This window comes from Acomys minous (genome assembly GCF_964271855.1).
Source record: "Acomys minous genome assembly, chromosome: 15".
NCBI lineage: Eukaryota > Metazoa > Chordata > Mammalia > Rodentia > Muridae > Acomys > Acomys minous.
Genome location: NC_140497.1, coordinates 26,308,997 through 26,380,710, shown reverse-complemented (window position 1 = coordinate 26,380,710; position 71,714 = coordinate 26,308,997). Strand labels below are relative to the sequence as shown.

Genomic DNA, 71,714 nt, shown 5'->3' with positions numbered 1-71,714 from the left:
ATGTACAAGCATCAAAGACCAGCAAAATCAGCTGACTGCCCCACCGGCCACGGGCTTCTATGCTATCATGAGGCACTGTCCTTTATGCTCAGACCCATCACAGCTGTAGCTTTTAGGGCTCTGCAGAAGCCAGTATGCCAAACCCATGCTCCAAGTGACACATGTACTCAACTCCAGTTTGGGGCCCTGCCAGCCTCATTCTGGCTCGATCCAAGTAGGTTGTCCTTTCAGTGAGGACCACAACACTTTTAGAAATTAGTTGTCATTTGGCATCCTTGGAGGATCCAACAATATCCCTTCTCCTACTGGAAACCAAAAATCCACAGATGGTCAAGCCCCCTGCACAAAACAATGAAGTGTTGATGTACAATCTCTGTGATACTGCTTTACACCATCTCTGGACACTTAAAATACCCTATACAACATACATTCCATGTTAATGCCATTATACTGCATTGTTTAAGGGATGATGGGAAGAAGTCTGTACATGTTCCATATAGACATCCCCCACCCCCTGCCACTTTCAACTTAAGGTTGGATGCATCAAGAAATACAGAACCAATATAGTGGGGTCGAGGGTGGCTGTATTTGGGGGGAGTGACCATATTAGGTGGTCACTAATAGTAATAGTGATCACTGTTAGGCCACTGCATGTCTCTCTCATTCTCTCAGCTGCCAGAGTCTCATCTTTCCAAGGGCTGCACCCACCACTGTTGATTCTGGGACAGCAAAACTTCCCCTTTGTCTCTTTGTCGAGAAAAGATGACTCAACTTGGGCTTCAGGGAGGGAGTTCTTGGAATTGGTGTAAATGCAGGCCTTCCTTTTCTCAACTCAGTCAATCAACAGGTGTGGGTTCCTTACCATGTGCCAGGACACACACTGCCTTCTCCTTTGCAGTGCTGAAGACTCCCTCTTCCTCATGGAGGCAGCTAGTGGGGACCAGGGGGTATGTCTATCTGGATCCAGCATGTCTACAGAAGAGCAAGTCATTTATGAAGTAGCAGAAAGTTTCATTTTGTTAAAAGAGAATGTGCCAGTCTAGCTGGAGGAAACTTGAGCTGAGTCCCACCTTGAACTCTAGCACACAGCCCAGTGACTCATCTCTGCTTCTCGGTTGGGGCCAGCACATCCTTCCTTTCTTTTTGCCCATGGTGTGCAGTTTTGCATACATCTACCAGGGCTCCTCTCTCGCTTCTGACTCACAGACTTCATCTTCACCTTTGACTGAAGGGAGTGATATCCAGAACATTCCAATGAGTTGACTTCACCACCGCCTCACCCACAGGGTACTACTGAATGACCACTGTTGGCTGGCTTGCCACCTCCCCTTTCACAAGCATGTTCCAGGAGAAGATACTTTTCCCAGGTACTCTGCAAATGACACATTCTCAGAGGCTTGAGGATTTCCATATGGGGGCAAGATGGCTAGAGGGCAGTGACAACCTTAAGGGGAGGCATCTGGTTGCCAGAAAGGGGGTTCACTCAAATAGGCTCTAGGGCTTCTGGACCATTGTGGGGCACCTCCATAGACAATAGAATATTTCCTCCATCACAGCCACATATGTAGTGGAAAGAAGCGACTAAAGGCCTTTGAAGAGCCACAGGGTGACTTTCTAGCCATGGGAAAGGAGTGGGTAGTAGCATCTCCTCTCCATATTCATGGGTCCATCCCATAAATCTCTGTACATATTTGGAAACATCCCTCCATCCAAGGAACAGAGAAAAAAGATGGGTCAAGAGTCACAGGCCACACTGAGTTCTGCTGATTCAGATGACAAGCCAAACAAGATCATGAGAATCTGGGTCATCATTTGGCCTCTGACTCATCATGGAACCCAGTGAGGCAGGGCTTGGCTTCGGTCCCATCTTCCTTTGATTTTGAACAGAGCTAATGGTATCTATCTCCAGATATTCCCAAAGGACATGGAAGCAACAAGTACTTAAGCAGCCGTGGCAGTATGGTTGGAAAACTCAAGGATTTCTGCTCCTCCAGAACATGACTAGGAAAAGGCCAAGTGTGGGAAGCAATTCCCCCTCTCCAGCAGCTAGCAGCTGGGTTAGGTTCTTGGGTCTGCAGCTCTGCTTTGAGAGGTGGGCAGACTCAGAAAGGAAACAAGCCACTTCCGGAAGAGCTGGCCACCTGGACAGGGTCAAAACCGAGGACTCAACGGGGAAATCCCCCTGGGTCGGGGAATTCTCTGGGAGTCATTCAATTCAAGGAAACACCTTCCCAGTGGCACAAGGTGAGGGAGAGAACCCAGGGAAAACTGAGAGAGTAAGAGGAGGCTAATGTGGGAAGAGAAAGAGAAAAGGAAGTTGCTTGTGGGTTGAAGGCTCAGAGGCGACCTCCTGCTAAAATGCTAGCTGACCATCTTCAAACGGCCTTGACTTCCGGTAGAAAGAAACAAAAACAAAAGCAAATGTGATCAATCTGTAAGTAGCTGTAAGAAGCCCCATGCTTGGGCAGGAACACTGACATACAAAGCAAGTCTCAAGGTGTGTTCCAGGAAAAATGATGGTAAGAAAAAGAAAGAGAAAAAAGGGTGGAGAGACATTCTTCTTTACTGACCTCTATTATAAATGGTGAAGGCAGAAAGGCTCATATATTTCAATAACTTTCACTGTAAGTTCTTACTGACTGAGTCCAGTTGCAGATAGCTCTTCCTGTGCCCCACCCTCCGCCCATATTCGAAAAGAAAGGACCACGAAGGTGACTACAAACACAAGCCATGCCCACTCAAATGTCCCCAGACACTACCAAAACAGAGGGCAGCACCAGAGAACCAGCCCCTGCCCAGAGTAGGCGGGAAGGCACACCCTATGCCCTTGGGCCTCTGTCGGGGCTGGATGCTGTATGACAAGAGTCATTGTGTCTCGTTCCTCTCCAGGGTGGGGTAAGACAGCTGACAAAGGAGGAAACCTATCCCCTCAATGTAAGAGTCACGGTGGTTAAACTTGACAGAAAAATAAGTTTCTGAATTCTCAAACTTTGTAGCACTGCAAAATGATGAGATTGTATACATTTTTTTAAAAACTGTATTTTTAAAGATCTATTTTATGTGATTAGTGTTTTACCTCTGTATTAGTCAGAGCTCTCTAGAGTGATAGAAATGTATGTATGTATGTATGTATGTATGTATGTATGTATATATATGTATATATGAGGAGGGTTGGGAGTCATTAGAATGACTTATAGGCTGTGGTCCAGCTAATCCAACAATGGCTGCCTATGAACAGAAGTTCCAAGAACCCACCCAGTACTTGTTCAGTCAATAAGCCTGGATATGTCAGCTGTTCTTCAGTAGATGCTGGAATCTCAAAGAAGTAAGCTCTAATGCCAGTGAAGGAATGGGCTTGCTAGCAAGTGGGGAACAAGCAGGCAAAGAGCAAAAGCTTCCTTCTTCCCTGTCTGATAGTCTTCCAGCAGAAGGCATGGCAGAGATTACAGGAGGGTTTTCCCACCTCAAAATATCTGTAGTAAAGGTATGTTTTCCCACCTAAAAGACTCAGATTAGAAGTACATCTTCCAACTTCAAATGAAGCGAACATCTCCCACAGGTGTGTCCCATAATTGGATTTTAGTTCATTACAGCTGTGGTCACCTTGATAACCAAGAATTGCCATCACAGCCTGCATGTGTGTATGCATGTGCACCACAGGCATGTCTGGTATCTGAAGAGGTCAAATGTAGCCATCGGATGCCCAGAAAATGGAGTTACAGATGGTTGTAAGCCACGATGTGGGTGCTAGGAACCAAACCCAGGTCTCTAGCAGGAGCAGCGAGTGCTCAAGACCTCTGAGCCACTGCCAGCCCTTGGGATTAAATTCATGATCAAGTCCTTCAGCATTTATGAAAGGAGAATGTCACTGCTAGAAAGACAGAATTTGTACTTCTAACTAGTCTTGAGAACTGTGAAACTGGAAAATATATTAGCAGTTATCTCCTCCTGCAACTTCTGGGCTGATTTTTTTAAAAAAGCAAAATGATTATGAAAGACAGGCATATTCAGATGATTACAAATAAGCAGCTTGTGAGATAGGGAAAAAAAAAAAAAGACTGTGCATTTGATCAGGCTGGAAGTAAATTCCATGCTTTGGCAGAAACGCTGATCAAAGTCTGGAAATTGCCCCTGGGTGCTTTTGAGAACCCCTTCTCATTGTCACCCCAGTCTGAGGCTCCTGGCTCACTACCCCCTGGCTTCCTTTTACCTTGTGCCCTGGAGAGATTCATGGAAGAGTTGGGGTCACAGCGGAGGCCAACATAATAAGAGAATTTGGAGGTGTGAAGACCTCTAAGACACAACTCTTATGTGTTTTCCAGGAGAAAAGAAGGTGTATGTCTAACTAAAGGATGTGTGTGTGTGTGTGTGTGTGTGTGTGTACATGCGTGTGTATATGTGTGTGTGCGCAGTTCTGGCTATGTGCCTATTGTAAGTTTGGATGTTATTTATAAGAAATAATTTGTGGGCATGGAGAGATGGCTCAGAGGTTAAGGGCACTGGCTGTTCTTCCAGAGGTTCTGAGTTCCATTCCCAGCAACCACATGGTGACTCACAACCATCTACAATGGAGTCTGGTTACCACTCCTGGTGTGCATGAAATCAGAGTGCTCATATACACAATAAATAAATTAAAAAAAAAAGCAATTTGTGATATGGAACAGGAAACTGAAAATTCTGTTATCATGTCTATAATTGTATATTATGGGAACTACCACACATACCCAATACAGTCAGAGATATATGAAGTTAAAATGAAAAGCCTTGCCTTGGCATCTTACATGGAGAAACTCCAACATGTTATATGCGACTGTATGCTACTCTGTAAAACCCTAAGAAGCTAAGCTAACACCCACCCTGGAAGCCTGTTCTACTCTTATGTATTTACCAGGAGAAAAGAAAGTGTGTGTTGACCAAAGCTTTGTGTGTGTATGAGTACTCCCTGTGAGTGCTCCCTGTGCACGCTCCTGGCCATCTTCCCAACGTACCATTACAGTGGAAGCCACACAGTCTCCTCAAAGATGGCGGTGACTGTAACTATGACCATCAAAAGCAGTTATTTACCATGTATTATTTTTTTAAAAGCTGCAAGAAAATATTTTGAATGCATTCTCCCATAAGGAAACAATGAATGTTTAAAAAGATACATTTCCTTAATCTCATTTTATCACAATGTGCACATGCATCAGACAACTCATGGTACCCAGAAATGGGCACAATTTTGATGTTCTTATCTACCAGCTTAAAAAAGAAAAAGTTAGTGAACACTGCAATCTGTGGTGTAGTCATACAATGGGATGCCCTCAACAACGGAAAGGAGTGAGCTACAGGCACACATAGTAATATGTGGCAGCACGCACAGGGCCTGCAAGCCAGCTGGGGTCCAGGGCTGAGGAGCAGAAGTGGGCATGATCTCCCATCCCTGAGCAGGAAGCTACCTCCACTTGACAACTGCTTGGAAAAGGAACAATTAGTTTTCTTCAATGGAGTTTTTCCATGGAGTTTAAGGGCAGGGTTTATACCCAGCAGTAGTTGGTGAACACACACACACACACACACACACACACACACACACACACACACACACCTCAATGGTGTTTTTTTATTTTTGTTTTGTATTGCTCAGTTAGGGCATTTGTTGTTGTTGTTGTGTTGTGTTTTGTTTTTCAAGACAGGGTTTCTCTGTGTGAGTCCTGGACTCACTTTGTAGACATGGCTGGCCTCAAACTCACAGAGATCTGCCTGCTTCTGCCTCCCTGAGTGCTGGCATTATAGGTATGCACCACCATGCTGTCCTGTTAGGACATCTTTTATCTTAGTGGTCTTTCTTTCTCTCTGTCTGTCTGTCTGCTTGCCTGACTGCTTGTCTGTCTGTCTTTATTTTGGTTTGTTTGTTTACTTACTTTTTTGTTTTCTAAAGAGGGAGGTTGATAAAGAGAAGGTGTAGTGTTGGATAGTTGAGATGGAGATGGGGAGGAGATGTGGAAGGGAAAACCATGATCAGATATTGTATGGGTTTTCAATAAAAAATAAAGATAACAATAAAATAAAATATGTCATATAAATGTGCACAGAAGTTGTAATCATTTTGCCAAATCAACTAATGGATGGGAAATGCATTTTATACTAAGGATGCTGAAGTCATGTGGTACCCAACTGAAAGTGTCTTGGGCATGTCAAAGGGATTTGGGAAAACTTGCACAGATTATTACGTCTCTTAATAACTAAACCAAGCAATCAGACATGATGATACACACCTTTAGTCTCAGCACCCGGAAGGCAAGGGCAAGTCGGTCTTTGTGAGTTCAAGGCTAGTCTGGTCTACAAAGCGCCTGCAGGACAGAGAAACCCTGTCTCAAAAAACAAAAACAAACAAACAAAAAACCTAATAAACCACAGTTTCTATCAATCAAAAAAGTAGCTACTGCTAAGCCCTCACGAAACAGTAGTCTCTTTACAGTGTGTGAATTGGCAAAGAGAAGACATGCCATACTCCAGGATTTTGATTTATGACACGTTCTATAAAACTTTTGAATAGAGATAAATTTTCTTGGGAGTCTTCTGGATGCATGAACTGGTTAGACAATTAAGTTTTGGATATTTTACCTGTGGAGTTGTTTGGTTGTTGTTGTAACCTGCACAGACTTAAGGATCAGAGTTCAGTCCCTAGAACCTGCTGGTATCTCTTATCCACTCCTCCTAACCCGAGAAGGGAGGCGCAGACAAGAGAATCATCTGGAACCTTGTGAACCAGCCAGCTCCATGGCAGAAACAAGACCTTGCCTAGACAAAGTAGGCAAGCATGGGCTCCCCACAAATTGTCCTCTGATTTTCATATGTGCACCATGGAGCATTCACGCCTGTGTGTACACACATTAATAATTTTCTTTTTAATTTAAAGATAATGTAGACTCGTGTCCTCCATTGAGATCTCAGAGCTTGTCAAGCCTTGGGTGTTGCTAACTAGACTCCAAAGACAAGGTTTGAGGCTTTCTCAGGCAGCAGGTTCGTATCCGTTTTGGAGATGTGTGGTTCTTGGTCTGTCCGTGAGTGCGTGCGTGCGTGCGTGCGTGTGGGAGGGCCGGGGAAGACTGTCTTTATTGTCTTTACTTCCTCTGACCTTTCTGGACGATGGAGCTGGGAAGAACCAGCAGCTGCAAGCTTACCCTGCTAAGGCCAGCGAGAGTCAAGAGAGTCGTTTCAGGCAGTCCCCGGCTCCACCCCGGATACAGAGAAAATTGTCATTCTCAGCCAAAACAAATACTTTCCCATCTGGGACGTCCACTGAGTGACAAGCAGCTTTTGATGTAGACATCATTACTCCAGAGAGCTATTTATTTAGAAACAGGGGAAGGAGGAGGAAGGGCTTGTGTGTAAGGAACTGAGCTATCATATCCGGACTTCCGGCAACACGATCTTCCTGGCACTGGGCTGAAGAGATGACCCTCGAACCTTCAATGTAGTTTCTGAAACCACATTCTTCCTGCCATAGCTCTCACGTGGCTTTGTGAGGCCCCATACAAGGATTTGCTTGGGGCTTAGCTCCTTTCGACAGACCGTCAGACCAGAAACGGAAGTGAACTCAGTCAGCCTGAACACCAACTGCAGTGCAAGAGCACTGGGGCGGCATCAAATTCCTGAGTCCCAGGAAGCAAGAGAAATTATCTTGGAAAACCAAATTCCTGTTGTAAAAACAAAACAGTGGGAGGCAGCTCTGAAAGAAAGCACCATGAGCCATTGCCAAGAAATATAAGTGTATCTTTTAGTGCAAATCCAAATTTGGGGAAAAGTCATAAATTGATTTTTCCCCCTTTTTGGAATCGGGACAGTATTCTTTTAAATAACAGTATTGAAAGGTTTTGTCTCTGTCCTTCCCAGTATGCATCTCAGCATAGAGTTGTGTATTCTGAACCCACTTAGGTTTAGTGACACCAGGAGAGTTATATTTAGGAGTGTTGGGATAGTCTTTGTAATAACGCTAAGATTTGTAGTGAAAACCCTCATGGTGTAGACCACAAAGCAGGCAGCTTAGGAAACACAAGGACTCTTGTTCTCTCTCTGCCCAGAGAGCCTGCTTGGGTAGACAGCAATATGGGGGATTTTGTACATGCCTGGCAAACCAATCATGTGGTCTCTCATCCTGCTTGGAGTGGAATATTGAGAAGTCTGAGGGACAGAGACACCCCAGGAAGTTGATTGTGGCATCGGAGCAGTTTGAATGCAGGTTTTCTGCCAGAGGTGTGAGGAGAATAGAAGCAGGGGCAGGCAGGGACTGAGGTAGGCTGTGCAAAGTCTCGGAACAGGAAGCTGGTACTGTGGTAGAGCACAGGCTCAGGGCAAGGAGCTGGTCCAGGAGATCATTGTCATTGTCATCGGTGCAATTAGAATCATTCAATTGAAAATGGTTCTAATAAAAGTAGCGTGTGAACTGAGCATGGCAGAGCATTTCTGTGTTCTCATTGCTTAGGAGTTGAAGCGGGAGATCATGAGTTCAAGGCCAGCCTGGGCTGTATAGCAAGACTTGGTCTTTCAAAAAGAGACTTTCACAGATATGTTGCTATCTCTCTATTCATCTCCTTGCTACCTGCTTTAGAAAGACAGATATCATTTGCATGACATGCGTAACAAAATATAAAATGCTCACTTGAACTGAATGTTTTGTTGTTATTTTAAGATAGGGTCTTCTTTTATAGTCTAGACTGGCTTTGAACTCCTGGTAATCTGCCTGCCTCAAGTTCCCAAATGCTGGGATTACAGGTGTGTGCCATCACACCTGGCTGAATTTAATTTTGAACGTTGCTAATTGAGCACTATGCGGTGCACCCTTGCAATAGAATCTACGTAAGTAGCAGCTTTAGCAAGAAGGGCAGAGGTCTGTGGGCCCTTGGGCAATGGCCTGTCCCTTTTTTACAGAAACAATGATGGTGCTAGATTGTTGTAGAAAGGATCCTGGGTCTGAATGCTGAAGACCTCAGCTCTGGCTGAGCCCTGCCACTTATGAGTTGTGACTCTGACAACTCAGTTTCTCTGAGGGTCATGGTCCTGCTGCCCTGTAGGGATGCTGTCTAGCGCTAGAGGGCTACAGGGAGACAAAGAATATGAAGGCATTCTGCCCACTGTGGACCTCGTGCGGTTTGTGGGGCATCATTTGTTTATCAATCATCATCTGTAAGCCATGCAACCATCAGAGATGTCAGAAACGTATTTGTTATGGTTTGAATCTGAATGGCTTCCTTGGGCTCAGGCTTTGAGCTCTTGGTCCTCGACCATCAGTACAAGTTTGAAGACTGGGGCTTAGGAGGTTCAACCTGGGTGGCAGAAGTGAGTTCACCGTGGGCCTTAGAAGGCTACCCCTGATGCTGTTTCTGGGCATAGCTAGTTGTGCAGCTTTGGGAGCTCCCATGCCTCCTTCTCTCCTTTCCTTCCTCCTCCCTCCCTTCATCCCTCCCTCCCTCCCTCCCTTCCTCCTCCCTTCCCTCCTTCCTTTCAGAACAGACTGAAACTTTTATAAAAAGGGGAGAAAAAAGGAATAATTTTCCCTTTAACTTGTTTCTGTCATAATCATGAAAAAAAAAGCAGCATTTACTTGACACCTACTGTATACAACACAAGAGACTAGGGAAATGGGAAAGATGTTTAGGACAGGATCAATGCTGTCAAATGTCTTACAGCCTACTTAATGAAAAAGGAAGTGCTCACGACAGAACAAAAGGATATGTCTCCCAGATCAAGAATGACCCAGAAGCGAAATGAGTTCAAAGAGAGAGAGAAGCATTAAGCTGTCATGAGCCGGGATGACTTGAACTGAGTGCTGAGGGAATGCCAGCATGCTGAAGGGTAAACAGTTAATCACATACGTGGCACATTGACACTTAGCTTAGCAGAGAGTGGAAGGCAGGCATCCAGCCAGACTCTAGGTTTGAAGGCACTTTTCGCTATCCAGGTAACCTTTGGAAACAAACTCCAGCTTACCTGTCTAGATTTCTCTCTAAAACAGAGAAATGTTGCGAGAAGGTAGAATCCTATTTCAAACACCAGGACTTAACATCTTCTGGAACAGATGCGCCAGGTAAACAAAGCTACTATTATTATGTTATTCGTCATTTTCCAGTATTTACATCAGACAGCACACTAAAACCTCTTCTCGTGCAACCATAACAGGTCACCTGTATTAATGAATTCCTGCCTGGGTCCACAGACCACAGGAGTTTTTGAGTGAAAGCTAGACAGAGGACCTGAATGTCAGGCCATTTTCTGGTCACCAAAGGAAGTGGTGTCTACTTACAGACACACAGACACACCACACAGAGCCCAGCCCTGGCATTCTTTCCCAGGGCTCCCGGCATGCTCTCAGCAACATCACTTTCAGAATATTAAGTGTCTTTCTCCACCTTCTTTTTTTTTTTTTCCCCTTCAGAGAATTGTCTACAAAAGCGAAATTCCAGACCTCACAGGGCCTGTCCCCTGGAATGTGATAATACCCCCAGCAGAGCAATACCCCACCCCCACCCCATCCCACCCCACCCCAGGCTTGAGCCTCAGTATAAAGCTCCTTTGTAGGGGGACACTTACGAGCTGGGTGTTGCTTAGAAATGGTTATCCTACCAAAAGGACATAAATGGCTTCCATCTCCACCGAACAATGCCCTTGGGTTTTTTCATTCCAGTGCTGTCCCCAGTGGACTATTGCCTTTTCAGAATTGAAACAAAAGGGACTGTGGGTGATAAGCCAGAGCCCAGCAGCTGGCCCAGGTCTTGGCTGCTATCAAATGTGTGATTCATAGCTGGGAGGGGCCTGCCAAGGCCAGCTGCAGGGGCTCAGTAAACCCAGGCTGAGAAGGCGGTCTGCTCTGTGCCCTTTGCTGGGTGGGCTCCTGCGTCCTGGCCCTCTGCAAAGCTCATCACCACAGGGAGCTGTTCCACTGGTTCACACCCAACCAGCCCCATTCTATCTACATCCAGTCAGGTGCTTGAAACAGCCCATGCATGACTCACGGGCAGAGTCAGCCAGAACCAATAGCACCAGGATTTTTTTTTTTTAAGAGTTAAGTTCAAGTTCCATAAACGATTACAACGAGTAGAGCCCTTGTTGCTCTCTAAAGTCATGGAAAGAAATTACCACAGTGGAACCTCCAAAGATGCCAGGGCACAGGGTCATCATACAGCCCCGTTCTTCCTTAGACACCAGCCTGGAAGCTTATGCTTAAGCATTTTCCCCTGAGAACCAGCTGTGGTCTTCAGGTTGGGTTTAAGCTGCAAAAGATCAAAGCCAGAGTTTTGAAGTCGAAGTTCAAATGCAAACACTAGCCGTGTTGCTCCAGGCTCAAACATGAGCTTCAGGATGAATTTTATCATTGAACTTGGGAGTCAGCTGCCAACACCAATTGTGGTTTAGGGTACACTGGGAGATTTCCGTATGGGAAGAAACCAATCTTTAGTTTCCCGAGGGAATAGAATGCATTGCCCTAAGAGCTAACCCGAGAGGCAAGACCGGACGAGATACTTAAAAGATTTGCTGAGCTGGGACTGTCCAAGCCTGCAAAGGATGGGAGAGCTGGTGAAACTTATTCTGAGAGAATGGAGAGATGGCTATGCTTGCTCTTTCAGGGCTATTCCTACTGAAAAACTGTGACAGGAGAGCCAAGTGCTCTTACCTGCCTACCCAGTTAATTCAGTACGAGAAAGAAGTACACAAGTTATGTCTCCGCGACCCCGGGGATCCCCATGTGAATGCCCAGATTCTTGGCATAAAGCAGAACTATAGTTACATATAGCCTAAGCAATCCTCCTTTATGCTTTATAAAACATCAGACTGACTATGGTGCCTAATACAGTGTTGTTACACAGCACTGTTTGGGGAGTAATGACAAGAAAAATGTTAGTGCGTGTTCAGTACCCCCTGCAAGCTTTCTTCATGAATATTCATAATCTCTGATTGGGTGACTTTGCGTACGCAGAAGCCCTGGGTTGTGGAGGGCTTGCTAGGCTGTGCAGATGAAAAGCATGGAGCATAAAGCAGAGACTCGCCAGTTTGGCTATTATAGAGAGTGGCTAGGAGCAGGAGGAAGGAGGGAAGAAAAAGAACAGGTTGGAAGCATGGTAGAAAGACATATCTCTGAGTTTATTGTTTGGAAAATCTTTAACTTCTCAGTGGCATCTATTATTTTATGTCTTAAAAGCAGCTTAAACGACAGCAACAGGCTGAGGAGGAGAGGAGATAAAATCCCAGTTCTCCTTTAGGAAAACACAGGGCGTATCAGTCCAGGGCATAAGAGAGTGGCACTGCTCTAGGCTAAGGAACAGCACAGGGCTTGCTGAGCATGCTCAGTCCTAAAGTCCATCTTCAATGCTATAGAGGGACAAATTTTTAGTCCTTTAATCTTTTTTAAAAAAGATTTATTTATTTATTATTATGTATACAGAGCACTGCCTGCATGTCCACCTGCAGGCCAGAGGAGGACATCAGTTCACATTATAGATGGTTGTGAGCCACCTTGTGGTTGCTGGGAATTGAACTCATGACCTCTGGAAGAGCAGTCAGTGCTCTTAACCGCTGAGCTATCTCTCCAACCCCTACTCCTTTAATCTTTAAGGAATCCACATACTGCCAGTTAAGAAACTGAACTCCCCACAAATCCAAAAAGAGGAAGCAGGCATAGCTTCCTCATTCTTGGCCATGGCTAAGAAGAGTATAGACAGACACACAGACACGTGTGCTTTTGTTTGTTTTGTTCTTCAAGACAGAGTTTCTCTGTGTTAGCCTTGGCTGTCCTGGACTCGCTTTGTAGACCAGGCTGGCCTCGAACTCACATAGATCTGTCTGCCTCTGCATTCCTGTGTGCTGGCCTTACGATTTTGGAAGTGCATGTTTTCATTGTGGGAGGGGGGGTGTGGTCACCTGTGCGTGTATGTGAGGTGGCTAGAGGGTGACGTTTGGTGTCCTCATCAAAGGCTCATCGACTCATAAAATCTGGAGCTTGCCGTTTCATCAAGACTGTCTGGCAAGGAAGTCCTCAGGATTGGCTGGCTTACTTGGTCCTCACCGAGCACCTGGTATTACAAAAGTGTGGTGGCTGCCTGGCTTTTACCTGGTTGGTTGAGATCTGAATTAGGGTCTTCTGGTTTCCGTAGCAAGTGCTTCATCTATGGCGCCATCTGCGCAGCCCTATTGGCAGCGTGGTTAAAACACAGACTTCAGAGAAGCCACTGAAGTACAGAGCCTCTTCCCTCTTCCAAATTTTCATAATATTTTGCATGCATGTGTACATCACACGAGCTTCTCCTACCCTTGGCTCCTGAGAACCAGTAAGTGTTATATAAAGTGGGAACTGTAGCTCTGCAGAGCCTGGGATTTTTTTTTTAAAGCGAAGCCATGTGTTATGATAAATAAACAACCTCTGAAGTGCCTGTCTTGCTTTTGGCAAGGCTGTTCAGGATTCAGCTGTAAGGCGTTGTAACTCCCACAGAAAGAATTTGGGCGAAGAGAAAAGGTTCCAGCACTTCTCAGTACGAAACTAGGAAAGGCCCATTAGCGAACAACAACAACAAAAAATTACATATGTGCAAAGGATACGGGGGCGACCTGACTCAGAACTGGAGAAGGAAAATGGGTTTAAATATCAGTAGCTAGTCTTAAAGCCAAGAGGAGGGAGGGAGGCGTGCTCAGAGTAGAAGTGTCTTTAAAAATCTTGCATTCACAGTCCTGAAATTTTCTTTGTGAGGGTGAGTGAACCAAGAATCCAAGGGCTTGAGCACAGCTTCTTGCACCAAGCCTCGTTCTCAAGCCCACAGGATGTGTGTGACCTCGCCAGCTGTGGCAGCAAGCCCTCCTACCCTGGGTATTTCTGACCCACCTGGCCCTACAACACAAAGGTGTTGGTTCTGGTGTGTCTAGAGGTTCCTGCTAGATAAAGCAGCATACATAAGTCAATTCTGAATTGACAAGATGAATTTCATTGATCCTATGAATTTACCGTGACTGAAGCTATTTGCCAAACTCTTATTTGCAGCTATATGTCACAATTACTCCAGAGACCAGCGTTGCTGGCAAGGGCCTTAACCCCACACACTTAAGATTTTTGTCAAGGGTGGATTTAAGAGGTTGCCCTATTTTTAGAAAAAAATGCCTTTTCTTTCTTTCCTTTTCAAAATAGCTACTAGGATATCATTCAGCATCTTCAAACAAAAGCTCCTTGACAAATCCCTTTAGAACCAAGGGCTAGGCAAAGGTTCGTTTTCCCTGGTGAATGGTTCCTCAAAATTACACGAGACAGAATTCTGCCAGAGGGTGATTTCCTCTTCTAGGCAAGGCTGGTGAGCAGTGCAAAAGTAAGTTTAATTGGTCCTGTTCCTCCCAACCAGAATTCATTGCTATAGTTTTCTTTTTTCTTTCACACTCTGTGCACGTGCAGACACACACACACACACACACACACACACACACACACACACACACATGCATGCGAGCTTCATTTTGGTTATGAACTTCATTCTCACAGATTCAATTTGGTGTCCCCTGCACCCCATGCAAGGTCGATGGTATATTAAAAAGGTACAATTAAGTCAGAGCTTAGAAATAAATATGCCTCCAGGGACAAGTATGCTTCCAGTTAACACTGTAGTCCCCTGGCAGAATGCTCCTTTCTTCTCTCTCCATTGTTTGCTTATTTCAAGAGTGAAAAGACAAGAAAGCAAAAGACAGAATCAGGAGGCTGAGGTTTTCATCCGACAACAATTCCCAGGATCAAACAGCAAATACGGCTCCGACAATTTAGACAGACCCTACAGAGAATCGTGATTTCCATGCCCCAAGTTTCAAGACCTTCTGTGGACATAGTGAGAGCTGGTTTCAGTCAGTTCTTTCCTCAGTGCTCAAGTGACAAGTGACAGCATAAACATACCCTCCGGGTGCTACTTTCATCACTGGTGGGAGGAAAAAAAAATGGATGTCTTTACATGGTGCCAGAGGCCAGAGGATGGAGTTGGCAAAGGGAGTGAAGTTAATTCAAGGAAAGGGGCACACTACTTGTCTGCTAGCCACACCCCCCAGATCTCAGAGACATCTATTACAATCTTTGTGTGTGTTTAAAACTTGTCCAGAGGCGTTACCAAGAAACGAGAAACCAATGAGTTCAATAGTTGAAACGTCATCTTCAGGTAGAAATACAGGGCCTTGGAGCTATTTCTCCTTGAATGAGTCATCTGTGTGTGCATCTGGTGTTAGGAGGAAAAAAAATCTACCATCTCTAATTCTTTCTTTTTGTTTTTTAAGGCATGACAATAAATATTAGCTTCAGTAGAGAGAAGGTTTTGATATTTGTTAAATGAGTTTGATGGGATTTGTTTTGTTTTGGAAGACAGAGTTTTTTCACTATGTAGCCCTGGCTCACCTGAAGCTGGCTATGTAGACTAGGCTGGCCTTGAACTCACAGAGATGCATCTGCCTCTGCTTCTCAAGTGCTAGGATCACTATGGCCAGCTGTTGAATGATTTTTTTTTAAAGCAAAAGATTCACAAGAGGGTTTAAAATAGAGATCTCCTGTTGGCACCTAGACCCCAGAGTTCCATTCTTGCATTGGTTTTGTCTGGCAAGACAAGTGTACTGTTGGTCACTTGGCAACCCACTTCTTCTCCCTGCCTGAGAAGGCTGATGCTGCAGACAGCATTGCCCAAGCTTTCTTGCTGTCAGATGAGCCTGGGGACGGCAGGAAGGAAATAGATACAACAGGAAACTCTCTTCTCCCATCTCATGGCAAACACCTTCTAGGAGTGTCCTGGTACTTGCTTTTGTTTATTTGTTCTAAGAAAACCATGTTAGGGTCTTTCCTTTGAAATAGATAGGAGGACTTTATTTTCAGCCAAGTTTCTCAATGGTATAGTGGTGACAGCTTTGGCAAACCAGAGATGGGTTTGTTTAGAGCAGCAGGGTTAAATTTCAACACCCAACACCGTCCTCCGCCCCCCCCTCGCCGCTGATCTCACCTAAGACTCCTGTTGTGTGGGAAGAGAAACAGAACGTTTACGAATACCAACACACCCAGGCATCACTAGGTATTCCTCTACCCTGTAAGCACAAGAACAAGGGCAGTTCCAGCTAGTCCCCTCCTCTGTAGAGGAAAATCGATTCTACTTATGAAAGATTCTAGTGCACTCAAGTGCTTGGAGGCAAAAGGGCTTTGCTTGTGATTCAATAAAAAAAAAATAATGTAAGACTTTTTTTTTATTGTGGAGTTTTTTTTTTTTTAAATAACAGTTTGACAAAAGGAGACCCCATAATCGGGTAGTGAGTCAAGCGTCCACGCTTCATTCTATCGGTGGAACTGTCGTCAGGGCCTTGCTTGAAGTTCGACTGTACATAATTGCAGGGGTGGTGGTGGCGGAGGGATGGGGACTCTGTGAGGAGGGGGGCTGGTATGTGTGAGGTGCCACCTTCAGTCTTTTATATTTATATTATATATGTATGTATAAAAAATATTACATCCAAGGACGACAGTCATTTGTACCATTTCCCAGGGTAACCTGGATGCAGGCAAGCCTAGGGCATAGGGCGGAAGTGGAAGGTGGCAGTAGAATTGTCTGGATGGCGGCTCAGAGAAGTTGCAAAAGCTTCAGGGACTGCAAGAGAGCCCCCGGCTCTGCTGAGGCCAGATACTGGCAGCAGAGCCAGTCCTCCAGCTCCACGCCCCGTCTTCGGTCTACTGCTTTCTCAGCAAATTTCATCATCATCAGGGCTCGCTTCATGTCGATCCAATTGTGCAGAGTGCTACACAAAACATCCTCTGAGGTGCACGGTTGCTCCACCAGCTCCCGCCGTGGTCCCCACAGCAAGCACTGCAGCACCCGCTTAGCCTCGCTTATGCGGATGCGCTTGATGGGGTCGGCCTCCAGCAATAGATGGGCTAACTGCTGCAGGCCAGGGGAGTAGAGGGACAGTGTGGGCAGCGGGGGTAGGTCCTCCCGCCTATAGTCACGTTCCCGTAGCTGGGCTCGCACCTCAAATGGGTTGGGCTGGTGGAGCAGCTCGTAGATGAGGATGCCCGTCTGGAACTCATCAAACTTGCGGTACTGGGAGGCAGACACGATCTCGGGGGCCAGCCGGGCGTGGCTCTTCTTCTGTTGCAGGTTGGTGGTGCCGCCTGGCTTCTGCTTGGCTTTCAGAAAGTTGCTGATGATGAGCCTGGGCAGGTGTTTCTCACCAGGCCCTCCCTGGCAGGCGTTGGTGCTTGTGGGCGTGGCAGAAGGGCAGCGGGAGGTGGTGGTGGGAGCAGTGTGAGTAGCAGAGGGCCCTGGGGAGCCCTGGGGGTTGCAATGCGCCAGCAGCAGGTTCTCCAGACACAGGTCCCGGTGGATGATCCCGTGCTCCTTCAGGTGCTCCAGCCCGTTGCAGAGCTGCAGAAGCAGGAAGCACACCCGCCGCTCGTAAACCTCAGGCTCTGCCCGATGGCTAGCGATTGAGTTCCGCACAAAGTCAGAGGCAGTCTGGTGAGGCACCTCCCGGGTGATGACTACCACACAGTCCTGCTCCTGGGCAGGGGGTTGTGAGGGTGTGGCAGGCACAGGGTCCTTGTTGGATGTGTCCGGGGAGGCGAGCATGCTGGAGGGCACAGAGGCCACAAAGTGGCCGCAGTCTTGCTGGATGTTGAAGTGCACCGGCACACACGGGCTGCAGTACGAGGCTGATTTGGGTTCTGGGGTTTTGCAGATCTGTGGCGAGAAGGAAAGGCAAGGTTAGGAGTGGGACCTGTGGTTCTGTGAAACAAATGCCCGGATATTTGGCATCCTTATACCAAGAGATAAACAACTCCTTACCTCACATCATACATTAAAAATCACTCAAATGGACTTACAAAGACTAAAGAGTTAGTACTAAAGCATACAAATTTTAGAAAAATATGGAAGAAATATGTGACAGCATCTCTGAGACTTAGGCTGAAACAGTATTTTCTTTTTCTTTTCTTTTTTTTTTTTTAAAGAATCCACACCAGACCATGCTGTGTTGGTGCATGCCTTAAATCCCAGCAACTCCAGAGGCAGAGGGAGGGTCTCTGAGCATTTAAGACCAGCCTGGTCTACAGAGCGTGTTCCAGGACAGCCAAGGATATACACAGAAAAACCCTGTCTGAGGGGTGGGAGAATCCACATCGGAAGTGTTGTCCACAGAAGAAAATAATTCAAACCCGTGGTGCTTCAGGGAAACTGTAGAACAAGAGAAATAATGGCTCTTGGTCCACAGATTGACCAGGATGGAGTCTCGCAAAGCTGACTAGTTCCCATATAACTCAGTCTGACTCCCCAGCCTTTCCGATGAAAGCTGGGTGCCATTTCACCATGGGGAATGCTCACTCTCAGGGAACATCAGGGACCATGCTATCCCCACACCTTTAGGACTTGGTCATATGCTCTTAGGCTGCCTTCCTTCCTAGCTTCAGATAAATAAGCAATGCCTGCTCTATGAAATGACCTAAGACCTGGTGGCACTCAGAGGAAGGATAGCAGGCTACCAAGAAGAGACTTGATACCCTATGAGCATATACAGGGGGAGGTAGTCCCCCTCAGTCATGGGCATAGGGGAGGGGAGTAAGGGGGAAATGGGAGGGAGGGAGAAATGGGAGGATACAAGGGATGGGATAACCATTGAGATGTAATATGAATAAATTAATAAAAAAGCTGGAAAATCTTAAAAAAAAAATGACCTAAGGGCTGCCTCACGCAGATGGGTGCCTGAAGCTGTACTCCGCTCTAAGCCAGAGCCACTGCAGCTGGAAGAAAACCTCGAGCTCTCCTGGGAAAAGGGAGCCCAAAGGGCTGGGTTGGGGGGGGTGGCGCTCGGCATCCTCAGAACTGAGAGCAGGAATAAATAAGACAGACAACCTCAAACTCCCTCGTGGGAGGGTGCCTGGGGGAATCCACACAGCCATCCTCTCATCTCTTCTGCTTCTACCGAGAGGGTGAGCTGTCAGAGGAAAGCTAATCAACTTCTGGAGCCCAGCTCAACTGGAGAGTCTCAGAGCAGCTGGGAGAAATCCTTTTAGGCCACAGTCTCCTCGTCTTACCCCGGAAGGGACTGAAGATCTTCTCCCTGTGTAGCTCTGTCTTTCCTGTTCTCTGATTTTTATGCAGTGCTGCCTGGGTTTAGAGACACGAAAGGAACCTCCTATCTATGGTTACAAAACACCAGCAGCTGAGGACTGACCCCTCCCCTGCCCCCATCACCCCCCGCCCCGCCATCACTTATGAAGCACCATGTTCGTGACTTTTAGGCAAAGTTTTCTGAAGTTCGGTCACATATACTGTTCCCAGCTAATATATATATATATTATTGATATATATATCAACTTAGAGCACAGAAGCTATGTCAAAGAGTTCTTTCAGCCACACTACTTTTAAATGACATTCCTTTAGGCTACCTTTTTTTTTTTCTTCAATTCAATTTTTATGATGATGATGATGATGTGTGAGAGCGTGGGCCGTGAAGTGTAGTGGAGGTCAGGGCATCAAAAGACACCTTCCCGTAATCGGTCCTCTCCTTCACAAACTGGGTTCTAACTCATATTGTGAGGTTTGCACAACAAATTCTTCCACTGGCTGAGTGGTTCCTTTGGTCTTGGAACATTTTTAGATGAAAGGAAATTTGTGGGGATGAGTCCTCACAAAAGCCTTGCCTATACATACGCCCTGATTGACCAGTGTGTGCCAAGCTCTCAGTGGGCAGGCAGATGACCTTTACTGGCACCTCCTTACTTACAGCAGACACACACAGGACTCTCGCATGTGTGGGGCACTGTGCCGCCTACGGGGTTTTCACAAACTATCTTCTTAAATCCCACAAAGCTCTAAGCAGTAGATGCTGGGACAGAGGGGATACTGAGCCTTTTGAGTGGAAACTATTTACCGGGTTCTTTAAGTCAAATGTGTAGAGAAGACGGGCTTAAATATGAACTGGGCAACCTTTGACAAGTTACAAAGATTCTTATCTGAAGTAGTTATGCTTTATAAAGGAGCTTCAGACACAGAACTAGCAAATATGGAACCAGTCTCCAATAAATACAGGGCATGGTTTCAGCGGTTCTGGTCACAGTATTTTTCAACAGCTGATGGCCACGTGACTTTGTCTTGTGCACATTCTGCATAGAGAGGCTGTATTTAATCTATATTGTTGATATTGGACTCAGAGCCAACACACTATAAATCATATCTTTGCTGTAAAGCTTATCACGGGCTCCCTGGATACAAATGCCAACAGTCCTTTTAGCATTACACTTGAGGGTGAGGGGTGTTAAACACAAGACTCACGAACAACACCCACAGTGAAGAGCATAGCAACAGAGACAGAGAGGCACTGAATATACAAAAAAAAAAAAATATATATATATATATATATATCATCATTTTGATTGGTGCAGAGAGCAAACGAGGAGCATAGCCCCACTCCCTATCATCTATAAACACACACACACACACACACACACACACACACACACACACACACACACACACACACACACACCGGGCCGTTCTCACCTCCCCCTGCCCTGCACACGTCCACAAAGGATGGGAAAATGCTTTGAGTATTGATTAGTGGGTTACAAACACACTTCAGTGGGCAGGACTCTGTTACAAATAGGAAGCAACAATGCTGACGATGGGTGGCATTTATCTCTCATTCTGTTGCCTCTATGCTTTAACTGAGGCAGTGGTGGCTGGCTCCCCGAGGGATTAGCTTTAAATGATGCAGGTATGGCTTTGGGCACCAAGCCTGGCCCATGGTGAGCTTGCAATGACAGAGTTGCTATGGTGACTGCTCTTGCCATTATGTCTTTAATCATTTCTGGTGGGGGGGGGGGGCATAGTATCCAGAGCCGGTTTGCAAGTTCTCTACAACCGCCCCCCCCCCCTCAACTGAGCAGCTGCCAGGACCTGGCAAGGGCTTCCAAGGCTGTCTTTCCTCCAGGGTATAAAAAGGCCCCAGCCCAGCAAACACAGGGGCCCAGAGCGCTGACATTTTGCACAGAAATGTAAATGAAGGAGCTGGGTAAATAGTAACTGAGCTGGAAGCATTACAAAATCAGTGTGCAGGGCCTCCAGAAAGGCCCCACAGCAGAGCCACCGCCACCACTGGAGAGAGCCGCCCCAGGCACAGCTAACTGGCCCCTTCCTAGGCCTCGGTGAGGCATCCCGAGACTGGTCTACAGTTGAGATGAAGACGTGGATCTCTGTGATATGTCCCTCCACTGTCACTCCTGTCATTTCCAGGGGACCCTGCCTTTGCTGTTAGCTCTGAACTTTCCAAGGACCTCGGGGGCGGCTCAAACGTCAGACTTTGTCTTGTCTTAAGCCTTGGAACCAGAGCCTCATTGATGGGTGAAAATCAGGGCTATGTCATGGCTGTTAAACAACAACAACAAAGAAAGGAAAAAAGAAAGAAAGAAAGGGAGGGAGGGAGGAGGAGGAAGAAAAAAAAAGGCCCAAAGGCTCAGTCTGCATAGGTCCCTAATTTTGAACTGCAGCCTAAAAAACGCCTTCAAAACCCACACAAACTCATGATTTTTTTTTTCTCTCTCTTTCTGCCACATATTCATGGAGTCAGGCTATCAGGGCTAGTTTATGCCTCGATGTAGCAGGTCAGTGAGGCGGTGATCGGAGGTTCCAGAGTCCAGGAGCAAGCAGGTGCCTATCTGCTATTGTCCCCTGGGGTTCAGAAGCAAGGCTGCATTTGATTTCAGCGTCAGCTCCCTGCTTAACATGCAGAGATGAACTGAGCTCAGGGACACACACACAGTTGGCGGCTGGGAAGGAGCCCAGCTCCCCCTCCCGTGGGCTCTCAGATGACTGTATTCCGTCTAGACTGCGCTGCTAATGAAGTGGAACAGCTGCACGTGGCAAACAGCGCTCGCGGCTCCCCTCCCCCCACCGCCACACCAGGCACATTTACAAAGTAATAATGCCTTTCCTAATTACAGTGCCGCATCCTGAGTATTTGATGCTGTCCCCCACACTTGGTTTTTTTTTTTCCCCCCACATGGTTCAGTGAAATCGCACTTCTCCAGCACCATCAAATGGAAACCCTCTGAGACCCTCTTCACGGGAGATCAAGGCTTATCTTTAGGTTTCCTCCTGGCTTAGGCTCCTAATGTAACAAGGAGTAATGCTTGCATCAACCATCCTCTGGGAACGCTGAACTCTGTGTTGTGTATTGGGAAACACTAGCTCTAGATCCTAAGCTACTTGACCCAATCACTCGTAGACAGGGAAAGATTCTCTGCCCAAGGTTTGAGCTCAGTGCTGGGCCTTCCCCTCACTCCTTGCCATTAAATCTCATCACTTGCTTTGAGTTAAGTTTCTTCACGACTGCCTGGGACCTCCAGGCTTAGCCCTGGGAAGCATGGTGGAGGACGAGTCACACACCGATTTCTTACACTCACAGAACTTTCTAAACTCTCCTTTATCCTATCCTCGCCACTCAGGGAGTCCACATAGCAAGCCAGGCATTCAGCTCTCCTCAGGCGCCCTCTCCCCTTTAAGTGGTCCCCGATTTCAAACAGTTACACGGGTGACTGTATTCTCTACGTCATACTGCTGCAAAGGCTGCAATACAAACTTGGCAGCAATTGTCTTCCAAAGTCGCTCTTTCCTGGGCTGGCAAGACACAAGCAACCTTGAGATGCTCGTGGGGGCACTGAAGAACGCTTCTAGTCACAATGGGCACTCCTCGACAGCTGGGCCACCGGGCTGGCTGGCAGTCAGGTAGACTGTTCAATGCCTTTTCGACTTGCCATATTTGCAACTTTTAATGGGTATTTTGGGATTATAGCTACAGTATAAGTAAATATATTGTAGCTAACAGAAAAGGAAACTATGGACTGTTTTCTTCTTTTAACTTCGGTTGGGGGTGGGGGCACAAAATCATACTTACCCAGAAAGTAGCTTCTGGGCTTCAGACAGGAAATGACAATGAAGTGACAATGAAGTCCGAGAGCTTTTACCATAGAAGCTCCCTGGGGACAGCTGCCTTCTTCCTCCCCTCCCCTCCTCTCTCTTCCTTTCAGTGGCATTGGTGATTAAATCAGGTGGGCCTCAGGTATGCTATGCAAGTGATTTACTACTGAGCTTGCTGGCTTACCCAGACTGGCTTTGAGCTCACAGGGTAGCCCAGGCAGCCTGTGAACATTGGCCCCCTCTTACTTCCGCCTGAGGAGCAGCTGGGCTCATCAAGCCCGGAAGTATTTTCTTGCTACCAGGGCCTACTCTCTTGGCCATAACCTGATCCAAGCCTTTTGTAAGGATGATTTATCAACTGCCTGGAGCAGCCTAGTAATTGTCCCTGTACCGTCTTTACAGAGGGGTGGCTTCTAGGTGTACACAGCTCCCTTGAACATACTCATCGGGGTTCTCATCTGTCTATTCTGGTGGTGTCGTGAGCTTCTTCAAAGGTAAAACCTCAAGTAAGATTCACCACAATGGCATAGAATCTAACTGTAACAGTAAATGCTGAGCAAGTGATGTCATCACCTACACTGTTCAGGACAATGCCTAAGTCTAATGTTCCTGCCTCCATCACTCGAAGAACAAGCATCTTAATGGTCCATTTTCCCCCCAAATTGGATTATAAGCTCCATAAGGAACCTCATGTTCACATCCCTTATTTTCAGATCTCTGTGAAATACCTAGCACGAAGGAAAAACCTGCTGAATATTTGAATGAACTCTGGGCCACTAAAAGCCATTTTTTCCTGTTGCAACTGGACCGAAACCATAAGAGCACAGATCACATCTAGGAATCTTATGGCGCTACTTCCTAGGGCCTGGCAGAGCGTGAGATCTCCAAGTACCAGGTATAAAAGGAAGCTTGCTGAGCAGCCCCCTTCCAAAGGCTTGGAGGCGTAGAATGACTTGCCAGCACTAGCTAGCTAGTCAGACCACAGACCGGAAGCGGGGTGATACCTACTTTCACAGCGTAGGTGCTGCCAGGGTCCTCAGAGCAGGTGGCGCAGTAGTAAATGGCGTCCCCCGAGTCACAACAAGGCTTGTTGCATGTCAGCTTGAAGAGTGACCAGTTATTTTCGTTGAAGCGCAGTTCCTTTTTCTGGCCGCCCATGAAGAGGTCTTCACACTTGGTCACTAGGCGGGCCAGGGACTGTGTGTAGAGGCCCCCGAGCTTGGCATAGGTGCCCTCCTTGCTGCTGATGCTACTCAGCAGGCTGTGCAGCTGCAGCTGGGTGCTGCCGGAGGAGGCCTGGCTGGACACGCTGAGCTGGGAAGACGAGGTGGAGGTGGCCGCTTTGCACTGTAGACTGGGGCTGCCACAGCCACCTTTGCTGCCTGCCAGCCAGGGGCCACTGCTTTTGAAAGCTTTCTCCAAAGGCTCAGACGAGGAGGAGAAGACTTGGTGGGAGTGGTTCCCGGAGTTCAAGGAGTAGCCAAAAGGAGGCTCGTCGTGGGCACAAACATTGGTTTCTGAGTGGCTTAGGTTCAGCTTGGGACTTGTTGTCCGTGGTTTCGGAGAACCTTGGGTCCAGAAGAAGCCATCAGGGGAAGAAGCTGCCCGGCTCACTATCTTTTTCTGGGGCAGAGGAGGAGGCTGCGCAGGACCACTCGGGGACACATCCTCCGTGGAGCCTGATGGGAAAGGGACAGGAGCAAAGAGCTTTTTCCCACTGACGGTGGGTGAGTGGGCGGGCTCATATGATGGACCTAGAAAAAAAAAAGAGGAGAAATCATCAGGCTAGAGACCAATGCCACTGGCCCAGGTGCTGCGGGATTATTTTTTTTTATTGTGCATTTCTTTCCTGTTTCCTAAGAAGGTGTGTGCACAGTGGAAAAAATGCAAATTGCATGAGCGGTACACACTGACAGTTGTGTACTTGTGCTTAGCACTAAGCACCTTTCATCAGCAGACTTCTTAGCCAGCAATCTCTCCTGAGATGTTCTAATAACCCAAGGAAATTTGCATGCATTGGAGCAAATAGTGCCCATTCTTTGGAATGCTGCCTTTTCTTTCACAGCTGGGAGAGAATTCCACCTACTTCATTCTCCTACATATCAGTGTTATAATATTTTACCATAGGTAAATATCATAGTTTAACTAGCTAGCCATCTCTTGATAAACATGTAGGACAGTCTAAAGCTTCCCAGCAGTAAACTTGGACACACATAGCTCGAGTCCACTTTTTTAAAAAGCCAGGTTAAGAAAATCTTACTTACCAGAGTAAAATAATGTGATTCTTCCTCATTCTTTATATGTGTGCTTCTGTGATGTGTGCACATGTGTGTTTATACATGTGTACACAAGGACATGTGTGTGCTCGTGGACATGAAAGCCAAAGGTCAACTTTGGATGTCATTTCTCTGGTGCCATCTACCCTACATTTTGAGAGTGGGTCTCTGAACTGGCAGAAGAATCACCCATTAGGCTAGTAAACTGGCCAGGAAGTTCTATGGACAAACCTATCTCTCTTTCTATGGCACTGGGATTATAGATGATGTCATTATACCTGGTGTGTGTGTGTGTGTGTGTGTGTGTGTGTGTGTGTGTGTGTAACATGAGTTCTGGAACTCAGGCCTTCACGCTTGCACAGCATGGCAAACACTTTAATGACTGTGCCATCTCTCCAATTCAGACCTCAGCGTTTTAGTGTACCGTTCTTCGGGCATTTACAAACACCTTTCTGATGTTAGAGAAAGGCAAGTCTATAGAAGTTTTAGAAATCAGAAGGATCAAAACTTCAAAATCATCTTTGGCTACGTATTGAGTTCAAAGCTAGCCCGTGCTACACGAGGCTCCTGCCAAAAGATAAAAGAAAAGGAAACCAAATAGTAGACGTAGGGTATGGCATTCTGTCCTCCCGGCCCTCTCCTAGCCTGCAGTGGCCTTTGCTCTTGCTTCCTGGTTTATCACACAGCTGTTCAGGGTCACAGCAGCTGTCCTTCCCACCTGGCTCCACTTAGCTAAAGGACAGCAGGCTCAGTGAGGTGGGGGTGTTGGGGGTTCTTACTAACAAGGCTAAGTGAATGATTTATGTTCCTCCCAGGAGGCTTTGGGTTAATAACAAGCAGTAACGGCACAGTGGGGACCAGCAGGCTTTCCATGTCTAGGATAGTTAGTGTTCCAGAACCAGCCGGTGTGAGGCAAGGCGACCACACTGGACTCTGACCTCAGCAGGCTCAGCAGGCCTGGAGTCCTCGGTCTCCTGTCTCATGCTCCCTAGGGAGGTGGCTCAGCTCCCATGGAGTGGGTCAGTAATGGGGACAAAGTCTATGGCTCATCCTCTTCCTCTCCATTCTAGCAGGAGAAATGGGGGAAGGAAGGGGATTGCTTCCTCATATACTGGCTAGAAAAATCCAGGGGCATGACACCTGCCCTGTGAGACTGACTTCCCAAGCCCAGAAGGCTTATCAGTGATTGGTGGCTCACTTGAAGTGTGGACTTCATGTTTCCAAGTGGGCATTATGTATACACATATTTTCATTTTTGAAAAAATAAAAACGGGCCTAGAGAGATAGCTTAGGTGGTAAAGAGAGCTGAGTTTGAACCTTGGAACCCATGTAAAAAAGAAAGTCATGGTGGTACAAGCTTGAAATACCATCACTAGTGTTGAGAAGGGGAGACAGGCAGGTTTTCTAGGGCTTTCCCCATTTAGGCTACTAGGTCAGTTTCAGGTCAATAAGACTGTGCTTTAAACCTTACAACAGCAGCAGCAGCAGCAGCAGCAGCAGCAACAACAACAACAGGTGGTTGATACTTGAGGTGCTTTTTTGACCTTTACACACGTGTGCACGCGTGTACACATGTCTGTACCTGTGCAACCAGGTATAAAACCACACTTGGTGAGAAGGCCCCATGGTGGAGCTGCAGACACTTCAGGGTTCTATAACCTCTCCATTGTAAATATACTTGGGCTGCTCTGAAATGGATGCTAAAGAACACTCCAGGGAGAGAGGCCACCGATGCTGACGTTTTCTTGATTCTTTCTTGGACAACCCGTTCTTCCACACTGCCCTGAACAGACAGCATCTATGGATGCTGAGTTGCCTAAGTTACTCTTCTCAGCAGCTGCTATGGTCTACACTCAGCAAAGCCGGAAGAGGACAAACGCACCCTGACACCCAAGACGCTTTCACGGTTCACAGGCAAACCATCAGTCCAGGAAAAGCTGCCTAAAACAAAATCCTGAATGGTTTTGGCCAATGGCCAGAAAGATTCAAAGTCAATGGCGCACGAAACTAATCCTACCACATCATGGCATTGGACCACCATCTCCAAATTCTGGCTTACACTGAAGAGTAGGAAAGGCCGGCGAAATTTTCTGAGAACTAGGCAAGCACTCTAGCCTTGGGCTACAATCTCAACCGAGTAACTTCACGTGTGAACTAAGAGCTTCCAAACACCATTTCCCAGGTTTTCCTTCCAGTCGCCAGCTCCACACACTCAGCACTCAGCAATGAGCATCCCAGCATCCCTTTCAACGCGAGTACTTCTGACAAGTGAAAGCTCCTCTGGCGGGGAGCATTTCTGTGGCATTCAGGGTGGATCTCACAAAGGCAGAGGGAGGGAGGGAGGGAGGATGTCTACTAGTTTGGTGTCTTTATATTTAGAAAGCAAAGAAGAAGTCAGGATTTCAGTGGCTGGGGAAAAACAGGTTAGTCCCTACTTCAGAATGCAGGGCAAAAGTTCAAATGCGGCAGCGTGAGGTCTACCTTATGATAGACTCTTCTCTTCTTGCTGGTTCTTAATAGGTACTTACTTTCACCATCTCTATAGCTGGGTTTGCAGAGAGCTGGGTTTACAGAGGAAGTGGTCAGCTGTGTTTTGAGCCATATGAGTGAGCATTATTTAGTTCTCTGTACCCAGGCTGGAGCAGCCATGGATGCGGAAGGCACAGTCCTAATGAGACCTCCAAGCTCTGCACATCCGTGTTACCTACCGCCCCCAACTATAAGTAAAGCAAAGCCAATTGAGTTTGTGTGTGTGTGTGTGTGTGTGTGTGTGTGTGTGTATGAAAAACTTGGAATAGTCTAGGGATTGACACTTGCTAAGCAAACAGCTTTAAAGATTTGTCTACTCACCAGTTCATATTTCTTAAGCACCCACCAAGGGTAAGACGTCAGAAGCAAATCAGACGGAGAAAACTCCGCCTAGACCCTGCGGCCATTTGAGCTCCTCATTAGAGATGAGGAAAGTGCAGCCAAGCTATCTGTGCAGGCACCCGTGCGGGCACCATGTCGTGTCACGCAGGAAGAGGCAATCTGGGAGGTTTCTGCCAATCGATAGGTAAGGGAGGGGCTCAGGCCGTTTCCAGCCTCACCATTTCCCAGAGGGAAGTTGTGCAACTTCTCCTGGTTCCAGAATCCAAAGAGGCCCGATATCACATGGAAAAATAAAGGGCCCGAGCAGAGAATTTTCTTTCTTTTCTTTCTTTCTTTCTTTCTTTCTTTCTTTCTTTCTTTCTCTCTCTCTCTTTCTTTCTTTCTTTCTTTCTTTCTTTCTTTCTTTCTTTCTTTCTAAAGGAATGCCTTGCCTTTCCAGGAAGATAAATATGGCTCCAATTGGAAGCATGCTATTAGCATTCTGCAGCTCTATGGAAAAATATGGCCCGTGTGAGGAATCTCTCCAGACCATTCCAACATCCCTGCAAGCAACAAGCAAGGCCACAAAATGTGGTTTGCATGGAGGGAGAGACACGGGTCTCAGTTTGGAAGACAGTCGCTATGCCTTCTCTGCCAGCCCAAGCAGAGCTGTGCCTCTGAGATTGGGGTGAGTGAACCCTTTGCGATGACACAACCAGTAAGGGTTGTCTTCTCAGGGAGCTACATTAAAACTTCACTCAAATCCCTTCTCCTATGCTGTTGGGAGACAGGTAAGCGGCCATTTTTAGAGGACAAATTTAGGACAACTATTTGAAATACATCCACATTTAAACGCAGCAATTCTATTTCTTTTAAGAATTTGTCTCTCGGATAGATATGCAAAACAAATCTCCCCAGTGTGTGTCTCAGGATCCCACTATAGATTTCTAACACAGCAACCTAATTATATATTCAACTGGTGGCTAGCAATAAAAAAAATAGACAGTGACTTTAAAACTGAGGTACACTAAAGGTTCTGACTTGAAAGACTTCAAGTACAAAAAAAACCCCCGCATACAACTGAATTTTATGACACATTGATTCATAATAACATAGAAAAAAAGTGTTCAAAGTGGCAGTGGGCCCTGGAATGGAGTGTCATGTGAGAGACTTTTCAATGCACAGCTCTCTGCATTGTTTGATATTTAATCATCGATGCATATGAGCTTACTGAAACAATAGCTTAAAACTCTGTATAAAGAAAACAGTTTAAGATGAAGCCTCTTTGCTAGCACAGGAATTCAGGATGCTGAGACTAATTATCTAGTTATTTTGGTTTTTTGAGACAGGACTTTGCTGTGTAATAGACACTAGCTGACCTGGACTCACTTTGTAGACCAGGCTAGCCTTGAACTCACAAAGATCCCCACCTCTGCCTCCGGAGTGCTGGGGCTAAAGGTGTGTGTCACTGCACCTAGCTTTACTGAGAGCATTTAAATGAAGTATATTTTCCTTTGGGACATACCTCTGTTCTTCAGCACCATCTGGGAAAGACTCTCTGACTCAGTTCTTGACGGGCTACCAGCAAATACCATGTTAGGACAAGTGACTTAAATAATGTATTGGACTGAACCTATGGATTTAAGATCAAGCGATCTAATAAACCGGTCTAAGAGAGCACATGTTAAATTTAGGTAGACAGTTGCGGCTGCCTTTTTGCGGATCTTTTTGAAAAGTATGACCTCTTCTTTGCAGAGCTGGAGGCGACTGTGAAAGGGGAACAAGTGCTTGCTGAAGGTCAGGCTGTCACTCTTTCTGACTGCGGTGTAATCTTTGGAGACTTCCTGTCTTTCTCCTTGACAGGCATTCCTACCTGTCCCCGCCCCTTTCCTGCCTCCCTCTTCCTCCACAGCACTTATTGCATGTGTACCCTGTGATGACTGAGCACTTATTTCAGAGCGTTCAGCATCCGGAATTGTACCCAGCACATAGTTTGTACCAAACATCTATCAGGTGAATGACAAAGCATGTCTACAAACACACCTCCACACACATGTGTATATTACAAAAAAAAAAAATTGGCATTATTGTGGAGAAAAACAAGCTGACTAATGCCACAGTATTTAGTGACATTGCTCTAGCTCTGGCTTCCTAGCTATAAAATAAGAGCCAGCAGTGCAGTTCCTCCTCTCGTATCGGGTGACCTTCTATGTCCACTGTATGGTTAGAGCTCTCTGCTCTGTTCTGTTGCGGGTGCTGGTTGGTTTCTGATAAACAGCAAATTCTAACCTCCGTCTGTTGAGTCACTCAGTTAAGTCAAAGAGGGAAACTGTCTTAATATAATGATAAGTCTGTGTTTATTTGTCTTTTGTTTTGCTGTAGTTGTTTTTGAGTCAGCGTCTCTTATAGACTAGGCTGGCCTGGATTACCAACCACATGGCTACGGATGACTTTGCACTCCTAATGCTTTTGCATTTTATCCTATGACTTCACCGTCACAACTACCCAACCATTCTCTACAACAGACCCAATTTGACAACGACATTTGTCCTTCCAGAACCAAACACAACCCAAACAACTGCTGAGATAGATGGCTTTGTCTTTTACTCAAGACTCTCTGCCTAACAAACTGCTCCCACAGACAAAACGTCCTAACAGATGGACTAGAAGGGATATGAGAGCTGGAAGGTATAAAGTGGAAAGTTTTACAAAGATATTAAAAATACCATTTTTGTTACTTTAAAAATTTAGATAAATTCCTATTTTTAAAGTTTAACAGGTTTGAACTATATTCTCTTTGTTGTTGGGGTGGTGTTTTTGAGACAGGTTTTCTTTGTGTAGCCCTGGCTGTCTGGAACTCGATCTGTAGACCAGGTTGGCCTTGAATTTAGAGATCTGCCTGCCTCTGCCTCCAACTGCTAGGATTAAAAGTATGAGCCACCACCACCAGGCCTTATATCCTTATGCAATTTAAATGTTTCTTCTGCTATTAGACCTGGACAGCAGATCTCTAACTTTGGCCACCAACCTTGATAAATTCCTGACAACTTTACATAAACTATGGCTGTGATGGACTCTGGGGTGACTTTTTCCTCAACTCAGGCCACATCAGGGATGCAAATCACCAGGGAGCTATGCATGGCTTCCCCATGGAGTTCTTGCTGCAGATAAATGCACAAATTCAATGGTTTCTTTTGGCTTTCCTTAAGACACCAGTGAGGCTGACACTGATTCTCCTTTCACACAACTTCAGCTTGAATGGATGCCTCGTCTTCTGACTCACAGCCTCAGTGTCTGTTCTAAATGTCAAAAAGTCAAGACGCACAAGTGGCTCAGTGACAAGATGAAAGCAGATAACTTTGGGGCCTGGAGGATGAGGGTTTTGTAAGAGCCTGAAAGTGCCAGAGGGGAGGGGATGGGGATGGTTGTATGCCTTAAATCCCAGCAATGGGGAGGCAAAAGGTCTAGGTGTCTACAAAGCAAGTCCAGGACAGGCAAGGCTACACAGAGAAACTCGATCTTCAAAAACAAGCAAACAAACAAACAACCCAAAAGCAAGTAGACCTGATCCATGGCAGGAAGCCGAAGGAAGGATTTCTCTTGTCAGTTTCAAAGCTTAGCCCTGATCCAGACCCATATGAGACAGCGGCAAGGAGGGGGGGGGGGGTGAGTGGGTGGGGGGTGGTCTACACACCTTGTTGACTGGTGGAACCTAAATTTTGAGGGTCTTGGCCACTGAACAGCTGATCTGTGCAGGACGTTGTCTTTTCCCCCTAATCTGTACCCAGAACAGCTTTTCATTTCCCAGTGTGCCCTTGGCTCCTCTGGGTTGTTTTATTACCCTGAAAAATCCTTGGCTTCTCCACTCCTACATCCTTATTCTTTTTTAAAATTTAAATAATTTATTCAGATTACATCTCAATTGCTGTCCCCTCACTTGTATCTGTTCCCCCCTCCTTCCCTTCCCCTTTTCACCCTATTCATCTTCCCTAGGCCTCCTCCCCCACCCTATGATCACAGCCTATCAGGTCTCATCCAGGTAGCTTGCTTCCCCTTCCTCTGAGAGCCACCAAGCCTCCCCACCAAGGGGGAGTGGTCAAATAGAGGACACTGGAGTTCATGTCAGTCCCATTGCTCTCCACACAACTATAGAGATACATCTCCATTCTTAATCACACTGTAGACAAGAACCAAACACCCATCTTCTCAAAAAACGAGTTCTGGAATCCTCCCTCAACGTTCATTCTAGAACCCTTTATAAGCTCTCATATTCCAGGACAATCTGACTTTCCTGTCTTACCCCATCTGCCCATGTGTCATCCGTGTTTTAATCTTATCTTTCCCAGCTCTGAGAACAGATTTATGGTGAAGCACTTCAGTCAGGCCCTCTTAGATCTGGCCAGGGTTCCCAAGCGAGTGCACTGGAGCTGGATGGCATGGGGGCATGGCTAAGCGAGTGCACTGGAGCTGGATGGCGTGGGGGCGTGGCTAAGCAGGTGCATTGGAGCTGGATGCCATTGGGGCGTGGCTAAGCGAGTGCCTTGGAGCTGAATGGCGTCGGGGCGTGGCTCAGATACCCAGGCTTTAGGGAATAATCTGCCTCATGGAGTTTAGGATGGGAAAAGGAAGGAGATAGGAGCCCAGAAAGGCTGCAGAAAAAGACAATCTTGTTTTTGCTACATTTCCCCTAAATAAGATGAATACTTTCCTGTTTTTGAGTGAGCACTAACGGATGTTTCTCATTAGAGAATTTATAATCCACATTCTCCGACAGAAATGTGCCATGGATCCTCTACCTCAAAAATGCCCCTTGAGAAAAAGTACTTCCAGAAAACAAGGAAGTCACACCAGCAGAGGTGCTAAGGCAGCCTAGAAGACCAAGAGAGGACACACAGAGCATGCCCAAGGGGTGAAAGGTCATAAGCACTACCACCAAATCCACACGTGCGGAAAACTTTGAGCTCCTTTTTAGGAAAATGCCAAACAGGACATATCCACGTATTATGCTTCAATGGTTAATATAGAATAGGGATAGACAATAGCCTTACAATGCCTTCAAATTTTAGTTAATAAACATTTATGTAAATAATATTGTATACTTGTATGCACGCGTGTGTATGCATGTAAATGAGACACCAAAACATCTGAGGTTCCAGGGACACCGGTAGACAGAAAGAACTATATGTGGCCGACTTGATACTTAGAGAATCAGGGGCCTTCCAATATGCTGTGTGTGTGTGTGTGTGTGTGTGTGTGTGTGTGTGTGTGTGTGATTGTGAGTGTATGGTGTATGTGATTGTGTGTGTGTATGGTGTGTGTATATGGCCCAGTGCTGGGGATCTAAACTCAGGGTTTTACACTTGCATAGCAAACACTTCATCAACAGCACCATCTAGTAGACTCTCAACATGTGTTTGGTTATAGCTTCCTTCTCTCCTGTCACCAAGGCTGTACAGGTTTAACATATAATGAGGTAGCTTGTCATGTAGTTTTGAGGGAATAAACTTGACCAGCCCCCCGGGTAAGGGTCAACTTCCCGAACAAAGCAGTGCCTTTCCAAATCCTGGCAGCTGACTGAGGTCTGGTTTGCAGCCTCCTTAGCATGCAAGGCTGTTTGTCAAGGGCTGGTTGGTTACCTCCATCGCTGCAGGTCCTGGAGTCTGAGGTGAGGCTGTCCGTGGAGCCCGTGGTGAAGCTGACGTGGGCCCCTCTGAAGGACGGGCTGAGGCTTTCTGCAGAACTCTGGCTCACTTTTTCCAAGTCAGAGCTGCTCTTGTTCATCTTCAACAGGTGCCTGGAGAGGAAACAAACAATGGTCATGATTCAGTTGCTTTCCCCGGAGAGACCCTGCTGATTGATCATCGACCTCCCCCATGCTCCCAAAAGCCTGCTAACACCAGGAAGTTAAAAAAAAAACAACAAAAAACAACTAATTTTGGGCAGCAAGAACAGGGGTTCTTATGCACACAAATGGTAAGCATTTCCTGAGAGGAGCCAGAAGATGAGTCAATGAGTACAGAAAAACACCAAAGTCCCGCCTTGGGAGGAGCTGCCTTCATATCATTACATTAGTACATTAGATACTATATTCGGTGAAATTGGCTGAGAAGAAAAAGAATGGAAACAGCCTCAACCAGGCCACTTTCTGGTGGCACATGGAGATGGAGCTGCCAAAATTGGATGGTTTCTGCAAGCCCTGGACCGAATTGCAAATTAGGGCTAAAACCACGAGCATTCTTGTCCTCCCAACCCCCCATCCCCACCCCCCACTCACATACCCTACTGCTGTGGCTCCAGCATCCTGGATTGCTCCTTGGACCCAAGGAAAAGTTTTATTTAAAATTTAACCTGATTTCCAGTGAAATGCTTAAACAGAACCAAATTAGCCCTTAAGCCCAGCCTGCCCTTTGGCTTCGTATAAATGATTTGTTCTATCACTTAGATAGCAGCACCAGCCTATCAGAGAACACCAACAGGAAGAACAAAGGCCTTGCCTCAGAACAAGCGCACCAGTAGCAGGCAGAGTGTTCCCATCACTGACCTCTCCTTCTTTCTTCCCAAGACACAGATGAGTACTCACTTGTCATCTGACATTTTCTCCTTGCAATGAGACACACCCACAGAGCCAGTGCAGCTCCTTCCCTGTTGGTGATAACCCCCATTTGCCTGACACTCCTGGATGGCATCTTTGTCTCACGGCAGAAGCCCCACACCGCAGTATCTGTTGTAGGAACCATTCAGTGTGGTATTCAGGCAGCAGAACTGCCTCGCTTAAAGTCCATGACCTTACAGTCAGGAACTCAGAGGTGAATCTTTGTGGCTGGATTCTCTTGTTTTTAGTACAAAAGAGAAAGCTTGTTTGCCAACATAGAAAATGCTCTTCAGAAATCATGCGATTTCCACTCTTGAGAGCCACATTAATGCTGTTTTAAAGCCTCCAAACATTAAGTGACCATGACAATATTGCTCTGCGTAAATTGTAACATTTAAAAGCCATTGTCAGGATCTGGGAAACAAAACAAGACCAACCAAGAAATAAAAGATGAAAACAACAACCCCCTTCACACTATGGGAGTGTGATGATCTTTAAGCAAGATTAACAATACTTTTGTCTTCATCAGATCTTTCAGCAATGGCATTACACTTCTAGATTGTAATCAGCCTCCAAAGCTTGTGTGTTGAAGGCTTTGGCCCTCTGAGCAGCAGAGCACAAAGTTGGGGACTTTGGGAGGTGACTGCATGATGGGGTCTCTGACATCATGGATGGGTGAATACATTTATAAATTCAGATCTTAATGGGATTTGGGGAGGCAATGAGACTTTTAGGAGCTAAAGCCTGGTTGGAGGAAGCAGGTCACAGGGGACATGCCTTCAAAAGGTGTGTTTTGTCCCTAGTTCTTTCCCAAGGCCATCATAAAGCGAGGAGCATTGCTCTGCGTCCTGGTACCAACCAACCATAATGCTGTGTCTTGGCCCAGACCTGGAAACAATGGATCTAAGTCATCATGGACTGAACTTTGTCCTCCTTAAGGTTGGTTTTCTCAAGTATTTAGTCACCATGATGGCTTTCTCGGAAGTCACCAGATGAAGCTCCCATCAGGACAACTCAGTGAAGGAGGGAAGGTAGAGTGAGAGCATTCTTACTCCAAAGTAGTCTCTAGATTTGCCCAGTCCCCAGACCTAGACACTCAGGGGCGAGGGAGATAGCTCTGTGGTAAGAGCACTAGGCCTATAAGCGTGAGGACTTGAGTTCAGATTCTATCACCTACATAGAAAGCCAGGGGGAGCTGTGGGAGGCAGAGACAGGTGGATCCTGGGAGCTTGCTGGCTATCCAGCCTAGCAGAAGGGGTGAGCTTCTGTTTCAGTGAGAGACTCTGTTTTGAGGGGATAAGGCAGAGAGCAATAGAGAAAGATACCTGATATCCCCAGGCCTTCCCATGATTAAGTCTGCTCATGCACCTGTAGACAGACAGACAGGAAGGCAGGAGGGCAGGCAGACAGTCAGACACACAAATACATTTATTCACTCATATATTGAGAAAGAGAGACAGACAGACACACACACACACACACACACACACACACACACACACACACACACACACATTTATTCACTCATACCTTGAGAAAGAGCGAGACACAGAGAGACAGACAGACAGACAGACAGACAGACACACACACACACACACACACACAGAGAGAGAGAGAGAGAGAGAGAGAGAGAGAGAGAGAGAGAGAGAGAGAGAGAGAATCACTAAGGGAGAAATTTCTTTAGCGCCCTGATTCCTGAGCTGGCATGGTGCCCACTCCACACACTGAGGAAACACTTGATGAGATGTGTATAAATAAACAAATCTAAGAGACTCACAAATATGCTCAAGTGTGAACACACACATGGCAGGTGTGCCAAAAAAGGGAGCTCTTGTGTGTTGGATGCACAGAGGGATCTCCATTCAAAAGCAGAAGCAAGAATGATGTTTCAATACAAATCAGGACCAAGAAGGCATCAGTACAAAGCATAGGCATGTTGTGGGCTCTGGCAGACACTTTTTAACTTATAATTTATCACCCATTGCTAAATTTTGTCATGTGATTTAGGAATTTCATTTATATCCACTTACAGGCTAGCTCACAATCTCTCTTTCATCTCTTTTTGTAAATATTAAATTAGAAGTACAAGATGAACTGAGTCATTTTTTTTCTTTTTTAATTATCTGATGTCATTTTTTAAAATAATAGTGTCATTAGTTAACAGTGAATTCTGGTAATCATAGGACCAAGATATGAAGAAAGTGTTTCTAATCTTGGACAAGTAGGTATAACTTAAATAAGAATAGAAAATTAAATGTAGATGAAAGGTTGGATAATTTTCAGTGAAATTTTGAAAATTTCAAACTTCTGCATCATGGAAGGCACCACAGAGACAGAAAGTGAAAAGGTGAACCCTGGGGTGACCAAACTCCATATTTACAACCCCCACATACCATAAAAAATCAGTGTACAGAATATCCAAAGAAGGCCAAAGCCACCAAGGACTCTATTTTGTACAAGGCAATAGAGGACTACAGGATGGCTCAGAGGGTAGGGTGAGTGCAGGCAAGGCTGGAGGCCTGAGTTCGATTCCTGGAACTCACAAGGTAAAAGGAGAAAACTGACTCCCAAAAATTGCTCTTTGTCCCCAACAAGTGTACAATGGCAAGCACATGCCCATGCACAAGTACAATAAGTTTTAAAACATCTTAAGGTGATATAGATGAACAAACAATTCATAAAAGAAGACTGGAGAAATTATTCAACACACAAAAAGATGGTCAACCTCACTAAGTAAAAAGACTGCAAATGAAATAAGCTCTCACTTTATCCAGCAGGACAAGTAATATCAGCCATTGTTTAAAGAGGCAGGAGAATGGGAGTTGGCTTGCATTGTTTGTGGGACCATAGATTAGTACACAGACACACACACACACACACACACACACACACACACACACACACTACTAGCACCACCCCCTACCAATGCCGCTGCCACACCACTGATTTAATGCATCCTGAAAATTAATCTAGTGTAACCCAGTGTCCACCTTGAGGCCTACTTATCCTTAAGAGATGTTATTGAAATCACTAGCAGAGAATGGGGTGGCTAAAGCCTTCTAGTGGTCATAAAAGTTTACTGGTCAAATAGCTCATTTCATCAAAGTAGAAATAACTAGAAAATATATACAGTGAGTCTTTGTGAAAGTTTATTTTATAAAACTTTTGTTTCGGGTGCATGTTTATGTGTGTTGGAAAACAAATATTAGATAGTTTCTATGTGTCCCTTGGCTTTTACAAAGCTACTCCAGAATTCGGATCAGCCACCAATTTTCCTTGAACAGCAAGTCGGTGGGTTCTTGAGGCTTTGTGACCATATGGGCTGTGACTACTCACCTCGGCTGGAGTGTCAGTTAAACGGCCACTGCCACTGAAAAAGAGTGGGGAAGCTTTCCAATAAAACTTTCTTAGCCAGAGATGACAGTTACTGAGTCCTGTTCTAGGGGAGACTTCTCCAACAGAAATATAATATAAACTCTAGATGTAGTTTAAATTTTTCTAGTAGTTACATTTAAAAATATCAAAGAGGAGCATTACTGATTTTAATATTGTATTTTAGTGCAACAAAACCAAAAGTTTGTGATTTTAACAGGTAATGAATTTTTTTTTCTTTTTCTTTTTTTCTTTTCCTTTTGACAGGTACTTATACAGGTCTGGTTGGCCTGGCACTTGCTATATGGCCCATGCTGGCATCTAACTCTTGGCAATCCTCCTGCCTCAGTCTACCACATGCTGAAGCTGCAGGCATGCAACCACCACACCCAGTTAGTACAAAAAATTTTTATTGGGCCAGTTTATGTTCTTTTTTAATTCTAAGACTTCAAAATCTTCCGCGTATTTGATGTTCACAGCACAATGGAAGTGTTACTTGTCCTTTAAACTAAGAGCCACCGTACTGTAGAGTGTAGATTTAGAGAAACTCTCAATTCATGTACAAGAATGTGCAGTACAAACAGATCTCTCCATTAATAAACAAACACATAAATTATGGTATGGTCTTCTAGTGGAGCAAAATACGTCTGTCAGAAACAAGTGAATGGGATTATGTGCAAACAAAAAAAGTTCTCAAGATGCTAAAGACTAAAAGCAGTTTGTATAAAGGCACAAGGACAGTGTGATACCACTTACAGGTATTTTTAAAGTATACAATAGACTTATTCTTTAAAGTCATCTAATAAAGCGTGAATGCCTTTAGACAATAGCTGCACTGGGTGGCAATGGAAAGCTGAAGTGAGAATAGGGAGGACTGTTCCATGGGACCAGTCAAGTTTTACTCAAATAAACCTAGGGCTGAGGGAGCAGGTCACTGGTCAATCGTGTGCTGCTGTGTACCTGGGTTCCACCCCGACATCACACAAGTAAGCAAAGCCAACTAAAAACTGAAAACTGAAGAATGTTAATATTTGGAAATTCTTAGGGAAGACACCTGAATACCAGCTTAACCCTGTCTGCTTGAAATATTTGGTACACAGAAAATGAGTACTTTTCCTGAGGTTGGGGGGATCCTATTAGAGCCTGAATGGAAGTCAAGGACCCAGTAAGACCCAGAAGGGCATCATCCATCCAGCTCCCCGAGGAAACCACGGGCTCAGTGATAATTGGTTCCCCCTCAAGAGAGTCTGTGGATGGAAAGTTATCCTTCTTAGTTCTGGCTTGAGGTCTGGACATTAATCCTTCTGAATCTGGCCCACATAAAGGAGAAGTCTCACCTAGTGGACACAGAGCGCATCATTTTTTTCCCTGTAATTTCAGGATAAATTCTTCCCTGTGTGTGTGTGTGTGTGTGTGTGTGTGTGTGTGTGTGTATGTCATTCCGTGTGTGTGTGTGTGTGTGTGTGTGTGTGTGTGTGTATGTCAGAGGTACCCAGCCAGAGACTGGGTAAATGTTCATATCTGAAGCAGAAGTAGAACTTGAGGCTTCTGAAGACCAGGCTGCTGTTTCCCTGCCTGTAAATCTCAGAAACTTCAGAGCCTATCAATTCCTATCAGCAATTCAAATTCAAGAGGCCCTTGGAGTGCTTAAGTACACATGGGAAGATACCTCCTGATATGGGGCGGGGGGGGGGGGGGGGGGCGGGGGAGAACCAGTTTTTGTTTGAAGAAAAACAAAACAGTAAAATGTTAGGAAGGGTCAGGGATACCATCAGTCATGAAGCCCCCGCCCGTGTATATGAGGCCTTGGGTTTCATCTCCGCTGCTGCACAATCGCATACCCAGCTGCCACACTCAGAAGCGACAGTTCTCACTGAACAACATCAACAACTGCCAGCCTGGAAACCTGGGCCATCTGCCCTCTTTGAGGAGTGCCACTTTAATCAGCGCGTGAGCCAAACCACATCAGCTTTCTAAATGAAAGGCCAGGTTGCCATCAAAGCCCAGACTCACAAGCAAGATGGTTTTGATTCGTCAGTCTGTGTGTGCAGTAGACTTCCTAAGACTCTCTGGAAAAAGCTTAGAGTCCCAAAGGTGGCCTGTGAACCTCAGTGGATGCCCTCTGTCAGATGTAAGGCCAAGTGACAACAGGAGCGAGCTAACAGTGTATAACAAGGCTATACGTACTATGATAATTTGATTTTCACAAAGCCGGTGCAAACCCTCTATAAAATGAAACTTGACGTCCCATGACTGAAGAAAGTGACTTCAACATATAAAACGCACATGTGCTAGACTTTTCTCTTTGGTGGGGAAATAGACCCCATGATGTCGGCTCTGTCCTCTGACACACGACCTATTCTTGCTCAGACTTCCTTTCCCCCCTCCCACTGTTGATTGTGTGCAGGGTCACAGCAGATGTGTGTGAAACACACAACTCGGTGGTACAGAGGCCTCTCACATCTCGCTCTGCAGCTGCTACCGGGTGCTTTGAGAATGGCTTTTCCCTCCATTGTCCTGAGAGAGTGAAGTTTTGCAAGAGTGCTCTCTATACTACACTGGGAAAAAGCTGGGAAAAAAAAAAAAAGCAACCGGAAGAGCCATCTGCCAGACTTCCTCATTCATAGGGACAAGCCTCATCTAAAAATACCCCCTGAGCCCCCAGAATGAGAGCTTTCAGGGTGGCTGCAACCCTTCTCGGAGGCCATGTGCCAGCGTACAGCATGAGGTCACATTTCCAGCTTCACATGCCTGCTAAAATCCACTGGTGACAGCACAGTTTACAGTGTGATGGAAGCAAACGGCTATTCTCTCGGCCACATTTAGTTTAGCTTCTCTACAGTTACCGAAGACCTTCCTGCCTCTTAGGCAAAGGTTTGAAAACACAACATCTGGGTTGGAGTTTGAAGCAAACTCTTTCAATTTTGACAAACACTCCACCATGTGTAGACACCGATCACATCAATCTTTAAGTTTAGTGATAACTGGAAAAGACCTAACAAAAAAAATGTAAAGACTAACATTTGTGTCCCAGAAGTTGAAACTACTTAAACATTTCAAAATCACCAGGTCAAGCACTGGTTTCTGATTCGAAGATTCGGCAAATGCCTCAATGAACAAGGAAAAGCTCTTACCATCCTAGCCTCCAGCCTGAGGTGTTGTCCTCATCAGGGTGACCTCGTGAGCCCGGTGACAGACCAGCCAGTGACTTCAGGGTTACTTGGAGCAACCTTTGAGGCGAAGGGCCAGCCCCGGAGGCAGTCCGGAGTGCTTTCTTACACTGTCACAAGTCCCCAGCTCTGGGCTCTGCCTCCCTCAGTTCCTCTTTGACTTTTCTATAAAATGCACTTCCTGCGGGAGCACAGGAAAGCAGGGACGGCTCTGCCACTGGCCTGCGCCTTCCTTTAGTCACCAATTGTCTTATTTGGCGGGCTCTAAAAATACATTACGTGTCTCTACTTAATTTCTAGTGCCGAGAGCCTCTCTCTTTCTGTGTGTGTGTCTCTTTCTCCCTGCCTTGGTCTCTGTCTCTCTCTGAAAGTTAAGTTTGCTTGGTGAATAGGAACACCTCTCTTTGTGCCTCTCTCAGATGTCCAAGTTAACTGAACACATTTGGCTTGCTGTCTGTCTGCAGTGGCCGATAGACAGGCTCCCTGACCTCACACACGCATCCCCTGCTCTTTGCTGAGTGTTGCCTTAAGAGCTGCAGGATGCAGCAGGGAGTGCAACTAACCGGATCCCTGTGCTTCAACAAACCCACCAACGGGAGCTATTTCTCAAGCTCTTCAGGGAAACTGCAAGCCACATCTGCAGACAGTCTTGTAATTCTGACTCAAGCTCATTCCCGGGACAGCTGAAGGCAGAGCCCCCCCGCACAGAGTGCCCAGAGGCACACTCTGTCTTGCTTGCCATATTTCTGTCACTTGCATGTGACAGAAAAACAACTCACAGGCTTTCTTTGATAACCTCATTTGGAAATATTCTCCTTTAGTATCTGCATACATCTTAGACAACCCACCAATAAGGATTAGAAGCCTCATGGGACGGAACAAGTCTGTAATCCAGTGCTGGGCAGGGGCAGCTGGAAACAGGTGGATTCCGGAGCTTGAAATCCATCTAGTGACCCCCCACGGGTTGCATATGAGACGGCCTACATGTTAGATATTTACACTGGGATTCACAACAGTAGCAAAATTACAGTTAGGAAGTAGCAACAAAGTGATGTTATGGTGATGGTGGTGGTGGTAGGGAGGGTCAGCACAGCATGAGGAGCTGTGGTAAAGGCTGAGAACCACTGCTCATCAGTTGGATGAGAAACGTGTCCCCACCCCCCCTCACCACCACCACCCCCCCCCCCCGCCCCACCGGCTCATGTACTCAACACTCCATCCTCAGTTGGTGAAGCTTTTTGGGAAGGCCCGGAAGGTGTGGCCTACTTTGGGAAGTATGTCGCTGGAGGCAGGCTTTGAGAGTTTAAATACTCATGCCATCTCCAGTTTGCCTGCTCTGCTACAGGCTTAGGGCTCAAGATGAGAGCCCTCAGTTTCCTGCTCCTGCCCTCCAGCCTGCATCCTGCAGCCTCCTGCTTCCAAACCTGCCATTAGGGACTTTAACCCTCTGGAACCATAAGCTAAATTAACTTTTTTCCCTCTATAAGTCTCCTTGGTCCTGGTGTTTTAACATAGCAACAGAAGAGTAACTAATAAAGGTAAGCTCTAGGTTCAATGAGAAACTCTATAATAATAATGACAACAATAATAAAATATATAATAAAATATATAATATATATAATAAAATATATAATATAATAATAATAAACAATAATAATAATAAGTAAAAGAGGAAGGCTTCTAAGAAGTATTGACCACTGGTGGGCACACATGCACACTCCACCCCCCCTCCACACACACATACATCCTCCTATACCCACATACCCCCGACACAGAACAAATCTACGCCCCCAACACCATACACAAAGAGGAATAACATCATTTTGGGCAACATAACTACCCCTTCCCCTACAGATTTTTTGTTCAAAAAAATTCATCTTCTTCTGGCCACCAAAGTGCCCAGTAATTCTTTCCTTACTCCCTGCCCAGGCAGAGGAACTCCTCCGCTTTCCCCTTCAAGGCCTCCACCCTTAGGTGAGCTCGTGCTTTACTTATTTGTCGGCAACCCCTCCCCCGCTTCCCCCACCCTCACATTCTAGCCTTCTCTGGCAGCCCGTCTCTCTGGAATTCACACTGAACAGAGTGAATCACCTCACTGGGCATATCTGTCTAAAGCTGGTTAGGTTATTCTGCCTGTTGCATCACATGAAACTAGTGTTACCACGCCCACACCAAGCCCGGGCTGTGGGACTGTATCTCAGGCAGAGCATGCTGGGAGAGAATGGCTGGTAAATACTTCTTGACTCAGTTTGTCTGCCTTGGTTTCAACATCTCCCTGACACCTGGGAGAAGAAACGCTTTCCTTAAGAAGGAATTACCCTTGCTCCGCAAAACATGCACGAGGCAGGAAGGCTGAGCGACTTTTGATTGAAGGAGGGAAAGTGTCTCTTACCTACAAAATACAACAGTCTTAAAATAACCTGCATTTAGATGCATTGTATAGTCCTTTTCCTCAAAAAAGATGAGGAATTAGGCTGGCAACAAACATAAAAAGAATTTGTTATTATTGTCATTGGTGCTTTTATCTATCTGTACATCCATCCATCTATCCATCTATTCATTATCTATCTATCTATCTATCTATCTATCTATCTATCTATCTATTTTAAAAACAGGGTCTTCCATATTCCAAGCTGGCTTTAAACTCTACATAACTGATGATGATGACCTTGAACTTCTTCTGATTATCTACCCTCTTTGTGTGGTTTTGGTGAAGATGTTCTAAGAGTTATTTTTGCAAGTACTATCTGAAAGGACTCAGGGGACGCGACTGCATTGGGGTACTTTTCACACTCACTTATTTGCATGTATAAGTATAGAAAATCGGTTTTGTCTGTGGTCAGATGACATCCCCACAGTGTAGGCCTGTTCATTTGCATATGCAACAGGTGCCCTCATCATTCTCAGGAGACTTTACAACCTTAAAGATCCGTTGGCTTGATTTTGGTATTGAGTGCAAACCATTTAAAAGTAAGAACAACTTTTTAAAAAATGAAAATAAAACCATAATTAATTCAAGAGAAACCATGATAGTGTAAAATGCACATTTAATCTTTGCTCTGGTTTCCCTGACACCCAGCTCCTGAAACTCTTAGACTCCAAAATGCTAAGTATGTTTTTATGTGCTAATGAGTTGGCTGATGGCTGACAGCATGTAGAGTTATAGGATCACAAAACGAATGCCCAGAGCAGGATGAGGGAGTTGGGACTTTTAGCCATACTCCAGGAAGTGCAGAAGGTCTGAAGTTTCAATTAATCAGTAATAGGGAGTGGTTTAATCAACCATGTCTGCATATCATAAAAGCCTCTATCCACCCAAGGGACATAGCTTAAGACACTTCTGGAGAACTGGACACATCTGTTTCCTGGGAGTGGTATCCCAGAAAGGACACAGGAGTTCCACACACCGACCACGTACCTTGATGTATTTATTACTCCACCTGGTGTTAATCAGTTGCTTTGGGGGGATCTTTTATAATAAAACTGTAAATACATCTAGTCCCTGAGTCGTAAATCAATCAAGCCCAAGGAAAGAATTAAGGGAGCCCAATTTACAGCTCCGTCAGAAACACAGGTAAAACAACGTGGGCTTCTCATAGGATCTGAAAGAGGGCGGAGGCAACTGGGGACTAAGACCCTTAAGTCTGGAAGTTGACAATGTCTCCAGACAGAAAGTGACAGGACAAGGATGGGTGAGAGGATTATTATAATTAATAGTAATTATTAATTATGAATGTCCTCAGCATAACTGTTTAATGTATATGGAAAGGCCTCAACGTGTTTGATCATAGAAGTCTTTTGTGTAAATGTATTGGGCGAAGCATCTGGACTATCACCCACAGACTCAGTGTGCACCCACAAATTTATATGCTGACATTCCCCAGTACAGTCATGTCCAGAGATGACACCTTTAAGAATAGATTAGACCGAGACCTTTGACCTTGTTGGTGTATTAACCCACTCGTGGGTCCATCACCTGAGACAGTACTGTGAGGCAGGGCTAAGTTTAGCAGTTGGAGCCAAAAGAATGTGTTTGTCCACAGACCCTTCCTTGCTATCAATTTGCTTCCTGGCTAACAGGAGGAGAGCCAGCTCCTTGGCCACGACGTTCTGAATTATGTCATACCCAAAGTTAAGGAGCTAACTGACCATCTTCAGCACGTTCTGAACCCTCCCTCTGCTGAAGCTGTTTTCTGAGGTGTTTCGCCACTGACAGTAAGCTGGCTAGCATACTGCTAGTCTCAGAGAAACACACATACAAAGCATATCAGTTACTAGGTGGACAATCAAAATGCTGGAATTGGACAACAGAAGTTTGCAGGCATCTGCCCTGTTGCTACACTTTGCTGCTAAAGGACCCAACATTTGTTAAAGATGGATCCCTTGGGTTTCCAAGAAGCAGTCTTATGTCACGAGTATGCGTTTTCTCACAGACGTGTTAGGCTGCCAGGTTCACAGGTGAGATGGCAGATGGCTTGCAGCTCCCTGGGATGTGATTTCAGTGAAGGCTAAAGACGGAGACAACGCAGCCGAGGAATAAATGGTGAATGCTGACGAACTCAACAGCTAGACTCCGTTGGCCAACCCACCACCCTTCCTCTGCAATACAGTCCTCTAGGAACACTGTCCCAGCCTACAGCCTGCAAAGTCAGAAGGAAGCTTTACACTTCTGTTCAGTCGAGTGGCTGGGGAGCAACGATGAAAGCAGTTTAAAAACTAAGCAAATGCAGGCCACAGAAGGGTACACCCATGCCCCGCCCTGTACATAGGCAGGGCCCTTGGGATCCCGTGAGAGAACAGCTATCCAAGCAGCCAATTAACGTCTGAATGGGTTTCCCAGTCACCTCAAAGGGTACTGGTGTGGTAGCTTAACCTGAACACAGGGATTTCCCAATACTGTGTCTTGGGGGAAAAATATACTTAGTTTCTCCGTTTTAGCTTCCCATATTTAATGTAAAAGAGCTATGTTTATCTCTAAAGATATGGGGAAGGATCAGGGGTTAGTATTTACAAAGCACTAAAAAGTGCATATATAAAAGTTCTAGTTGGATGGACAAACAGACAGATGACAATGACTTCAGCAACCTCCAGTACACGAAGCTGTTTCCTTGCCACTACAAAATCAGAAGGCTAGAGTTCGTTCTATCTTTAGGGTTTCATTATGGCAATCTAAGGCGGCAGTTAGCTCTCCTCTAACTTAACCAGAAAGAATTGATTTGTTCACCCTCCAGGCCTCATTTTGAAGCTATGCGTTCAACATTTGGGTCCTTTATAATCTAGCTTCATATCCAGATGGCAACACAGCCCCCAGCCAATCAGGCTGCTTGAGTCATCGCGCCCCCCAACCAATCAGGTTCCTCAACTCATTGCCTGGCTTTCGGTATAGGAAAACCTAGCCCTTATTGTATTATTCTCTGTCTCCTTCGAATACCACAGGCTCCATAGGACTAGTTCTTTCCTTTCATTCCACGTCTTTATGAGCCAGCAAATACCTCCAAGGGTGACTCCGCCAAACCAGCAGTGAATTCTTGTCACTATGTAAATCACTGTACTTCTAGTGGTTTTTTGTTTGTTTGTTTGTTTGTTTGTTTTTGGTATTTCGAGACAGGGTCTCTCTGTGTAGCCTTAGCTGTCCTGGACTTGCTTCGTAGACCAGGCTGGCCTCGAACTCACAGCGACCCACCTACCTCTGCCTCCCGAGTGCTGGGATTAATCTAGCTACTCTTACAATAATCCATCTATGAGGAGTACCTAGGCCTGATGGTAATATTTTTGTTTCTAAGCTCTTGGTTTCGGTGAGTCTGGTTTCAGAATTCTCACACTCTTGCTCTTAGTTGACAAATAGTTCAAATTTACGTTCCTGACCCTTTGCCGGTAACCTACTCTTTTTCTAAAGAAATCAGTGTATGTTTATAGTGTGCCCCACTTCTATTTCACACTCCTCCCCGCAACTTGGGAGGAAGCTGACAGGATGAACTGCTTCCCAGTCTTCATGCTGGTCCAGTCTGTTACCCAAGAAGGATCAGAACTACTCACGGTAGTCTCTCCTCACACTCCCTGGTCCATTCCTCAACGCTCTCGTACTCCATTTCCCTACCCTCCACCTTGGCTACAACTTCCTCAGTCTGCATTACCACAAATACCTGCCATCCTTGCCTCTGCCTAGTACAAAAAAAAAAAAAAAAAGGACAAACATGCATATAGGGCCACAAAATTAATTCATGCTAGGTCCCTAGGACTAATAGGAACTCCTGAAGCACAACAAATAGACAAAATAATCTTCTTAAAGTAGAATCATATTGGAAGTCTCATGTTTCTTAATTAAAAAACTTACCACAACGCTATGGTAATTGAGACCGTGGCGCTTGTTTGAACTCATATACTAAGACAACGCTCAGCAAGGTGGCAAGCCCATCTGATGAGAAGGGACAGTCTTCCCAGCAAGTGGAGCTAGAACATGGGATAAGTATGGGCCGTAACTAATGAAAACTAAGCCAGCATGGACCAAAGACCTAAATGGAAAGTCTAAAACCGTCAAGTCATTAGAAAGAAACGAACAGAGCTTCCTTCGTGACAATGCATTTGGCAGTGATGTCTGGAAACTGAACCCAGGGATGTGCAAAGGATACAATCAGTCGGACTGCATCGACAAGAAAGCCTTTCATACATCAGTGGACACGCTCAACGTAGTGAAAAGGCAGCCCATTGACTGGGATAAATACATTTGCAAACACTACTTCTAATAAGGACTCCAGACGCAGTACACACAGATTTCCACAACCCAGTAACTATGACGATAATAACAAGGACAGAAGTTTAAAACAGGAAAAGGCCTTAAGTAGACATTCCTCTAAGAAAGTTTAGAATAGTTGGAAAGCACATGGAAGGATAGTGTTTACATCATTTATCATTAGTGAAATGCCAATCAAAATCACAGTGAGGAGAGGGCTACTATATAAAAAACAAAACAAAGGATCCCTGGAGGTAACTAGTTTTGGGGAGGGCGTGGGGGAAATCCCAGCCCTTGTTTACCACAGTAATAGTGGCACAGCAGTTATGGGACATCACTGTGTGGCAGCTCCTCAAAAACAATTTTTAAAAAATTAGATATTAAAAAAAATGACTCAGCATTTTAAGTCCTGGCTATCCCTGAAAAATCAAAGGCAGCACACAGGAGATCACACACAAAGCAGCATTATTCACATTAGCTATGAAAATGGAAGCGATCCAAGTGTCCATTAACAGATGAATGGTCAAAAGTACGGGGCAGCAGGATATTAAGCCTTTAAGAGCGAGTTCTGTCAAAGCAGAACATGGATGAAACTTGGAGATGCTGTGCCCTGTGCCAAGCGTGACAGCCCATCACAAAGAGACATCTAGCGCATGACCCCACTTAGATGAAGTATTATCTAGTGCAGAGACAGAGACAGAAAATAAAATGGTGGCCGTCAGGGCCAGGGGGAAGGGAAAGCGGTGAATTACTGTTTGATGTATAGTTTCAGTTTTTGCAAGATGAAAAGAATTCTGGAGATGGACTGTGCAACTACCTGCGTGCATAGTCAACTCTCAACCTACAAGTTCCGTTTCTGCAGACCCAGCCAGCCACGTAGAGACAGTATTGGAAGTAAACAAGGTTCTGTGGGGGGAGTATTCATACTTTGTTTCCTAGCTTTGTTTTCCATGCAATCTGGTACAGCAACTATTTACAAGTCATCTACAAGGTGTGAGTTGTTTAAATAACTCTAGAGATGATTTGGGGTGAGTGGGAGGATCTGGATTGGTCCTCTGCAAATGTTAAGTTACTTTATAAAAGGCCTGAGCATCCAGGAATGTTGCTACCCCCTGAGAAGTGCTTGAATCCGTCTCTTATGGATATTGGGTAAAGACTGTATTTACTACTCAGCTTTGCATGTAAAAATGGTTAAGACTGCAAACTCTACACTGGATGTAATTCACCACAGCTTAAAAAAAAAAAAGAATAAATTATGTAAAAAGATAAGACAGCTTTCCTTTGGCAGGAGGGGAAGCTGGGCCTGGTGGGGCAGACCTGTAATCCCAGAAAGCTGGGGGGCAAAGACCACAAAACCAGCCTGCAACTTAGTAAAATCTTGTCTTCAGGTTTAACAGAGGCCTGGGCATGTAGTTCAGTGGTAGAGTGTGTGCCTAGCATGCATCAGGCCCTGGGGCACTTGCCAAAAAACCTTCTCACAGCCAGAGAGATATGGTGTGCTACACTGTTGCTTTGTGCCTGTGTTAGTTTATATTAACTGCGTTCTGCAGGGCGTCTTTAGTCCTTCAGTAATTTCACTCCAATTTTAGGTCTGTCCATGTTTTTGTACATATTTTTAGTTCACTGCTTTTGGCTTTTGTTATGCAGTTCCACTTCGTACTCAAAGACACTTGGCTTACCTGTTTCTCTAGAGATAAATATCTGAGCTTGTTCAAACTTCCTGCTACTATAAGCAATACTGCAATGGTTTTCCTTGTATATGTCCCTTTATTGACCCCTGTGTATATTTCTCAAAAATGCAGATTCTGTGGATATGGTGTATTCTGATAGTTAATTTTATGATAATATCATATATTATTTGCAAAAACAAAACAAAGCAAAACTCTCTTCAGCCTCAATTTTTACCAGTCGGGCGTGGATAGTTTTATTCTTTTTCCCTCTCTTTGCCAACATTTGGTAATACCTGCTGTATAAATCTGGTGTATGCCAGCCAAGCTTGCTGCTTCTCAATCTTATTTTTCTTCATTGCTGTTGCCATGATTTCCTATGTGTGTGTGTGTGTGTGTGTGTGTGTGTGTGTGTGTGTGTGCGCGTGTGCGCATGTGTGCTCATATACGTATATGTAGGTGCAGGAGTGCTGTGCTGTGCCTGCTGAGGCTTGAGACCTTGGGTCTCAGTCCTGGCTTCTATTTTGATTGGGGCTTTGCTGTTTCTGCCTCCCACTAGTGCAGCACGTGCTTTAACCACCTAGTCGACTTTCCACCCTCTTTGTTTGACTCTCAATAAGATTACATAACTTCTTCCCCCATAAAGTTTGGGTTTTGTGGTCTCTTGCCCACTTAGCTACTCGTCTCCCTGTTTTGTCCCAGGTGCACTATGGCCATCTGAGAATGCCTTTGTATCAGTCATCTACGGCTTTTGTCACCTTTCCATCTCTTCCTCAGTGGTTCCTTGCTTCTGGAATCCTCCATCAGTAGAAACCTCCAAGTTTTGTTACAGCTCACATTTTAGGGGGAATATATGTATGTGTGTGTATATAGATATATTAATTTACCTTTTGGTTTTCTCTTTCATGGTGTCATTGTTCCACCTGCAGCCCATCTTCATGTATGATGATATAAAGCAGGGTTAGTATGCTTTTATTTTCACTGTTTGCTAAAACCATCTAACAGACAATCCAGACTCTCCTCACTGATGAGGAGAGTCCTCTCTGGGTAGGGATGAAATAAATATCAATATAAGAGAAGTCTCGGACCCTGGACTCCAAGGGCCTGTTGTACTATATGCGAAAGGCACTCAGACTCTTTCTTTACACTTTTGGGAAATGTGGACAGGCTTTGAGAGTATTATGAGCAGTAGATCGAGGGTTCTACTTCAGAATTTACTTTATAAAAATTTTCCCTATTGTAAAACTTGGAAGTGGCATGAATAGATAGAAGGCATAAAAAAAAAAAAGTGAGGCTAGGGGAACAGCTTAGCCTGTAAAGTGCTTTCTGTGCAAACATGAAGGTCCAGGCTCAATCCTTAACACCCACATAAAAAGTTAGGGCTAGAAGCAATTAATTATCCCAGAACTGGGGAGGTGGAGGCAGGTACATGTGTGGGGCTTATTGGCCAGCTGGCCTGGACCATAACTAGCAAGTCTCAGATTCCAGCAAGAGATCTTATCTGAAACAAAATAGGGTTTATGATTCCAAAGGAAAAACCACCCAAGGTTGACCTTTGGCCTCCAATACATATGCACACACGTGCAACATCTCCCTAAATACGCACACAAAAGAAAGAAGGAATGAAGGAAGAAAGGAGGAAGAAAGAAGGGAAAGTATTCATGCTTTCTTCCTTACTGTGGGCAGACACTAGGAATGCAGCTCAAGGAAAGAAAGGTTTATTTTTGGCTCATGTTTGAGACATGGTCCATCGTAATGGGCAAAGCATGGCAGCAGGCAGCTCTGTGGCAGCAGGTGCAAGGGGCATTTGGTTATACCCATGGGCAACCAGGAGTAGAGAAAGGGCACAGGAAATAAAAAGGGCCTATAAATCTCAAGGCCCCTAAGTGACCCATTTCTTTGATTTAGACATCTCCTTCTTCTTAAATGTTACTCTTACGGAAATGACCAGGGACAAAGTATTCAAATACATCTGGACATTCTCTGCCCAAGCCATAACACCAAGTAAATACTACACATCGGCCCACAGCTGCTCTGTTCTTCTATCAACTCTTATAGATGTGCCCTGTCCCCAGCTGAGCATCTTTATATAAAAGATGACCTATGTCATTACCAGTATATATTAGAGGAAAAAAACCCCACAGCTTTGTTCTGTTTATCTGGCTCAAATGTATACTAGCTCATTTCCACACTCAGACCAATCCCCCACAGTATCCTGACACAGTTCCTGTATCTGCTCCAGTCTTGGACATAGAAAGCCAAACAAGGAAAGGGATGAACACACACTGCTTGACAGATTCAAAGACTGGAAAAATGAATTTAAGGTCTATAAAAAGAAGTACTACCTGAAGAAATACGTAGTAACTTAGTGAGAAATGTTCTTTACTACAGCAGAGTTCACGGAGTATCCTAATCAGTCGCTGAGACTAAGCAGGGCATCTTGACATTACAGTCTGAAATCAAAGACTACATGTTCTCCTAACATGCAGCTTAGGAACTTTAGGCTAGACAGAATACAGACCTCATCCCCCAACTAAAGGAAATACTGAATTCCTAAGTTAACACAGAGAATGGTTATTGACCACCAGCCTTTTTGGTTTTAACGTTGATTTAAACTTTTAGGTTTTAATGCTGATTTCACAAATAACTAGCACGTATGTCAGAACTTCCATCCCTGCATACCCTGCAGACACTACTAATCAATTGTGGCAAATTTTCTCACCGCCTAGGTCCTCACATAGAGCCCTGGGAAAATATTCTAACCAATCTTGAGTTGGTATAGAAGACCCTGGCTCAAGGACATTGAGCAACAAAAGCTTACTTGTGCTTTGACCTATACATTTTAGTAAGAATTATTTTAAATGATTGACTGATTTTAAAATTCCAGAGTCTCAAAGATCCGATCCAAAGGCCGACTGGAAAGCAGTGATGCTGAAATGGACATTTGCTGAAAGGCAGATGATCAGGACTGCAATTATGCGATAAGATCATTGCATCAACAGATCTTCATAAAGACATTCAGACTGTTAAGTTTGAGGACATTTGAACCGTTAAGTTTATGGGCTTGATAATTGTTTCTGTTGTAATAGTTAAATTGTGTACAATTTTTAGCTTAAGCAGAAAGAGAGAAGATGACTTGAGAAAGTTTAATCCAGCAACATGGCTGCTCTGGCAAAGGAGCACATCCAAACACCTTTTAGGTCTATGTGATCCGGCGGGAATGCAGACATGCCCTGGATTATAGTGTGATCTGGCTGGAATATAGACACATCCTCAGTACATATTTTTAATGACAAATAATGAAGATAAGTTTAGTTTGTAGAAGGAAGTCACCATATTTGTGAAAGTGCTATCTAACTGAGGGGCAGACAAAGTGACAAATCAGAGAAAGAGTGGACAGAATGAGTCAAAGATAGGACACATCCAACTCTCATGAAAGCAGGACAGGAAAGGGAATCAGCTTCAGAGGAGTCAGAGACTGGAATTCAGGCCAGCCTGGACTACAGAGCAAGTTCAGGATAGCCAAGGCTGTACAGAGAAATGCTGTCTTGAAAAAACCAGGGGGGAAAAGTTTCAAAAACAACCAGGTGGTGATGGTGGCAGTGGCTCATGCCTTTAATCCCAGTAACCAGGAGCAGAGACAAGTGGATCTCTGTGAGTTTGAGGTCAACCTGGTCTACAGACCTAGTTCTAGGACAGTCAGGGCTACACAGAGAAACCCTGTCTTGAAAACGAAAACACAAAACAAAGCAAAAACACTTAGGTGACCGAGTAGGAAAGGCGAGAGCCAGACTGCACATAAGCCAATGAGTCATTGGACAGTGACAGAAACAATAACCAGCTGAAGATTAATGTCTGAGTAAAAAGAGAAGTCTACTGGACTAAGGAGATGGCTCACCAGGTCACATTTGCTGGCCAAGAATGAAGACCCGGCTTGGGATCCCCAGCATCCTCCTGCAAAACTGGACACTGGGACACAGCCTGTGACACCAGTGATGGGAAAACAGGTGGGATGGTGTATGTGGGTGAGGAGGCTTCTTGATGGCCAATGTAAGCAGAAATGGCGAGCTTCGGGTTCGGTGACAGCCTGTGTCAAAAGCTGAGGCGGAGAAGTGACTAAGAAAGATGTCAGCCTCTGGCCTCTACATGCACCCTCATGGAGCTACATACATGTGTACAGACAGACAGAAAGACACAGATAGAGAGACAGAGAGAGAAGAAATAAAACATAATCAAAAGGGAAAGGTCTTTTTTTTTTTTTTTTAAATAGCCTTCAGTGTGGAGGCTTCTCTTGTCACCCAGTAAAGAACAAATGTGTGTAAGAGTCTGCCTGCCAGGAAAGCATGGAAAATAAGTCATCTAGGACACTGGGCTTGAGCTAGTTGAAGCAAGGACTTTTATAAAGTTGCATGGGAAAAGTATGAAGATGCTTAACAGCAAACATTTCTTGGGATCTGACCAAAGCCCTTAGAAACAAATGTTGAACGGTTTCAACACGGAGACTGAAGATGTTTAAAATCAGAAATGTATTTGCGGCCTGCACAGAGGACATCAAGGACTCTCTGTAGCTCAACCGCCAACCATGAAAGAAGGAATTACAGCTAATCAAATCAACAATCCCACACTATAAAGCATGCCTTGGGACACTAACAGAAAACGGCCTACCAGGGGGTTATTTTGATGCCACCGAAGCAGTGAGGCCACCCCAGCAACAAGACCCTTTGGTTACTGCATGCAGACAGAAGGGGCTCTCTATAATACAGCCTCAATCTGTGTTTCCCAGCCTCCCTCAGAAAGCATGCAAAAGTTATGCTCAGAGAAGCAACATCAAAATTCTTGTAATTCACCACTGGGAAAAGAAAATTCTAGATGATTACCACCTAAAAGGAGCTTTCTTATGGTAAGAGGGGATCTGCTCCACACACCTGCTCAGCTTTAAAAAAAAAAAAAAAGCTAAGTATCAGAGGCCATTTGCAAGACTGAAATGTACAATCCCTGGAGAGTAATTAATCCAAGAAAGAATGCATTGTGCCCCACCGTGTTTGCCCACCTTTTAGCATGAACAATTATTAACCTCAGTTTATTTAACTCAAGGTGGCAACATTCCAGGGAACTACAGGGAATTACAATGGGTATTCAGTGAAAAGTCAGACAAAAAGTTGTTGAATCCGTACTGTGCCTCTGCCTTCTTAAAAACTAAAAATTCTATCTGGGTGACGGTGGTGCATACTTTTAATCCCAGCATTCGGGAGGCAGAGGCAAGTGGATTTCAGAGTTTGAGGCCAGCCTGGTCTATAGAGTGAGTTCCAGGACAGCCAAGGCTACACAGAACTCCTGACTCAAAACAAAAAACAAAAAAGGTAAGTAAGCAAGTAAGTACATTCAATGCTGGGCTGGTGAGATGGCTCAGTGGGTAAAGGCATTTACGCAGGTCTGGTAACCTGAGTTCTATGCCCAGAACCCACAAGCTGTGGAACTGATTCCACAGAGCTGTTCTCTGACCTTCACACAATTGTTAAAAAGTTATAGGACAAGAAGACAGGAATTACTTTTTTTTTTTTTTTTCTTCCGAGACAGGGTTTCTCTGTGTAGCCTCGGCTGTCCTGGACTCGCTTTGTAGACCAGGCTGGCCTCGAACTCACAGAGATCCACCTGCCTCTGCCTCCCCAGTGCTGGGATTAAAGGCGTGTGCCACCACACCTGGCCAACAGGAATTAATTTTAATACTTTCTGTTTATGGCATTATGAGATGCCCGCTTTCCAGATTCTGTCTACACGCTCATGGGAAGAGGAGGCCAACTAACTGCTGCCTTGCCTATCGCATAGAAGAGTACAAACTTCCTTGTCGACACATGGGCCTGGTGCCATTTGTTAAGCTGTGCGGAGGTTGTGCAGTTTCTCCCACGGACTATGCCCTGTCTACGTCCTCCCTACACCAGCTCCACCTCTTACTTAAACATGGTCAGAAAAGCTACACACAGCTAGAGAAGATTCTCTACACGTGATTCCTAATACAAACTGACTTTTCAAATTGCCACCCAGATACACCCATACATCCTATGCACTGGTGTCACCCCCTATGGGCCCCTACAATCTGAAGCGGAGCTGAAATAGTGTTAGACGCTTTAATCAGATTGGAGATGGAGGTTGAAGATAAATGGCCACCTCACTCATTCTCAGCCCATCCTGGTTTCGGGAGAGACCACACAATAAAGACGTGTCAGTTCCTCTTGCTAGCAAAGTGGCCGCCTTTGTGGATAGCAAAGAACTCTGCTGATGATGACACTGTCCCTCCAACACAGGAGGGGTCTGAACAAGGAACAGCCTCATTTCCCGGCATCCCAACTCACCATGTAGTGGATTACATCGAACATGGGCAACATCCTAATGGAAATCTCTCCCACTTTCATGGGGAAACTTTTCCTTGGATTAGCCTTACCTGGGCCCAGACCACGCAGAAACAGAAACCCACCTGTCTTCTTATTCCTCCATCAAACCTACCTCTTAGCCTAGGCCCTACCGTTCTACTTTAGAAATCTCTTTGTGAACTGCTTGGATGCTGCCTTACCAGGACAAGTCGCTTTCTACTGGCCTTGTCGCTCAAAAGTCACAAGTCACGTCAAACTAGATTTGCATCTGCCCAGAAACAAAAGGCAGAAAGCAATTGGCTCCTTGTGCGTCTTAATTGTTTTTCCAGGTGCTGCCACTTGAAGGTGAAGCGTGCACGCCCTCGCCAGCAGCCTACGCTTCTTACCTGCAGTTTTTTGTTTCCTAGACAACAACCAACAGTACTTGTCAGCCCTTATCTTATAATCCTGCCCTGAACTGGGACGAAGTGACCCAGAAACCCGGTAAGGTCCATCATCCTAAGCTGTGTGAGTTTGTAGATGTAGGCAGTTGCCTTGGCAGCAGTCAGTAATGAAAAAAAAAAAAAAAGAATCGAGACTTAGCCTTACCTTCCCATGAGGAGGGGACACAAGAAAGGCACATTAAGTAGGCTTGGAGAGCCCGTCTTGCAAGACATTACAGCAAGAGATTAAATAACATAGAAATCTACTCACTGGACACTAAATATAGGACCTTACAAAGGCAAGCCACTCCCCTTCAGATAGGGGCCAGGAAGCAGGTGAAGCCATCTCTGTTTCTCTACACTATGTAAGCAGAGTATAACACCAGTCCTGCATGAAGCAACCTTTGTCTAGGTGCTAAGGCATACATAACACGCATAGTGAAACTGATCTTTAAAAACAAAGCCTGGCCCTATGCATGGAAATCAGATTAACCTTCTGTGTTGCCTGCAGATGCTCCACAATTTCCATCTTGGAAAACTGATATCATCTTCCATAATTATTTACGTGTCCCGTGATTGGTTGTGACTCAGCTGGGGCTGTGTGGCCCCTAACATTCTCATTTGCCTGCAACTTGACTTGGGACATCAGAATACTTTGGGGTTCTTGGCAGTCTTTTCCTTAACAGAATGCAACACGTACTGAGTTCTAGACTACACGGCCAGTTTACAGTCCTAAGCCCGCCCTTTGTCTAGTCACAGGGGACAAGTAAAGATTCAAAAGACAATGCCAGCAGCACACAAATGAACTAGCTTGTCTTACTATAAATTGAATGCCATAGTTTTGGGGTTCTTTTGTTTGCTTGCTTGTTTGTTTGTTCCTGAAGAAACGGAACCAGATCCCACCTTATTTGAGTTACATATATAACCCAAAGGTTTGTCATAGCATATTGGACCAAGGGTTTCTGAATTCACCCTAGATGCTAATTAAAACCCTTCCTGAGTCATGTTGCTATGGTTACCAAGATTTCTCCAAGTCTCATGACTCTTAAGTAAGAAGTTTTAGTTACTTTTCTAAGACTTGGGTGGTGTGCCCAGGACTGGATCAGATTGATTCCTACAAGATAGGGGTTGCCACTGTCACACAACATCTCTGCCTGAGTAGTAACTAACTTCCTCCATGAATTCCGTTCATTTCATTTTGAATAATTAGGTTGGCGCCCGATCTGGCTTACCTACTAAAGGAGCTCCCTGCTAAGCCTGAACACCTCCAGGAGCTAATATGGTAGGAGAGAACTGACGCCTGCAAACTGTCCTCTGACCACAACTCATGTGCATGTGTGCATGGGCACACACACACACAAAAGCACAAGCATCCCATCCGGAAGACTCAAGGATGTGGCTTACCCAACCAATAAATGCGAGACAGAACAGGATGTTGGTTCTGTGATGTTGAACCTGGGGCTTCACCAGCACCTAGGACGGAGTCATGCAGGCACCACTGTGGTGTTCTGTTCTCACACCCTGAGCTGTTCCTATGTGCCTGAATGTGTGCTGTGAGGTTAGGTAGGAGCTGAGCTACAAGTTCGGGATAAACTGTCAGGGACAGCTTTAACCTTAGGTAGATCTCTTCAGCTCTCAATACCTTTTGTCACCTGTGGACTGCGGCTGGTCTCTCCTGGGGGCTATTCTAAGAATCAAATGAGTTATCAGGTCTAATCTCTGAAAAACCCATGCTTCTCCCATAGTAAGTACCTTATAGTGTGAATTCAGTTACTGAATCCATTCATTCTTTCAGGTAGTTCAAACCATAGCCGGGGGACCAGACAGAGTCTGCAATCAGCCAAGGCTCTGGTAGGCGTCCATGCTGCCTGGAGGGTAGCCAATGGAATAGCAGAACAGAGAGAGCAGTGGTCCTGAGAACAAGGCCGTGTTAGATCACATCACTGCCGAAAGCGCCTTGATGTTCAAAGGCAAGGGTCGCAGCGGCTTCTCTCTGTGGTCAATTCCCTTGTTTCCCACAGCAACCTAGAGGTGGCCGCTCAAACAGAACACTGGCAGCAACAGGACTAGAGAGACCATTTGGAAAGCCTGGCTTTTTGTAACAGCGGGTTATCCCTCTCTCGATCAAAATCAGTTTTGCTTTCACCAAAACTGGGGGAAAAACTCCCCCAGAATTTAAATTCCATTCAAAGTTCAATAGCTTAGAAAAGACATCTATTTTCCTGGAGCCTTTGAAAGGCGCATTAAACCGGCAGTAGAACAGCAAGGCAATGGGGAAAGCTGTGAACTTCAGCATGCTGACACCAAACTGTACTCTTTTCTTCCCCCTTTAAAAAAGCACATCAGAGATGCTTAGCCATGTGCAATATATCCTTTAAAAAAAAAAAAGTGTTTGACCCCTAAGGCCTAATACAGCAGTAATAGTTTATTGTATGCTTGCTTGCTTTACCTACCTAAGCTGTGGAACCTAAGCCCTCTTTTCTATGTTGTGACAGATGATGTTTTTGAGGTTTTTTTTCCCCCCAGAAAACACTGCAGGAGATAAATACTCTGAGCCCTGGGGTGAGGGGCAGAAATTAAAAAAACAAAAAACAAAACAAAACAAAATGTGGTGTAAAAGGAGCTTGCTAGGGCTGTTTTGTTTGCTCCTGTAATGCTGGGGATCCAATCCCACACCTCACCCAGGAGAAGCATGGACACTAACACTGAACTTATGAACAGATTTTTTTTTAACGGTGCTAGACATCACCCGTGAGGCCTTGCATCAGCTAGGCAACTGCTCTGCCCCTGAGCTCTATCCCCAAGTCCCCCGGGTGCTTCTTTGCTTTTCATCCCAAAGAACCAGTCGACACACCGCTCCCAGGTTTGTTTGCAGAGCACACAGACAAGGGACAAGAGTCCTTGCTTTCTCAAGGCTGATCTGGAGCTCTGGGAAATTTACATAACGCACAATGGCCTTTGGGCAGACACTGGTGACTGGCAGGCAGCACTCCAGGATGGGCCCCAGGCTTTTCCTGAGAAGCAGCAAAAGCAAAGGTTTCTGGGAAAGGCCCCACAGACCGGCATTTTTTTTTTTCTTATGACTCTTTCCACACAAGCCGGTTTGGTACTCACCTTGACTTTGGAGGTGGAGGAGGAGGGGAGAACGCCTCCATCCTGCCTCTGTCCTTGGGGAACTCAAAGGCAAAGGAAGCCGATTTGCTCATGCCAGTGCTGGTTTTGTTGTTCTGCGCGGAGGAGCCATCACTGGGGTGGAGACGGTGCCAGGTAGAGGAGTTTGAGTGGTCAGTGGTACCATTTTCCACCTCTCTCCCCCAACTTTGACTCAACATGTCCTGTCCCACCTCTTCCTCTTCCTCTATCCGGCACTGGCGGCTCCAAGCACCAGTCTGGTATCTTGGTCGCCTCTGGTCCAAAGCTGAAGGGGCAGTGGCTGGTGGGGGACACTTGGCAGGGTCACTGGGGGCAACACCGTTGGTCTGGTAGGAAGAGGTTAGGTTAGCAGGGACTCTAGACGAAAGCTGGGGTCCAACGCTGCCGCCACCAGTGCTCCCATCGCTCTGGTCGGCCAAAGGGGAGGCTGCTGGTGACACTGGGGAACCCCCGGGACTGCTTTTCGACAGCTTTGGGGGAATGGCAGGCTTCTCTTTGGGCGTGTTTTCAGTCACATTATGTGGACGGCTCTCCCTTGAGCTTAGACCCTGCCCAACCAAAGGTTCCTCTTCACCAGCCTGTAAGTCCTGGTTCGAAGGCCCACGTGGCCACTGGACCCCCACCGCAGAGTCAGGGCTGCTCAGGTAAATAGTCCTGTGATCCTCTTCCGGGTGGGCAGCAATGACAGTAATGGTGGTTGACACCTGAGGAGCCATGTTTGGGCCTTCCCTGTCCTGGCTCCAGCCAGAGGAAGTCTTCTGCACCCAGGAATCACCTGTGCATACCTGGCCCTGGCTGTGGCTAGCTGCTGCTACCTGGTCTGCCTTGGTCTCGGGCCTTGATGGGACCGGAAGTGCCTTCTTCCTCTTGGTACTTTCGGCATAGATGGGTTCGGGCTGCGGAGCCTCCCTAGGAAGGGTTGGGGGCTGGAATTCCGCAGCTTGGCCTACACATTTGGCAGAGGTGATTACGTGGCACCCGGAGTCCTGCGACTTCCCCAAGGCTGGTTCCTTCACAAGAGAGCAGTAGTCATTTTCGAGGTGGGGAGCAAAAGGGCTGCTGGCACCGCTGCTGCCACTGCCACAGGACAGGCCATCTGAAGAGCTGGTGGCCTCAGAGTTAAGGGATGGCTTCTTGGGGCCCAGGCGGGGTGGGTTTGCTGTGGATCCCTGGCCACAACAGTCTCTGGGGAAGTTCACGACCCGCTTTTCCTCTTCTGTTGGTCTTGTACAAGTTCCCTGCTCCCAGCACATGGGGGAGCAGTCCCCTCCGCGTCTGCCAGAGCCCTCCGCGCTATGTGCAGCATTCTTGGATTCTGGACAACAGTCCAGAATGGAACAGTACTCTCCACCTTCGCTGTCTCCTGAGGGTGAGCACCTTTGGTCACTGTCATCCTCTGAGGGCAGAGACTCCCGTAGGGGCTGTGGAGAAGGGCAGGGCCTGGGGCCCTTGGGACAGCCGGGTGTCATCCCTGCAAAGGCCGCTAGCTTCTGGCGGAAGCTCTCCTGAGCTGAGGGCAGCTCTTGCCTCCCAGCCTTCTCTTCCTGGAAGCTCACTGGTGGAAAGGCAGTGTTCCTATCCATTCGGGCCTCTAAGTTGTGAAGTCCGACCATGGTAAAAGCTGGGGGGCAGTGAGAGTTGCCCTCTGTACAAGCAAGCGGGCCTGTGGGCTTCTGCAGTCCTCTGAAGCTACCTAGGTAAACTATTGGCCCATCTTCCTGTTTCTGAAGCGGGAGCTTGCCAGGGCCTCGTCTCCAGTTGACCTACACAGCCCCAGGGTTTAGGAAAACAAAAAACAAAAAAAACACCATATGTTACACTTTATCAGGGAAGGGAGAGAGAAAGTAAGAAGCAGGTTGATAACATTGTCACCTGTCTCAAACAGCATGCAGGTCCACACCAGTGTGCAGGCTCATCCCAGTAGGGTTTGACTTCCCCAATGTTACGATCACAGTTGGTGCACCCAGCAAACCATCTTTCTTCCTAGATGCTGAGCTAAGCATCCCACCCAGAGATTGTAATGCTTTGGGCTTATGACTGTCAGATAAGAAAAATCAACACCAAAAACTGAAAGAGTGAAAACTCACAACTGCTGGGTGAAGCGATTCTCACCCCCCCCACCCTCCACCCCCTGATTTGGAAAATAGTTTGAAATTCTGGTCAGTGTTCCCTTGTGCCGACTGGTCACTCCGTAACCCTGAAGAAACAGGCCATAACAACTTTTTATTTTCTTTTCTTCTTTAAAAAACATTATTTGATTATTTTTATGTGTATGCATGTTCGGGCTGCATGTATTTGTAAGCACCACATATGCGCCTGGTACCCCAAGAGGATGGAAGAGGGCATCAGCTGTCCTGGAATTGGAGTCATAATCTGTTGTGAGTGCACATGTGGGGTGCTAGGAATCAAGCCTGGGTCCTCTGGAAAAGCAGCCGTCTCTCCACGTCCCCTGTATGACTTTTAAAAGCATTTCATATGAGAAGCAGGTGCAAGCTAGGAGGCAAAGGGATGGTTTCTGAGCTGGGACCAGGCTTCCTGGCTTCTTGATCAGCTTTTCTTTGAGCTGTGATACACTGCTGCCCTTTCTTCCAGTTTACAGCAGTCACCTCGGCTCCCACCTGCTTAAGTGGCTGGACGGAGTTGCACAACAAGATAAAGATGTGGCCTTATCCTTCTCATCGATGGTTACTTTCCCCTCTTTTCCTTCTCTTTTTACCCACTCCCATTACTTCAGATAGTCGCAATGCTCGCCCTGAGGGCTTGCACGGGCCTCCTGACCCAGCAGCAGGCTCTGAACACAAGGAGTCACAGGCTTATATAGGTGAAAGTTGAAGGTGTCAAGACTGCCTGAGAGAAAGGGTGTAGCCAGCTGAGGGGCAAACGGAACAGCTCTCAAAAGGACAGGGAGGTTGCTGCCACCACAGGAAATGCCTCTCTTCATATAAACCTCCCTTGGTTTAGAACTGACCTTTGTTTTCCCATGCACCCACACACCCTTCCTGGTCCACGTATCACGTTGGCTGAGGAAATCCAGGACACTAGAAGAGGTCACTGTGGAACAAGAGTTCTTAGAATGGCTCAGGCATATGGTCTCAGAGACACGTCCACAGACAGCAGCCTCCAGCAGCCCTGGCCCACACACCCTCTCCATAATTATACCTTTCTATGGGCTTCTTTTTGGGAGAAGAAGAAGTATAACCATTTAGTGGTTCTAGAGAAAGCTGGCAGAACCTACACTTCAAAACTAGACGTATGAGGGCTGAGGAGATAGAGGGCTATCCGGGTAAGGCGCTTACAAGGCCAGCGTGCCCACCACCTACAGATGCCCTGAGCTCTAGCCAGAGGCTAGGTGTGATGTTACAAACCCGGAACCCCAGTGCTGGGGGAGTAGGCAGAGACAAGCCGATGCTGGAGCTCGCTGGCCAGCCAGTCTAACAGAGAAACACCGAGCTCCTCGAAAGAAAATAGAAGGGGCTGGAGTGATTTTTCTACTTAGTAATTATAAAGCAGTAAGATGTAAGGTAATAAAGGTGTAAGAGGGTACCAGACGCCCAGGTTTTGGCACCAATTTTGTATTTGTTTCGGCACCAATGTTATGTTTAAAGAATAATGCAGTAAGGTATAAGGTGATAAGATATAAGACGGTACCAGGCAGCAGATGTTATATTGTAGAGGAGTTTATTAAATGAGCAGGGGGGGGGGGGAAGAGGAAAAGGAGGAAGGGTACCCCAGAGAGAGAGAGAGAGAGAGAGAGAGAGAGAGAAAGAGAGAGAGAGAAAGTAGAGAGGAGGGGTAGAGGAGGGAGGGAGGGGGGGGGAGGGAGAGTGTCTGTCCTTTTATATGGCCCTGGGGAGGGTCATGCCCCTGTGGCAGGTAAGCTGACAGCACAAGTAGGCAGACTGAAGCAGAATCCTAACAGTGATGGCTTAGCAGATAAGAGCACTTGTTGCTCTTCCAGAGGACCTAGGCTCAAATCCCAGGGCTTGCAACCATCTGTAACTCCAGTTCCAGAGGATCTGAAACCCTTTTCTTGCCTTTGGAGGCACCAGGCATGCACATGGTGCACATAAATGCAAGCAAAATATTCATACACATAAAACAGAAATAAACAAATGAATAAAACGAGATTGAGGAAGAAACCCTAGTGGACGTCTGGCATTCACACGGGTACATGCATACACCCCTCCCACACACACGTGTACACCAACACACACGTACAAATTAAAAAGAAAACTACAAGCCTAAACATTGGCTGAGTAACAAATCATTATTACAAGGAATCGATGATAATATTTTACATGTGACTGTGCATGGTGTTTATATATATATATTTTAAGCCTTTATCTTTTAAACATAGGTGCTTATGATTTCCTTTACTATGAACAGGGACCAGAAGTGGATGGAGAGAGTGATGGGACAATACTGGTCATGGATCCATGGTCGCAGAAGCTCATGTTGAAAGGGTGCTGGGTGGATTGGTAGTCACTGTACAATGGCTGTTGCTTCTGTAAACATCTAAAGTTACAGCCAATAATGTCAAGCTTTTGTTTTTCTTTGCTCTTTTTTTTTTCTCTCCTCTCCTTTTGATATGTCTCCAAATCAGAAGACAACACTGATGTGCTGGACTAACTGATATTAGCCTAGAGGTAGAAATAGACAGGTGGATGATGGGAATAGCCAAATAGCAGCTGTCAGGGAATGACGACCCCAGGGCCAGCCAGGAGGCAGCTAGCCTGCAGGATCCTTGCTCCACCAGCCACCGTGTATTAGTGTAGGAACAGCCTCTGTAAAAAATCCCAGCTAGGTTAGTCAAGCCTCACCTTTGGGACTTCAGCACCCAGGCTGGCCTCGGTCCACAAGTCGGACGTCTCAGAACTCATCATGGTGGGCTTTACAGCAATGGTGGGCTTTGAGTAGGCCAAGCCATTCACACCTTCCTCTTCCAGGCGACAGTTCTCAGGCCTGGCAGGCAGGCGAGTTATGGTGGGTAGGCTGCTTGCTCTAGCCTTGGGATGGCCAGCTGTTAGCTGGTGGTCGCTCCGCAAGCAGAAGCAGTTCTTGCAAGATCCAGGTTTCCAGATGTGCTCCACAAAGTCACTGCACGCAGACATTTTCGGGCTCTCGGGGGTTCAGTCGAACGGTCTGGAGCACTGTGAGCCGATAGGGTGCGAGTTCATCTTGGGCCCGGCTCTCTGGGGTGCTCTGGCAGGAGGCAGAGATGGGTTCCAGATCAGCTCCCTGGAAGGCAGATCATTGCCTGATTAGGAAGCTGCCCCACAATGAGACAGTGCACATTAGCAATAAGAGCCTATTATAAAACTGGAGATGAGGAAGAAGGAAGTAAAGACGCAAAGATGGCCAAAGGGGAACAGTCCTTTTATTCTGGGGCCAGTGCTCAGCCATCATGAACTCTTTGATATCATTAATAATCCTTAGTCGGGCAGCTTTATCAGAAATTGTACAAGCAAACATTGCCCCCTTTTTCTCAAACAGGGGGCATAAAAGGTATTCCAGGACCGTGGAAAAGGCTCAATAGGTAGACTGTTTGCCACATAAGGATCTGGGTTCGGATCTCCAGCACCCACTGAATAGCTGGCCATGGTGGTACACATCTGTGATCCCAGCACTGAGAGGTGGAAATCGGAAGAGGCCAGGGTCTTGATGGGCAGCCAGTCTAGCCAATCAATGAACTCCAGGTTTGGTGCCTGATCCTGTCTCATAATACTAAATGACCAACCATAGATAAAGACGTTCAATGTCAATGTCTGGTTTCCACACATGCATGGACGTGTGTGTGTGTGTGTGTGTGTGTGTGTGTGTGTATACATACACGTACACACACGTACACACCATTTCAGTCCCACAAACACAGAGTGTTTTGAAGTTTGAGATGAGAAGAGGCCTGTACCTAGTCCCTACATTCTTCCAGAAACTGGGGTGTCCAAAGCTTGGGGCACTGCCCAAGAACAAGAACTACAAAGCCGTACCACATTGGAAAGTCCAGGGTTTATAGGCAATAATGTGCACGTTTTGAACAAAAACTAAGCAGAAGCAGGCGGGTGCTTTGAAATGGAAACAGTTGTCCACACTTCTGATAACTTGTTGGAAGACAGCAGAGGTGTGGTGGTGGCATGTCCCACAGGGACACCTTGTCAGGGCGTTTGGCACCATGAGAATTCTGCCCCTTCCTCCTGCTTAATCAACACCATTCAGTTCTAAGCTGAGGTAAACAAAGCAGGGTGCCACATGCCAAGTTGGAAACAGAAGACAAGAATGCCTGACTCCACAGTCCTGGTCTGAGAGAGACTGGACAGGGTATGAAAGAAGGGGTTTCCAATAGTTTTCCCCTATCATCCCCCTGGGGAGAGGTAGTCACCTTGTCAAAACAGCTCATTGCTTCTGCAAATAAATATAACAGCCCAATTTGCTCCCATCGTCCTCAGTAAGCGCATTCCCCAGGAAGAACTCAAGGGGTTTGGCATTACCCAAATAATCCATCCCATAAGGTAGCTGTAAACACCATTCTACAGGTGCAGATATTACAGCAAAGACAAGGACTGAGATCTGGCCACTGACACCAAGTTCACTGGTCTAAGAAGATAAACCAGTTGGCTGGGCTGCCCCCACCTCACCTTCATCTTGCTCAGGATACCAAGCAGTTTGGTATCTGCTTGCTGCTCATTGTTCCTTTTTCATTCCTGAGGATGACTTGGCATCCTTCAGGAGAGTGCTCTAGGAAGACAAATCTTGTGGCAATGCTGAGATGAGCAGATTCTCCTTGAAAAGCGAAAGCGCCACCCCTGGGGGTTACACTCCACCACATCTGGTGAGAATTTGCCCCGAGGTGAATTCTTTCTAAGCAATCAACAGGACTAACCAGATAGAATCACCAGAAGCTCGAAGGATCATTCCCAGACTTCTTGTGGGTTGTGGGAAGCACCCCGCCTCTTGTCTCCCACACTCACAGATGAGGTGCTTAGCCAATGAGTATAGAAGCCAAATGTACCCCTACCCCAGCCAGTTAATGAGAAAACAGCTTCAACGTTAAACCAATTGAACACACACTCTGACATCGGAATGCTCCTGCAGTCACTGTAGGGTCTGTCTTTAAAGATGCTGGCTAGATTCTTCTCTTCCCAGCACACCCAAATAGCGCGTTCCTTCTCTGCCAGAAGAGGTCACAGGCTTTCAACAAGCAGAGACCGGATCATGTCTCTCTCCCACAGTCATCAGCCTATGCTTACTGCTAAGTTTTGTAAGTGGTGCATAGGCAAGGGTCCAAGGGAGGGGATTGGGAGGAGAGAATGTTTTGGTTTTCAGAGAAGTTGAGCCTGACACCCTAGGGACTCTGATCTGTAACCAAGCTGGACTAGACCTGCATGGTCACAGCAAAGCCATGTTCTACTGTAGGCAACACTCCAGTGCCCCTCAGTGGGCTTTGCGGAGAGAGCATGGACAGCAGCTTTGAGGGGCTCCTCAGCTTCCTGGGAAGCTAAGTAAGGATGGGGAGCCGAGGAGACTGACACCCAGCTACTTCCTCGGAGGCTGCTGCACATTCGCACAGAAGCAGTTTTGGGTGGCCACATCTCATATCCTCTTCAGCAGGCAATCCAGAACACCCACACTCCCCACTTTCTAAGGTCCCCCCTTTTTCTTTGTAGCAATCAGTCTCTGACAGCCCCTAGAGTTCAGTAGTAAGCTCTTGATTATTATATTGTCCTGCTAGAAGCTACCTCGAGAGAACTCACTAATTTACGAGGACCCTCTCTGCTCTCTTCCTTAACTCTGACATTTTCTGCAGGCTGACCACAACAGGGACCATACAAACTGCCCAGAAACACAAAGCATTCTAAGGGGAAGTCGCTGAAGAAGAGACACAAAGAAAACCCTGGGCTCACCACCATCATTGACTCACTATATGTCATGTGAAAGCTGGTTCTTAGTCTCTGCAAACAGAAACTGCCACCTTGCCTACGGAGCTAGGACAGCCTCTTCAAGTCCCACTCACTTCTGTGCCTGGTGTTGTCTCCTATTTGCTTTCGTTTAAAAAAATGATGATGATGATGATGATGATTATGATGAAACATGCAAGTGACACTCACAAAGCAGGAGTAGAGAACCCTAGGTAGTGCCAGCTTTCTACAGCCCAGGAATGGCACGTTCCAAGCTCACATTCCTACCTCAAGATGTGGGGGGAGGGGGGGGGAGGCGGGCAGCGAACGAGCAGAATTATGCAGATTCTCTCATTTCTCAGTGGGAGGCTTCAATGTAAGATTAGAAAAAGATCTCAACATTCTTTGTGATCCAAGTCATGATAAAATAGCTTTGCCTCTGCAAACTCCTGCACTAGGTTTGCGGCTACAATTTACAAGTCTGAGCTGTCAGATACACTCCCACTCTATCTCAAGAAGAATCTGAAGAATCAGGGTGGCCAGAGCCATTAAACTAAGTATTTTGGCTCGAAATACCCCCTCAGATTTGATTCCACATTTGCTTATGCCTTACTGGATAGAATTCCAGATTTTTTTCATCTAAATAATACTGTTTGTTATATATTACAAAGAAATTAACGCAATACGCCAAAAAAGTATTACAGAAAGTATATAGATTAGTGCATTATATTCCATTGCCGGAGTGGCGTAGGCAGAGAGCAGGAAGTGACTGACCACCCTAACACCTACCCCAGACACTAAGGGTAAATCACGACATTTGCATAACTTTTTATTTTCTACTTTCTCGTAACTCAGCAGGAGTGTGGACTTCAAGCCTGTACAGTCTGAACCAATGAGGGGAGCAAAATTCTGAAGGACCCCAGTAAAGCCAACTTGCTTTTCCTGGAGCTTCCTGTCAAATTTCCTCAGAAGGGGCTGTTGAGGAGCAGCGATCAGTAAAACCTTTGCAACCTAACACTGGGCTGAATCCATCGCAAATCTCCTCGCCCTTAGACATTTGGCTTCTGCAATCAGCTCTGCAAAACCATGCTTGAGCTTTACCTGGGAGAACAGACACAGTGAGCGAGCGCTGTGGGCTGAGGAAGCTCAGCCGCCTCCACTCCCATCTCCAGGACTCACAAGTGAAGATTCTATTTTCCAAGTGTAAGCGTGCAAGCTTGTGCATGTGGGTGTGTGCGCCCGCCTGGAGAGGGGGCAGCACAAGCAAAGGGTGCAAGCGAGCCAGCTCCAGGTATGAAATACTGACCGAGGGTCGGCAAAAGGGCATTACCTTCCTACGGAGATCATCTGCTGCCTAAAGGTGGTCTCCCTGGACCCCCAAATCGTCACCTCCTGGTCTGCTCTGGGCAGCCCGGACGGCCTCTTGCCCCTCTCTGCCTTTGACAATACTCACGGCAGAAAGCAGTCCCCCAAAGATACAAAACAGCGCAGCCAGACCAGCCAGACCAGTAAAACCATCACAGCAGTTGATCACCCTTCCCGGAACTCCAAGGAAAAGTTTCCCGTTTTCAAAACGAGCGTTTCTCGAATGAATTGAAAACACCCCTCCGACTCTCCCCAGCCTTCCGGGCTCCGCTCCTGCACCGAGGGCACAACCCGGCGCACGCGGTCCGGACTCTCCATGCGCTAGGATCCGTCCCCTGTCACCCGGGGGGACGCCAGCAGGGGCTGGCCCGCCAGGCCACCACAGCGACCCCGGGAAAGCCCCTCGGCCGCCACGCTCGCCAGACAAAAAGCGGCGGGATGTGGAGAGAGCATGATGGGCTCACCTCGGGGCTGCACTCCCGCAGCCTCGCCGTCGGTAGCCTAGCCGTCCGCTGTCCCGCCGGGCGCCTCGGAGCATTGTCTGAAGCGAGTCTGCACGCAGAGCTTGCCCGGCCGCGGGCCGCAGTCTTCTGCCTGGGCCCGGCGGCCGGGTGGCAGCTGCGATCCCGGCTCCGCCCCCTCCGCCTCGGGTGACGCCGCCCGCCGGGCTCCGCCGCACCCCGCAGTCCTCGCCGCTGCCCCGCGTCCCTACAGGGCCTGCGCGTCCCGCCACCCCTCTGGTCCCCAGACTGGCAGAGCAGGCGGCCGCCCCTGCCCAGGTCCCTAGGAACTCCTCTCACCGCGCCCCGCCCTCTCGCTCGCCACCGCGAAGCCCCGCCCTCAGCCCTAGCCTTGGCGCCCCTCGACCTGGAGCTGAGTCGCCCCAGAGCGTCCCCAGCTCAATCCCTGCTCGGCGGCGCAGTTCTGCTTGGATGAGCTGCAGTGCTCCCAGCCTTCCTTAACCACAGCGCACACATAGGTGTGTCGGGGTAGATGCATTCTCACCCCATCCATCCAACAGACCCTGGGAGACCCTGGTGGGGAGCGAGAGAAAGGACAAAACGCGAAAGAGAGGGGTCGGGAGTGCACTAATGAGATCAAGGGCGGTGGGCCGGGAAAGGGGCGTGGGCATCGTCACTGCCACTTACAGTTATCCTAGGAGAACCGTGAGCTGGCTGGAGGACCAGGGCTGGCGATAACAGAGATTTCAGGTCTTGCTCAGCTCCTTGGGTCCAGGCCTCTGGCAAATGGCTCAGCACATCTCTTTGAACTTTAGTGTTTAGCGGTGGTATGCAAGAGTTGGCCTGGAGGACCGGCCTTCAATCATGCTGGGGCACTTAGGTCCTCCACCTGTGTTTACACCGTTTCCAAGTGCGTGAGTCATTGGCTGAGATACAACGAGTTCGAGATACTGTTCCTCGGGCGAAAAAAAAAATCTTTTCACTCCCAGGAGGAGGACAACCTATGAACCAGCCAGTTCCCCTCCCTTCCTCCAGCTGCCTGTGTAGGACAGGCGGTGCACCTTGACCTGGGTGTTCCCTAAGCACTTAGGCACTGACGTTGCCTCTCAGTGCCAGGCCTGCGTGAAAACGGAAAAGCCCCCACAAGCACACCGGGTTGCTTCCCTCGACCCCCTCCCGCCTCCGCTTCACACAGAGGCAGCTTAGTGCAGCTCCTACTAGGATCCTTAATCAGATGATTCCACTGAGAGAAGAAAGAACCTCAGAACCCTGTGCCCTCTTACTCGTTAACATACAGACTATATAAAAGAGGAAAGAGGGAGCCGGTGTGCTTTGGATACGTAAAGCTTCGTTGTGAGAAGTGGAAAGGAACCACCGTAAAGAATATTTACTCATTATTCCATGTCGCTCATTAGTCCTGTGAGTGTGGCTAGAATGTAAGGAAGGTGTAGACAGATGGGAACCATACTAACGAGCATTCACAAAGAACCTACTTTGTGCCAGGCAACTCCACAGGGCGTGGTTAGCGCAGCAAAAAACAGGCCTGGAAGGTCATATCGTTTGCCAGGGTTCCTAAGGTGAAAAGTGGTAATACTGAGGTTGGAACTAAGAGCTGCCTGATTCCACTGATAATCTGCCATGGTTTGCCCTACCCACCGTGAAAATTCAGACCAACGGGGTGGGGTGGAGGGATAGGTGGGAGGGGGGGATGTTAGGGAGAGGGGGGAAGTAGGGGGGAGGGGGATCATTTTAACAAATGTACAAGGACAAGGAAAACTCTGGTTGAGCTTTAGCGGCATTTGACTCTTTTTCTAAAATTTATTTATTTATTATTATGTATACAGTGCTCTCTCTGCATGTAGGCCTTCGTGCCAGAAGAGGGCATTAGATCACATCATGGACGATTGTGAGCCACCATATGGTTGCTGGAAGATTTCTGGAAGAGCAGTCAGTGCTCTTAACCTCTGAGCCATCTCTCCAGCCCCGCAGCCAAAGAATCCAACCCACTGACAAAGACAACAGAGGAGAAGGTGCCAGCAAGCAGGCAGATATAAAATGGTTCTTAATGGAAAAACAATCCAAACACCAGAGGTGCTAGCAATTTGGTAACAATGGGTCCTCTCTCAGGGTTTTTTTTTTTTTTTTGGTGTGTGTGTGTGTGTGTGTGTGTGTGTGTGTGTGTGTGTGTGTGTTTGAGACAGTCATGGTTCTCAGGATTCAAACCCCTCACATCTTTCGGTTCTTTCTCTGTAAAGTCCTCTCCAAGAGATACAGCCACCTCACAGGATAAATAAAGGCTGCAGAACACATGGGAGATACGTTGACACTTTTTAACTCTCTTTATCTAATCTATCCTTAATGCGCAAGCAACCTAAAGAAAGGAATTAAAAGAAGGGAAGTTTGCAGCACAGTGAGACTGCTGGCTCTACAGCATGCCACAGCAAGTGAAGGGTTAATTTGGA

At 46.4% G+C, this 71,714-nt stretch overlaps 1 protein-coding gene across 3 annotated transcripts; it reads right to left on the bottom strand.

The window, feature by feature from the left end:
* Positions 1-12,395: 12,395 nt before the first annotated feature.
* PRAG1 (PEAK1 related, kinase-activating pseudokinase 1) lies at positions 12,396-70,035 on the bottom strand. Of its 3 annotated transcripts, none has more exons than XM_084758261.1 (6): positions 69,940-70,035; positions 64,355-64,772; positions 59,496-61,297; positions 33,697-33,854; positions 23,943-24,688; positions 12,396-17,702 (listed from the first exon to the last, which is right to left on the bottom strand). In XM_084758261.1, exons 2-6 carry the CDS (start codon positions 64,643-64,645, stop codon positions 16,587-16,589), a joined length of 4,113 nt encoding a protein of 1,370 aa, XP_084614387.1. In that variant the 5' UTR covers positions 64,646-64,772; positions 69,940-70,035; the 3' UTR covers positions 12,396-16,586. The 3 variants fall into 3 exon arrangements, with proteins under 3 accessions (XP_084614387.1, XP_084614386.1, XP_084614388.1); XM_084758260.1 differs by lacking the exon at positions 69,940-70,035 and adding an exon at positions 69,256-69,568; XM_084758262.1 differs by lacking the exon at positions 69,940-70,035 and adding an exon at positions 69,256-69,568 and having other exon boundaries at positions 64,355-64,736.
* Between the last annotated feature and the right edge of the window lie 1,679 nt (positions 70,036-71,714).

Coding starts and splice junctions, on each gene's coding strand:
- PRAG1 (XM_084758261.1), bottom strand. CDS start 64,645: ATGTCTGCGTGCAGTGACTTTGTGGAGCACATCTGGAAACCTGGATCT. Junction 61,298..64,354: donor TGGGTGCTGAAGTCCCAAAG/GTGAGGCTTGAC, acceptor GGGGCTGTGTAG/GTCAACTGGAGACGAGGCCC. Junction 17,703..23,942: donor GCAGCACCTACGCTGTGAAA/GTAGGTATCACC, acceptor TTCTCGCCACAG/ATCTGCAAAACCCCAGAACC.